Source organism: Cannabis sativa, chromosome 7, assembly GCF_029168945.1.
Source record: "Cannabis sativa cultivar Pink pepper isolate KNU-18-1 chromosome 7, ASM2916894v1, whole genome shotgun sequence".
Classification (NCBI taxonomy): Eukaryota; Viridiplantae; Streptophyta; class Magnoliopsida; order Rosales; family Cannabaceae; genus Cannabis; species Cannabis sativa.
In genome coordinates, this window is record NC_083607.1 from 43,959,511 (window position 1) to 44,031,599 (window position 72,089).

At 30.0% G+C, this 72,089-nt stretch overlaps 2 protein-coding genes across 2 annotated transcripts; one reads left to right on the plus strand and one right to left on the minus strand.

The window, feature by feature from the left end:
- Positions 1 to 22,135: 22,135 nt before the first annotated feature.
- On the plus strand, positions 22,136 to 35,727 carry LOC115697317 (uncharacterized protein At4g19900). Its single transcript, XM_030624264.2, has 5 exons — positions 22,136 to 23,920; positions 24,017 to 24,166; positions 27,015 to 27,149; positions 32,314 to 32,508; positions 32,986 to 35,727. Exons 1-5 carry the CDS (start codon positions 22,617 to 22,619, stop codon positions 33,170 to 33,172), a joined length of 1,971 nt encoding a protein of 656 aa, XP_030480124.1. The 5' UTR covers positions 22,136 to 22,616; the 3' UTR covers positions 33,173 to 35,727.
- On the minus strand, positions 34,529 to 35,696 carry LOC115698063 (protein EXORDIUM-like 7). The gene has a single exon (XM_030625245.2). It carries the CDS (start codon positions 35,694 to 35,696, stop codon positions 34,665 to 34,667), a length of 1,032 nt encoding a protein of 343 aa, XP_030481105.1. The 3' UTR covers positions 34,529 to 34,664.
- Positions 35,728 to 72,089: the final 36,362 nt, after the last annotated feature.

A 72,089-nucleotide genomic window follows, 5' to 3' on the forward strand; every position in this document is an offset into this window, starting at 1 on the left:
TCTATACAGCAGTAGAAGCTATAGATTCCATATTTATGTTCAACACTCACACTCAATCATACTCTCATGTTCCCAAAATATATGTATCACCCTGACCTAAAAGTAGGCTTAACTAATAAATCAAAGAACATGAATAGCACTCCTGAGTTGAGCCTAAGCATATTAGGATTTAGATTCTTTTAATCTTAAGATCAACTACTGATATTGACTTGGAAAGATATATAACGGTAAGTTTGTAATATCTTAACTTAGTTGCAATATCTGTCCAGTCCAATGTATACTCCATACATTCGAAACTAGTATACTTTACTAATGCCCTGGAAGGAACATAACACTTACTCCAAGTGTAAGTATACATCATCGCTGATTATCACATTAGGGTAAACCCAATAACACTGATGAAACAGCGACCAAATCTTTTGATTCATATGATCACAATCACATTCCACTGTGTTGACGATACTGTAATTGTGAATAAACATATGATCTGGATTTAACTGATTCTGTGTGTGTACATAATAAACATATTAAACCATTAGCATGTAAAATTCATGCAAACATCAATCACTTCAAATTTATTATATTGATAACTAATCAGATTGTAAAGAGTTTTATTTAGGGCATACAACCCAACAGACTCCCACTTGCACTAACATAAAACAAACTGTGCAAATAGGTCAATCTGATGTCTTGATCTTCAGATCAAGTGTAGTATTTTTGAATCCACCCAAACTTTTGGAAACTAGTTCATAAATTCACTTATGAAACATCCTTTACTATATGCTTTATTCATCAAGGGATACTGAAATCTTTTACTGTTTTAAAAGTACATCTGAATAAACAGAAGACATATCTCTCATATTTCAAAATATGTAATTGAGATAATACAATGTAGACTTTTCTTCAGCAATATAACTTTCTAGTATTTTCGAATAGACAAAGTTATAATTCTTCTCTAGTAGAGCTTTAATTATTATACAATAATTCCTACACCCCCAAAATAAGCACCATCTCAAAGATCTCGTAATGAGTTGGTGAGATACCAGGACAACTGATACACAGTTCCTTAATATCTAACATATAGATCACTTTCATAAATCTTTCTTGAATATCTTCTAATGTTCCCTATTTGATTACATCTCAGATAGCTCCCACTCAATAGCAGATGCCTAGTTAAATAATACTTTTAACCTCTTATTGTATGGAGAGTTACCTAGTTGTGACTTTTGTATTAGTCTTAAAACTTTAAGTTAAGACTAAGTCATCAACATAGCATACTAGTATTTGAAGTGAAAAATACATGCCAGAGATAAAGTAATCAAAAGTAAGATAACATGAAATTTTTATGAGGATTAAGAATTCTAGGTTCAAGTCATTCGAATGGACTGAACTAGAGTTCTTTATCTTATTCTCATAATTCTGATAAGCAATTCCTATCCATGTGAATGGTTAGATTTGCTTTACAGTAGTGTTCTTAAGTATCTATCACAAGTATCAACCTAATGAAGATGGGTATAGAATTTTAAAATTCTCCCACTTAATTAAGGTAGTGTGAAACTTTAACAAAGAACTTTCAAAAGTATCAAACTTTTACTTACAACAGTAAAACGAAATGGAACATACAATCAAGATCAAGAATTTATATTGACAACAGCTAACTCATCATATTACTTCCATGTTTAAATAAGATATGTGTTACATAGGGAATTGTGGAATAGACTCCACCCCTAAGTATATACATATAGGGTACTTGTGGATAACCTCCACCCCTAAGTATATAGAGATTATGATCCACCCCTAAAGGTTGTAAAGATCATTATTCTCTTAGTGTGATAGAGTTTATGTGGAGTTGAATACTATCCAGAGTTCATTAGATATAAAAGATCGTTGAACTGCATAGTTTTCTTAACTTTTCTCCACCCCTATCAGATCAAAAGATCCTTTTATTAAACAAATTCTTAAAAATTGTATTAGAATTAACAATTATTAATAAACATAGAAATAATTTCTAGTGTTTATTTAATATAACTCGATGAAGAGTTGTAAATATTATAGAATTTGCTTCAATAATAAAAACACTTACACATAAAAACATACAAATATAATGTGGTAATAATTGATGAAGATAAAATAAATTAAGCTCAATCTCATAAATTGCAATGGTTAAATTTCAAAAATAAAGAAACTTTATTAATAATAAATTTAAAAAAAAAATATATTGCAACAATATGAGAAAAACAGGGATAAATATCCCTAACTAAAATTTGAAATCCAAATTGTCTTTAAACTAAAACAATTAATTCAAAAATAAATTGCAGAGCTTCATCTTCATCTGGACAATTTCACCCTTTGGTCTAGCTTTCCGATCCAACTCAATTGAGTTCAAGTAGCTTGGCCTATAAGAAGAAGAAAATAAATAAACAAAGTTAGTCCAGAATCATAAATCCAATTGGATAACAATTCACTAAAACTCTTAAAGTTTATAAATAGAAATACCTTGTTTCTTTGCAAGAAGTTTAGGACATTGGGGTTTCCAATGACCTTTTTCATTGCAGTAGAAACACTTTCCTTTAAGTGTAGCATCACCAGAAGGAGCAGCCTTTTTCATGGCTTTTGTTCGCTTCTTGGTGTTCTTCCACTTCTTCTTCGATTTGGGCTTCGAAGCAGAGGCAACATTTGCTTCAGGTTTGTTCGTCCCATTACCATTCCCAGGATTATGAGGTTTACTCCCTTTCTTCTTGGGTCCTCCAATCAAATTTTCATAAGTTTGAAGGTCATTGACTAATTCATGAAAGTCAATTTCCTTTTTATTCATGACATAATTTGAAGTGTATGGTAGAAATGCTGGAGTCAGGCTATTTAAGATAAGGCTTACTTGCTGTCCATTTCAGCACCATGATCCTGGGCTTCTTGGAAATAACTAGACATGAGGAGAACATGGTCACGCACGTTTTGATGAGGTTCCATCCGTGCATTAATGTACTTCTTAGTCGTGTCAAAGCGTGACTGAAGTGATGCCTTACCGAATAGCTCATTTAACTTCGTCATAACTTCAGCAGCCTTTTCGGTTTTAGAAAACCGAGTTTTGAGGGTGTCAACCATGCTAGAAAGCATAAAGTATAGAGCTTTGTCATTTGCTTTCTGCCAACGCTCATACTTTTCTTTCACAACTTTGGAAGCATTGTCCCCAGGCACTTCAGGTGACGGCTCAGTTAAAACAAACAAGGCACTTTTTCCTATGAGAGCAATATTAATGTTCTCATTCCACTTATTAAAGTTAGATCCATTCAGCTTGTTTTCAGTCAACAGTGATAATATGGGATTCATTTTGATAATACAGGATACTACAAAATAATAGAAATCAACAAATAGAAATTAATAATGGTTTAACACAAAATCTATTCAGAAATTATAAGCACATAGCAAGTAGGAATGATATGAGAAAATACTTAAAAAAAATTCAATCCTAAATAATTTCCAAGGTTTTTCAACAAACTGATATCAGTGTCCCGTTTAGGCGAGAGTCAAAGCTACCATCCATTGAATAGAGTTGTCAGCTCATCTAAAATGTTAAACATTCTAGCAACCTTTTATTCGATCAAGATTGGAATCCAGCGTTGTCCCGTTTAGGCGAGAGTCAAGGCTATTCTATCTTATGAGCTACTACCATTGTTTCGCAATTTGCAAGTCAAATATGGTCGCCACCATTAGGGTGATCTATACCATATCAAACACTTACAAACTACTTATCTTTCGAGATTAAACGGTGCGAAATTGCTAATGAACGTTCCTCCATTAGGGAGGATTACTCACTAAAACAAACGCGATGTAAAACCCACAATGGAGATCGAATATCTTAATAATAATAAAGATCATTCTTTAAAATGTATTTTCTTTATTATTCTAATAAATATACTCTCATTAAATTCAAAATTTAGAATTAAAATTCATAAGAAGAATTTAATATAATATTTATAAAATTATACTTAGATGGTGATTGAAATAAAATTAATTATTTCCATCTTAGTAATAATCTTAAATATAAATATTAAGGAAATTAATTTAAGTTGAATTAAATTAGATTAATTAGCAACTTAAAAATTTCCTTGAGAATATATTTATTGAGTTCGAAAATTTAAAGTATATAAAAAAAATATACAATTTTCGAAAAAATAATAAAAATAGAAAAGAAATACTTCAAGCAAAAATATCACCTATCTAGACATTCTTTTGATTAATTAATTCAATTTCTAATAATATATATATTTTAAATTAATCAATTAAATGAAAAAATCATTGATTGAAGTTGGCCTAAGAATTAATTAAAATAAATAATTAATTTACAACTCAATCTATTTTTCAAGATAAATTCAAAAAATATTGCATAAATAAAATGCAATTTTTCGAAATTGATTAAAAAAAATAAAGGAAAAATATATATTGAAAATTATTTAAATTTAAGTTGAAAAATTAAATTTTAACCTAAAACTAATTTTCTATTTAATTAAGTGTCATGAAAAATAAATAAATATTTAAGTATCATGATGAAAATCAACTTAGATATTTAAATTTTTCAAGTTAATTAAATGTATTAAATTCAAGAAATAATAATTAAGTGTAGAGAAGGCTTAATTATTAATTTCTAGTTTAATACTAGGAAAAATATACTTAAATAAAATTGTACCAAAATTAATTATTTAAATAATTAATTTCACAAAGTATAATATTTTCCTATTTAAATATTAGAAATAATAAGTAGTCTAGAAATTACTATCTAGAAAATATCTTATTTGACTAAGTATCTTTTCAACAAAAATTTGAAAAATATCTAATTTAAGTTATATAGAAAAAATCTAAAAAACTTAAATAATTTCAAATTTAGATTTAATTAAATATCAAAAATTAAGTTATAACCACTTAATTTGAAGATATCTTTTTAAGTTAATATTCGAAAAGATATTAACCTAAAAAATATCTAAAATATTCCATTTTAAGTTAATATTCGAAAAGATATTAACTTAAAAAATATATTAAGAATCTTTAATAACTAATTCCTAGGATTCCTCAACTCTGTTTAAAAAATAAAATATTCAAATTTAAGTTAGATAAGAAAAATCAGTTGATACAACTAATTTATAACTTAAATAGGAATATTTAATTAAATAAGCTCCAGAAAGAATCTAGTTAGTTAAAATTCTATATTTAATTAAATATAAGAAAAATACAAATAGTTTGTCTAGAAATAATATCTAAAACTAAAAGTGTTTTTCTTAAAATTAACTTCAAAATATTAAAATGAAAATAAATTTTCATATATTTTAAAAGTTAATTATGTTGCTAATTCAATTTTATTAGGTCAAACTAATATAATTAACCTAGTACAGTTATTCAAATCAGGCAAATGGGCCTTCACAATTGGGGTAGTTCATGTGAGGGGGTGCTGGGTTCAGTATGTCGTACCCACTTCTATGGCTCCCAACTCTCACACAAGGCCCAAAAGAGAGGAATTTAACCTTAAAATAAATAACTGTTATTAATTGAATAGGTCCAATAACTAAATGGACCTAAATAAAAGCTATCATGGTGTGACATTTTATTTAGCAACAACCTATATGCATCTATATAATAAAATAAACACATAGGCTCACACAGGTACACATTTGGATGGATCCTATCATATTGCTAGGTCATACATAAATGAAAAAAGATTGTAAAATTTACCTGTTACAAATTATTAACTTGACAAAGGGAGCCATCAGATCATTAGATCTGGCAAAAAGTAACCATGGCTATTTGCAATCAAGTAATAATAGGTTTTGAAAACTTACACACAAGCTAAAACCACATACTCCTGCAACAAGGTTAGCTGGATAGTTGGAAGTAGGATTTATTTAATTTTAAATAAATAAATTTCGAAAATAATAAATAAATAAATAAATAAATAAAAATAATAAAAATAATAATTTTCGAAAAATAAAATTAAAAAAAAAATATTTATTTTCGAAAATAAAAAAAATATTTATTTAAATTTCGAAATTATTTAAAAAATAAATATTTAAAATTAAACCTACAATTTTGAAAAATTAGGTTTCAACTAACCTAAATATCATTTCAAAATTTGCTAACTACTTTTAAAAATTAAATGTTATTTTATAAATAAAAATTAAATAGAAATTAGAAAAGATAAATAAAATATCTTTTTCAAATTTTAAATTTAATTTAAATAGATAAAATAACAAAATTTAAAAGTTAGCAAAATATCTTACATCTATTTAAAATTTCATGATTATAGTTATCTTATTTTAAATTTAAATAAGGTCAAAATAATAAAAAAAAAAATTAATTTTAAAATAGTTAAAATCTGACCTTAAATTTAAAAATAAGATAAGATATAATCAAATTTAAAAATAAGATAGATTATTAAGCAAATAAGATAGATACTAACTATTTTTAAATTCAAATTACACTAATATCTTGAATTAAATTTAAAAAATATTAAATTAATTCATAATGATAATTAGAATTAAATTAGGAATAGTAATAGTATAAATATAGAACTACACAAAAAATCGGAAGTTAATTCCATGAAAAAGCATGAAAAATCGAAGAAAAACGAAAAAATTGCGAGCTGTACGGACAGTTTTCGCGATCGCAGGAAAATTTCAGCACAACTCCGTTTTTTTCGAATCTTCAAAAAATCATAACTAATTCAAATTAAATCGAAATTGAGTTCTGTAAAAAAATAACTTGCTTAAGTTTTTTCCATAATATCCAATAAAAATAATTCCAGAAACAAATATTCAATTATTTTTAACAAAAAATTCACAAACACCAATCAATCATCAAATAACACTCAATACAACATGATACCATCCAAAAACAAACAAACAATCGTTTTAAAGTCCAAATTTCTTGCAAGTAAATCAATTACCATGGCTCTGAGGCCAGTTGTTGGAAATTATTTTACCAGGATCTTAGATCTACTCACAAGTATGTTGTTTAAACACCCTAAATATGAACTTTCTAAAACGATAAATTAAACACATATAAAGTTAAGAAAACCTTACATTGATGCAGCGGAATTAATGTCTCCTTCCACTAAGATCTCTAACCCTTGAATCCTTTCTGTAGCAGAGTATAATCAAGATCTGAGCCCGAATGTCCTTCTTCTTCAAGTTTGATCCTTCACAGTCTTCCGATCTATGATTGAGTTACTGCTTGTTGTGTGTGGGCACTTACTCTCTCACTAGGGTTCGAAATTGATGAAGGGAAAAGAGAATAGGGATTTCGGCCAGGTATAGAAAGTGAGGAAGGCTCAGTTTTTCTGAAGAGAGAAATTTCTGTCAGAAAAGCTTGTGAAAACTTATGTTGAAAACTTACGATTTGACTGAGCCATCACTTTCTATTTATAGGCAACTACTAGGTTTAGGTTAGAAATTATTTGGCATTAAAATAATGAAAATATTAATTTGAAAAATCCTCAATAAGTGGCCGGCCATGGTGTTATAGTGGGCCCCACTTGATTTTGCAGTTTTATCAAATTTTATTTCTATTTTCTCAAAAAAAGCCAATTTTCCAATTCTAACCTTTTAAATGCCAAAACTAATTATTTAATAACTAAAATAGATTATTAAATAATATTATCATTTAATTTAATTATTAATTAGACATATAAAGTCCATTAATAAATAAATAAACCTAGAAATCTTTTCTTTACAATTTCACCCCTGCTTAGTGAAAATTCATAAAATTAGACATATTCTAACTTTAGAATTATAATTGATCAATCACGAATCAATTAATGAGTCTTACAAGCAGAATGTTCTCAACTAGAATGGGGACCATGGATCTATATGCTGAGCTTCCAATAAGTGAACCAAATTTACCAAGTAAATTCCTACTTATTAATTCTTCATTGAATCCACTCTTAGAACTTAGAATTGCACTCTCAGACTTATATAGAGCATATTGTATGTTCCACGATATCAATATGCTATCTCATTTAACCATTATTATAATCTTATTGTGATTTAAAGATCCTCTATATAGATGATCTACATCGAGATGGGATTTCTTTACCGTTCTCACCCCTCAATGTATTTTGCCCCTTAAAACACTTAGCTACCTGTAAATGGTGTTTAGTGATCTAATAATTAGTCAGTTAAACAAGAGCTCATCCATTTACTTCTATTTGCTAAGCTCAAAGGGAATCATCACTTGACTTCTATACAGCAGTAGAAGCTATAGATTCCATATTTATGTTTAACACTCACACTCAATCATACTATCATGTTCCCAAAATATACGTATCACCCTGACCTAAAAGTAGGCTTAACTAATAAATCAAAGAACATGAATAGCACTCCTGAGTTGAGCCTAAGCATATCAGGATTTAGATTCTTTTAATCTTAAGATCAACTACTGATATTGACTTGGAAAGATATATAACGGTAAGTTTGTAATATCTTAACTTAGTTGCAATATCGGTCCAGTCCAATGTATACTCCATACATTCGAAACTAGTATACTTTACTAATGTCCTGGAAAGAACATAACACTTACTCCAAGTGTAAGTATACATCATTGCTGATTATCACATTAGTGTAAACCCAATAACACTGATGAAACAGGGACCAAATCTTTTGATTCATATGATCACAATCACATTCCACTGTGTTGACGATACTGTAATTGTGAATAAACATATGATTTGGATTTAACTGATTCTGTGTGTGTACATAATAAACATATTAAACCATTAGCATGTAAAATTCATGCAAACATCAATCACTTCAAATTTCTTATATTGATAACTAATCAGATTGTAAAGAGTTTTATTTAGGGCATAAAACCCAACAAAAACACTCGTTATTTCCATCAGATTTCCTCTTCACGACGTTATACTAACAAAATCCATTTCCTCCAGCACCCTGATGGCTTCACTGTCACTGATATTGCATCTATATTGATGATCATTGAATAATATTTTGCTCATCTATTTCAGAGTAAAAATACCGATAGTGACATCATCAACAACGTCTTCTCTGGCATCACAGAGCACATTACTGAGGTAAAAACTGGGATCTTATAAACCTCTTTCTCAGCGAGTGAGATAAAAAGAGTAACTTTCCAAATTGCAAGTGATAAAGCCCCCAAATGAGATGGCTTAATGGATCCTTTTTTTAAAAAAAAAAAAAAAACTGGCCCTTGTTGGGTGAGGATGTCATCTGAGCAACTCAAAGCTTTTTTAATGAGGACACTGATATAGCCTCAATAAATAATACCGTCATAGTCCTTATCCCTAAAAAAGCACATCCCCAGCAGCTCAGTGACTAATTTCCCATTAGCCTTTGTTCTACACTTTACAAAATCATCTCCAGGGTGTTGGTCAATCATCTCAAGCCCATTCTTAGCCGTATCATATCCCCCACTTAGAGTGCTTTCCTTCCAAACTGATTAATATATGATAACATCATCATTGGGCAAGAGGGCATCCACTCCCTTTCCCATCGCGAAACGGGTCAACTCGGATGGATGGCCTTAAAACTTGATATGGCTAAGTCCTTTGGCCGAGTAGAGTGGACTTTTGTTCAAAAAGTAATGGAGAAATTCACTTGCAACCCATTTCATTAATCTTGTCATGGCCTGTATCTCTACAACCACCTTTTCCTTCTCCATTAACCAACAAGCCCTTGGAAAGGTTCATCCAATCAAAGGAATCCGCCAAGGGGATCCTCTCTCCCCATATCTTTTCCTCTTGTGCTCAGAAGGTCTCTCCTCACTCATCTGCCAGAAAACTCAATAGCCCCAACCCTACAAACACTCCCAAGGCATTAAAATTACACGTACTACCCTGACAATTTCGCACCTTTTCCTTGCGGACGACAACCTTCTCTTTAGCTCAACATCTCCAAAGGCAGCGACTACCATCAAGGACATCTTCCGTGATTACAACCTGGCTTTCGGCCAAATGGTAAATTATACCAAGTCGTACTTCTTTTTTCACCCAATACCAACAACGACATTTGAAAACCACATCACATCTCTTCTTTGTATTCCTATTCGAGACTCGATTGACAAATACCTGGGCCTACCCCAAACCTTTGGGAAGACAAAAAGAGGCTTTCCACTACCTTAAAGATCGGGTTTGGTCTCATTTGAACAAATGGAATTCACAACATTTCTCCTTAGGGAGAAAAGAAGTTCTCTTGAAATCTGTAGTTCAAGCCATACCCTCCTATGCCATGGCATGTTTCAAGATCCCAGTCTCCTTTCATTCTAAGCTTGAATCTATGATGGCTCGGTTTTGGTGGGAAGGAACTGAGCACAATCGTAAAATCCATTGGAAAAAATGATATTTCATTAGCTTTTCAAAGTTTCATGGGGTCTTGGTTTTCGTTCAACGAAAGCTTTCAATCAGGTGATGTTGGCCAAACAAGCTTGGCGGCTACTTTAGTCTCCTCATTCCCTAGTCGCAACCTTACTAAAATCCTGCCATTTTTCTCTCATACCTCCTTCCTAGAATCAGACAAGGTTCGTCGGCCTTCTCTTGTTTGGACAAGTATCTCTTGGGGGCAAAGAACTCCTCATGTGAGGTCTTCGAAAATCAGTGGGGATATGGTACCACAGTTTCAATCTTCAATGATGCTTGGTGTTAGGTTTTATGCCCTAAATAAAACTCATTTCAATATAATCAGATTTACTTATTAATATAGATCAGAAATAACATTTAATGTTGCATGGTTCACATGATTTATTTCATGATTATATGTACATAATGTATAAATTCATCTGAAACCCTTTTCACATACTTGATCCTGTTTATTGTGCCGTCAACACATTGGAAAGTAAACATGACTATGTGAATAAAGTTTCCTAGATTTATCAGACATAGGGTTTTACTGATATGATAATCTACAACAGAGTTTACTTGCATTTGGAGAAATGCTATGTTCTTTCCAGAGCATTGGTTAAAGTAAAGCTCAGGTTGGATGCATGGAGTATGCATCGGAAGGGACCGATATTGAACTTTGACTTAGATTTATTAAACTTACTGTAATATCTATTCAAGTCAATTTCGCCTAGTTGATCCTAGATCAAATGTTCTTAATCCTGTTATGATTAGGCTCAATCTTGAAAGGCTATTCGTGTTCTTTGATTTGTTAGTTAAGCCTACTTTTAGGTCAGGGTGATACGTACATTTTGGGAACACGGCAGTGCAATTGAGTGGGAGCGCTATCATAAACATGGAATCTATAGCTTCTATCTGGCGAATAGTAAGCAAAGGATGATCTCCTTCGAGCTTGACCAAACGAACATAAATGGTGGAGTACTCATTTCACATAAGCTGAAATATCATTTATACGGGGTCAAGTGTTTTAAGGAATAAATACATCGTAGGGTGTAACGGTAATTTAATCCCTTTACAGTGTAGATCATTCATATAGAGGATCATTGATCACATTAGGATTATAACAATGGATAACTAATGATGTGTCTATATGGTGGAACATATAGAGCATTCTATATAACTGAGAGTGCAATTCTAAGTTCTACGCGTGGATTCAACGAAGAATTAATAAGTTAGTGAATTTTAGTGTTAAATTCTTGATCTACTTATTGGAAGCTCCGTTATATAGACCCATGGTCCCCGCACTAGTTGAGATAATATTGCTTGTAAGGCTCATATAATTGGTTTTGATTAATCAATTATAATTCTCAATTTAGACTATGTCTATTTGTGAAATTTTTCACTAAGTAAGGGCGAAATTGTAAAGAAAGAGTTTATAGGGGCATATTTGTTAATTATGATACTTTGTATGGTTCAATTAATAAATATGATAAATGACAATATTATTTAATAATTATTTATAGTTATTAAATAGTTAGAATTGGCATTTAAATGGTTGAATTAGAAAATTGGCGTTTTTGAGAAAATCAGATGCAGAAAAGGTAAAACTGCAAAATTGCAAAAAGTGAGGCCCAAATCCACTTGTATAGGGCCGGCCACTTTTGTAGGGTTTTTCCCTCTGATATTTTCATTATTTTAATGTCAAATAATTCAAACCTAACCCTAGTGGAATGCTATAAATAGATAGTGAAGGCTTCAGGAAAATTACACTTTTCTTCTGACACTTCTGATTCAGAAAAAACTGAGCCTCTCTCTCTCCCTATCTTTGGCCGAACCCACTCTCTCTCTCTTCCTCATTGAATTTCGAAATCCTTAGTGTGTGAGTAGTGCCCACACACAGCAAGTGATACCTCAATCATAGTGAGGAAGATCGTGAAGAAAGACTTTCAGCAAGAAGGAGTTTCAGCATCAAAGATTCAGAGAAAGAGATCCAGGTTCAGATATTTATAATGCTCTGCTACAGAAAGGACTCAAGGGCTAGATATCTAAATGGAAGGAGTTATTATATTCCGCTGCACCCAATGTAAGGTTTCCTAAACTTTATATGTGTTTATTTCATCGTTTTAGAAAGTTCATATTTAGGGTGTTAATAAACATACTTGTGACTAGATCTAAGATCCTGGTAAAATAATTTCCAACAACTGGCCTTAGAGCCATGGTAATTGATTTACTTGCAAGAAATTTGGACTTTAAAACGATTGTTGTTTGTTTTTGGATGGTATCATGTTGTATTGAGTGTTATTTGATGATTGATTGGTGTTTGAGAATTTTCGTTAAAAATAATTGAACATCTGTTTCTGTAATTATTTTTATTGGATAGTATGGAAATAATTAAGCAAGTTACTTTTTTACAGAATTCCATTTCGATTTAATTTGAATTAGTTATGATTTTTTGAAGATTCGAAAAAAACGGAGTTGTGTTGAAATTTTCCTGCGATCGCGAAAACTGTCCGTACAGCTCACAATTTTTTCGTTTTTCTTCGATTTTTCATGTTTTCCATGGAATTAACTTCCGATTTTTTGTGTAGTTCTGTATTTATACTATTACTATTCCTAATTCAATTCTAATTATCATTTTGAATTAATTTAATATTTTTTAAATTTAATTCAAGATATTAGTGTAATTTGAATTTCAAATAGTTAGTATCTATCTTATTTGCTTAATAATCTATCTTATTTTTAAATTTGATTATATCTTACTTATTTTTAAATTTAAGGTCAGACTTTAAATATTTTAAATTTAATCTTTTTTTAAATAATTTGACCTTATTTAAATTTAAAATAAGATAACTATAATCATGTAATTTTAAATCGATGTAAGATATTTTGCTAACTTTTAAATTTTGTTATTTTATTTATTTAAATTACATTTAAAATCTAAAAAAGATATTCATTTTTTTTAATTTTTTATTCAATTTTTATTTATAAAATAACATTTAAATTTTAAGTGTAGTTAGCAAATTTTGAAATGATATTTAGGTTGGTTGAAACCTAATTTTTCAAAATTGTAGGTTTAATTTTAAATTTTAATTTTAATTTAATTTCGATTTTTTTTATTTCAATTTTTTTTTAAATTTTTGAATTTTTTTTAAATTAATTATTTAATTTTGAAATTAATTATTTAATTTAAAATTAAATAAATCCTACATCCAACTATCCAGCTAACCTTGTTGCAGGAGTATGTGTTTTAGCTTGTGTGTAAGTTTTTCAAAACCTATTATTACTTGATTGTAAATAGCCATGGTTACTTTTTGCCAGATCTAATGATCTGATGGCTCCCTTGGTCAAGTAAATAATTTGTAACAGGTATATTTACAATCTTCTTTCATCTATGTATCACCTAGCAACATGATAGGACCCATCCAAAGTGTGCCTGTGTGAGCCTATGTGTTTAATTTCATTATAGATGCATATAGGTTGTTGTTGCTAAATAAAATGTCATAGTTCTTGATAGATTTTATTTAGGCCCATTTAGTTTTTGGGCCTATTCAATTTATAACAGTTGTTCATTTTAAGGTTAAATTCCTCTCTTTTGGGCCTTGTGTAAGAGTTGGGAGCCATAGTAGTGGGTACGACATACTGAACCCAGCACCCCCTCACATGAACCACCCCAATTGTGAAGGCCCATTTGCCTGATTTGAATAACTGTACTAGGTTAATTAAACTAGTTTAACCTAATAAAATTGATTAGCAACATAATTAATTTCATTTATTTTGAAATTAATTTAAGAAAATTATAGTTTAAAGAATTTTTTATTCTAAGCTAAACTATATGTATTTTCTTGTATTTAATTAAATATAGAATTATAACCATTTAGATTCTTTCTGGAGCTTAATTTAAATTTTTCATTAAATATTCCTATTTAAGTTGATATTTAGTTATCTACAACTAACCAACTTAAATCTGAATATCTTTTGAATTTCAAATTTCAAAATTAAGTTGAGGAATTTTAGGCATTGGTTATTAAGATTCTTTAGATATTTTTTAAGTTAATATCTTTTCGAATATTAACTTAAAATGGCATATTTTTAAATTAAGTGGTTACAACTTAATTTTTGATATTTAATTAAATTTAAATTTGAAAATATTTAAGTTCTAGATTTTTCTAATACAACTTAAATTAGATATTTTTTCAAATTTTGTGGAAAAGATACTTAGTCAAATAAGATATTTTCTAAATAGTTATTTCTAGGCTACTTATTATTTCTAATATTAAATAAGAAAATATTATACATTGTGAAATTAATTATTTATATAATTAATTTTGGTACAATTTATTTTAAGTATATTTTTCCTAGTATTAAACTAGAAATTAATAATTAAGCATTCTCTACACTTAATTATTTATTTCTTGAATTTAATACATTTAATTAATTTGAAAATCAAATATCTAAGTTGATTTGTATCATCATACTTAAATATTTCTTTTTCATGACATTTAATTAAATAGAAAATTATTTTTTCTTTATTTTATTAATCAAATTTCGAAATTGCATTTCTTAAATGCTGGAATTTCAAATTTTATTTGAAAAATAGATTAAGTTGTAAATTAATTATTTATTTTAATTAATTCTTGGATCAACTTAAATCAATGATTTTTTCATTTATTGATTAATTTAAAATAAATTGAATTAAAGTATATTATTAGAAATTGAATTAATTAGTCAAAGGAAAATCTTGATAGATGATATTTTTGCTTGAAGTATTTTTCTAGTGTATTTAATTAAATAGAAAATTAATATTTAAGTTGATTTTCATCATCATACTTAAATATTTGAAATTTTTCTTATATATTTAATTAAATAGGAAAATTATATTTTTTGTTGTAAATTAATTTTATTAATTAATTTTGGGCCAACATTAAATTAGAATAATTTTTCCAGGATTTATTTTTTATTTTAACATGCATTTTTCGAAAATTGTATTTTTAAATACTTTAATTTTTCGAAATGCAATATATATTTATAGAAAATAAAATTTGAGTTGTAAATTAATTTAAATTAATTTTGTAACAACTTAAATTGAATATTTTTCTAAATATTTATTGGAAATTATTACTAAGATGGAAATAATTCATGTTATTTACATAACCATCTAAGTAAAATTTATAAATATTAAATTAAAATTTATATTTAGAATTTTTCATTCTAAATTGGAAATTTTAATTAAATAAATATATATTTAAAATAAATAGAATAAATAAAGAGAATCAAAGAAAATACAACTCTTTTTAAATAATGAGCTTTATTATTAAGATATTCGATCTCCATTGTGGGTTTTACACCGCGTTTGTTTTAGTGAGTAATCCTCCCTAATGGAGGAACGTTCATTAGCAATTTCGCACCGTTTAACCTCGCATGATAAGTAGTTTGTAAGTGTTTTGTATGGTATGGATCACCCTAATGGTGGCGACCATACTTGACTTGCAAATTATGAAACAATGGTGGAAGCTCATAAGATAGAATTGCCTTGACTCTCGCCTAAACGGGACAACACTGAATTCCAATCTTGATCGAATAAAAGGTTGCTAGAAAGTTTAACATTTTAGACGAGCTGACAACTCTATTCAATGAATGGTAGCTTTGACTCTCGCCTAAACGGGACACTGATATCAGTTTGTTGAAAACCTTGGAAATTATTTAGGATTGTATGTTTTAGTATTTTCACTTGTCATTCCTACTTGCTATATGTTTATAATTTCTGAATTGTGTATGAATTTATATTGAACCATGTTATTTTCTGTTATTAAGTTGTAGTTTAATTTCGAATCTTCATTGGTTGTCTAACTTGGCTTGTTTATCTAATGAGATAAATCCCTACTGGATTTTCACCATTAGACATACATAATAGTGTTAGATCTCGAAAGATAAATATTGTATATGTGACATCTAGCTGTTCATCAATTGATGACACCTTAGACTAGTATTTTTACGATATGGAACAAGAAGATTGTATAAATAAGATTACTTTGACTTTCGCTAATCGAAGCATCGTTAGATTCTTATTTTAAACGAAATTATCCTAATTTCTCTTAGCTTATTCATTTCGAATTAGCTCAATAACATATCATTGGATGAATGGTCTATAAATCATTTCATGTCATTCTATATTTTCTCTTAAGAAATTAAATGACGTATATGATTATAATCCCGAAATTCTATTCCCAATTGATATAAATCTTCAATCTTAGAAATCTCCTACTTGTATGGGCAAATCTGACTTAGAGTTTGTATTAGTAGTGCTGGTCCAAGATAGAATTACTCATTATATTTGGTATAAATTTAAGTCTTTGACTTTAATTTTAGATTCCAAATAGAAATTTTCTTATATTTCTAATTCCAGATACAATACAGTTACACTTTCTCAAGTGTTTAATATCCATCTTTTATTAATGGATTCAAATTGTATGGAATATGAGTTAGGTATTCTGTGACCAGGATCCACTTGCACTATTCTAAGAATTCTTTGATGTAACTAAACCTAAGTCATCAAAAGACACTACCACATTTTTTTAAATCTATGGCATTTTGTATCTTGTTCATAGTGGATTTGACAAGATCGATCTCTGCAAAGAGTTAATATGCCTATATCCACTAAAAGTAGTTCATCTCATTCGCAGATGGATGCACATTCAGGGGTGGATATGAGTTTTTCGTTGTATTCTTAAAACGATAACTCTAGATTATACCTTTTAGCAAAGAAATTTGAAATGTTTGAAAAATTTCATTAATTTCTAGCAATGGTTAAAACCATTAAGGTAAGTGGTTAAAGATCTTGCGAACTGATAGGGGTGGAGAAATAGTTAGTAGATATGCAGTTCAAATATCATTAAATTGATTTTTGCTTTATATTTTAACTTACCTCCCCAGAAATTTCGAGTTGCATGTTGATGATTAGTTACTAGTCGTTGCCTAATTCCTTCTATGGTAATACAATTTCAGAATGATGTATTGGTTGTATACTTAATGTAAATCATTACTAGATTCATGGATGACCTAATAAAAATCTTAAGAAAAGCTAGAACTGTTAATCATGGTTTCTTAGCTATTCTAAGTGATTAGGGGTGGACCATCCCATTATCAATAGATAAGAAAGTGTTTGTTCAAACAAATACTACTTTTCTAAGATAATGACTAAGTCTGAAAACAAGTAGCAAATAAAGGAGATATTTATTTCTTGATTCCAAAAGTGTTCTATCATCTTATTTGACATATGATGATCCCACTGCCTCTGTTGTCTTGTCACAACCGAAGAGATAAATACCATTTAGTTTTTCTTAGACATAATTCACGGTACCTTGTCGTAGTGGGAGAGTTTCTAGGAACTCACCTTCTTATGACTTGGGAGACACTAGTGATTAAAATCCATTGTGAGTTTAAACAAGTAATGGATTGTCAAGATAAGAAACTAAGAAGAAAGCCAATAGAACTATGGTTTAATCCATTCACATGGAATAACCTAAAGTTTTCTATTACAAGGACATAAAAGGAAATTTTCGTTTATAAGTCTATTCAATGGACTTAACAAAACTTCCTGTTCCTAGTATTATAGGTTTGAGTTTATCTAAACCTATGGCTTGTGGTATACCTGGTAATTACTTACTCTAATGCAAGCAACTTACTTTAGTAAGATGCTGAAGCATTTTCTTTCTAATGGCAATCTATAGAAGCTTCACAACTTCTTAGACATAGATTTTATTTTATCTAAGGAAAAATCTCAACTATTCCAGAAAAGATAAAGCCATGAAAGAATTTCTTAAATCAACAGTGAGAGGTCTTAGATATGCTTTTGTATGCCTTAGACCAGACACCTGCTGTTGAGTGGGAGTAATGAGTAGGTATCAGATTAATCCAGGAGAAGAACATTGGAAGACAATCAAGTAAATCTTAAGATTAAGAAGAGGAACTATATGTTAGTCTATAAGAGTGTGTTTAAAACTCTTAGACTACACCACATCAGATTTCGAAATTTGCCTTTGTGCTAGAAAATCTTTCTGATAAGATGGTGGTTACTCTGGGGGTGGAATAGTGATTTTGGAGAAGTGTAAAAACCTATCTGAAGTCTCTAGGTCTACCAGAGAGAGACTGAATGTTAAAGTTGCAGGAAAGGTACTTATTCAGTCTAAGGAAAAAGTTCTATACATTTTTGGCATCATTCCAAATTGCCTTAAACTACTAGTGTTAATTTCCTGATTAACCAAAAGTAGTTGCCAAAGATATAGAATCCAGTATCCCAAGAGAGTAGACATATAGAGAGGAATTTCACATTATCAATGATTTTGTGATTAAAGGAAGAGTAATGGTGGAGAAAAGGTTGTGTTTAATTCAACCTTTCAGATCCTATTACAAGGAGTTTACTACTACTACACTTGATTTGTATATCAAGGTGTTGAGATTATTTGAAACACACTTTTTGTTTTATATTAGTGCAAGTGGGAGTTTGTTGGGTTTTATGCCCTAAATAAAACTCATTTCAATATAATCAGATTTACTTATTAATAAAGATCAGAAATAACATTTAATGTTGCATGGTTCACATGATTTATTTCATGATTATATGTACATAATGTATAAATTCATCTGAAACCCTTTTCACATACTTGATCCTGTTTATTATGCCGTCAACACATTGGAAAGTAAACATGACTATGTGAATAAAGTTTCCTAGATTTATCAGACATAGGGTTTTACAGATATGATAATCTACAACAGAGTTTACTTGCATTTGGAGAAATGCTATGTTCTTTCCAGAGCATTGGTTAAAGTAAAGCTCAGGTTGGATGCATGGAGTATGCATCGAAAGGGACCGATATTGAACTTTGACTTAGATTTATTAAACTTACCGTAATATCTATTCAAGTCAATATCGCCTAGTTGATCCTAGATCAAATGTTCTTAATCCTGTTATGATTAGGCTCAATCTTGAAAGGCTATTCGTGTTCTTTAATTTGTTAGTTAAGCCTACTTTTAGGTCAGGGTGATACGTACATTTTGGGAACACGGCAGTGCAATTGAGTGGGAGCGCTATCATAAACATGGAATCTATAGCTTCTATCTGGCGAATAGTAAGCAAAGGATGATCTCCTTCGAGCTTGACCAAACGAACATAAATGGTGGAGTACTCATTTCACATAAGCTGAAATATCATTTATACGGGGTCAAGTGTTTTAAGGAATAAATACATTGTAGGGTGTAACGGTAATTTAATCCCTTTACAGTGTAGATCATTCATATAGAGGATCATTGATCACATTAGGATTATAACAATGGATAACTAATGATGTGTCTATATGGTGGAACATATAGAGCATTCTATATAACTGAGAGTGCAATTCTAAGTTCTATGCGTGGATTCAACGAAGAATTAATAAGTTAGTGAATTTTAGTGTTAAATTCTTGATCTACTTATTGGAAGCTCGGTTATATAGACCCATGGTCCCCGCACTAGTTGAGATAATATTGCTTGTAAGACTCATATAATTGGTTTTGATTAATCAATTATAATTCTCAATTTAGACTATGTCTATTTGTGAAATTTTTCACTAAGTAAGGGCGAAATTGTAAAGAAAGAGTTTATAGGGGCATATTTGTTAATTATGATACTTTGTATGGTTCAATTAATAAATATGATAAATGACAATATTATTTAATAATTATTTATAGTTATTAAATAGTTAGAATTGGCATTTAAATGGTTGAATTAGAAAATTGGCGTTTTTGAGAAAATCAGATGCAGAAAAGGTAAAACTGCAAAATTGCAAAAAGTGAGGCCCAAATCCACTTGTATAGGGCCGGCCACTTTTGTAGGGTTTTTCCCTCTGATATTTTCATTATTTTAATGCCAAATAATTCAAACCTAACCCTAGTGGAATGCTATAAATAGATAGTGAAGGCTTCAGGAAAATTACACTTTTCTTTTGACACTTCCGATTCAGAAAAAACTGAGCCTCTCTCTCTCCCTATCTTTGGCCGAACCCACTCTCTCTCTCTTCCTCATTGAATTTCGAAATCCTTAGTGTATGAGTAGTGCCCACACACAGCAAGTGATACCTCAATCATAGTGAGGAAGATCGTGAAGAAAGACTTTCAGCAAGAAGGAGTTTCAGCATCAAAGATTCAGAGAAAGAGATCCAGGTTCAGATATTGATAATGCTCTGCTACAGAAAGGACTCAAGGGCTAGATATCTGAACGGAAGGAGTCATTATATTCCGCTGCACCCAATGTAAGGTTTCCTAAACTTTATATGTGTTTATTTCATCGTTTTAGAAAGTTCATATTTATGGTGTTAATAAACATACTTGTGAGTAGATCTAAGATCCTGGTAAAATAATTTCCAACACTTGGATCCCAAGATATGGCAAGCTGGCTTACCTAGGCACCTTTTAGACGGTAGTATAACAGTTGCAGACCTTTTAACCCCTTCCAAAGATCGGGATCTACCTCGTATCCTAACTATATTCCCAATTGACATCTGTCAAGCCATCCTTGCCATTCCTCTTACCACCCTTCCCGCTCCGAACACTTATTACTGGTGCCTGACACCACATGGAACCTACACAGTCAATTCAAGTTATCACAAAGCGCACAATTTACTCTACCAAAGTGATCCAACACCCTCAGACACCATGACTACTTAATCATGGTAGAAGCAGATGTGGACTCAACTAATTCCTCCCAAAATTAAATATTTTCTTTGGCGAGCTTGTCATGATATTCTTCCAACCAGTCACTATAAGCAAAAAAATTTAATTACTTCACCAAGTTGTTGTCGATGACACTATCACGATGAGACCCTAGTTCATGCTCTTTTCAGGTGTTCAACTGTCCAGTAGGTAAGAGAATTAACTAACTTTTCTGTTTTTATTGATAAACATGCATTTCTCAATTGTATGGACTTCCTTCACCTAGATGCTAGCACTTTCACAGCTTGCAACTTTCAATTTTTCGTTTGTTTGCTTTGGAAATTATGGAATTGCAAGAATGAATTTTTGCACCACGGTTTGTTTCTAGTGCCCATCAATGTACTACAATCAGGGACGGAGGGACTTTAGCCCATATGTGGGCTAAAGCCCTCACTCAAATATATACATCAAATTTTTTATATGTAGATATATACATATATTAATTCACTTTGCTCAATTTATTAAAGTCCAATTCACAAAAGCCCTCACTCAATATCTTAATCATGATTCATTAGCCTACTCTTATTCTAATCAAGCCCATTTTAAAAGTAGTCCAATACAAATAATAAAAAAAATAATACTTTATTAAAAAATAAAATAATACCATTGATAATATTTTATTTTATTTTTGTCAATAGTATTATTTTATTTTGTTGAAGATGAAAATTTGAAAGATACATTTATCATTATTTTTAGTAGTTTTGACTTAATATTTATTCAAGCCCTCACTCAACTAAATTTCTGGCTTCGTTACTGACTACAATGGGTTGAAGATTACTTGGACCAATACCAGGACCATAAGAGTTCACTTTCACCTACTATTTATACATCCTCATTGCACCCAACACATAATGAATCATAACCACCAATATACAATCTCAGGGTTAAGGTGGATACTGCCCAAAATGCAAAGAACAACAAAATGAGTTTTGGCATGACTATTCACAACAATAATAGGGAAGTACTCTTGACTTTGGCAACGCCATGGAGAGGCATCCATTCGCCTTTGATAATGAAAGCACACGCCTTACACTATGCTCTCACTTGGTATCGACATCATTCCATTCAACCAGATTGCATTGAACCATTGCATTGAACCAGATTAAAAATATTCTCACAATCTTCATCAAAATAAATTTATCTTCTTTACGTAAAGTTAATATTAGTTACATTCCTCAAGGGGCTAATGAAAAATACTTTAGGCTTAGATCAGGAAGCTCTTTTCCAACTATATCCTGAATGTTGGTTCTATTCTCTAATGGATATATCTTTCCTTAAAAAAAAAAAAAAGTATAGTTGATTCGATGTGGTGACCTTACCTACATAAAACTCTTATGTAATGACTCTAGTTTTCTTACGTATGGTCGTTTTGTTCCTAAAAAAAATACTTAAATAATTATTCTCCCGCGATATCTCTAATCAAACAACACACACACTGACTCTCACTCACCTCAACTTCATCAATGCGAATTCTTCTTTTTCTAAGTTCTTCCTATGCTGATTTGTGTCTCATTCTGACGTAATGACGAACAAACTTCCCGTCCGGTCTCGCCGCCGTCCCCGCTCCGGCGCCTACTACGCCTGCGCTGTCGGATCCGCTGTCCTCCTCCTCCTATTTTTCTCTGTTTCCCTTCTCTACTCCCGCCTCTCCCTCTCTCATCCCCACAATTCCCTCCTCAGTCATAACCGCAACAGGAATCCTGCCTCCGAATACGACGACGTTTCCCTCACTAACCCTCTCATTTCCGATGTCGTTTCCCAGGACGACGATCCCCTAGCCTCCGCCGAGGACCGCATTGACGAGCTCGATGACGTCGTTGAGGAGGCTTCCGTTAGGGAAGAAAGTTTTGAGGAAGACGATGATTCAACTCCTGTGACGAAATCCAATCGACCTAGGGATTATGGTTATTTCTACGATCACATGAACGGCGTGATTCGTAGGGCCTTCAGTCGGAGATCGATTGAGGATTGGGATGACGAGAATTTAGGGTTTAATGTGGGATTGACGACAGAGGATCAGAGTAAGGCTGCGTTTGGATCCGACGATGTTCCTGTGGACGAAGCTGTGAGGAGGAAGGCCAGCGAAGTGGCAAGTGTCGAGGATGCGCTATTACTGAAATTGGGTGGGAGAGTTTCTCCGTTAAGAGAGGGTTGGGGAGAATGGTTCGATAAGAAGAGCGATTTTTTGAGGAGAGATCGAATGTTTAAGTCAAATTTGGAGGTTTTGAATCCATTGAATAATCCATTTTTGCAAGACCCTGACGGATTGGGGGTCACCACTCTCACGAGGGGCGATCGTCTGGTTCAGAAATTGATCTTGAATGATTTTAAGAGAGTTCCATTTCTAATGAAGAAGCAATTGAGAGTTAATTCAGTTTCAGGGGTTTCTCTCAAATCTAGAGGTGATGAGAATGTCTCAGGAAGGGTTGTCTTGTCCAGAAGTAAGATTAAGAGAGGTTTGAATGAAGTTCCGGAAAGTGGATCGGATAGGAAGAAGCCCGTTAATGGCGGCCTGGGTGTGGACTCTGATGGGGTTCGTGGGAAATCGGAGTTTTCGAGTCACATTTACGCAGATGGCAAGAGATGGGGTTACTATCCTGGTTTGCTGCCGTATCTGTCTTTCTCGGATTTCATCGATGAGTTTTTCAAGATTGGCAAGTGTGAGATGAGAGTTTTCATGGTATGGAATTCTCCACCATGGATGTATAGTGTCCGGTACCAAAGGGGACTCGAGAGTTTACTCTATCATCATCGAGAGGCCTGTGTTGTTGTGTTGTCAGAGACCATTGAACTTGATTTCTTTGAAGAGAGCTTTCTAAAGGATGGGTATTTTATCTATCTGACGTCCTTGTGTTTTGAAATATTTATGTGTTATTGTGTTATGTCTCTGAATCTTTGATGCGTTTATTTTCCCCTCTTAAGTTATAAAGTTGCTGTTGCTATGCCAAATCTTGATGAGCTGCTGAAGGATACACCGACCCATGTATTTACTTCTGCCTGGTTCGAATGGAGAAAGACCAAGTACTATTCTACTCATTATAGTGAGCTTGTCCGCCTTGCTGCACTGTACAAGTAAGCTTGTTTTGCTTTTGTTAGATCGTTTATATTGGTTGTTGGTACCATTTTTCTGTCTATTATTTTTATGATTGTGACTTGGAGTGTTATACTAGTTAACAACTTATGTTTAGCTATCAATATTTTGACCAGAGAGTATGCATTGACTAGACTCTGTTATCAATTATAGAATATGAGAAAATAAATATCTTGTCATCATCTACGAGGATATATCAAATTGAGGAGGAACATAATTGAATTATTACTTCCCTAGTTATGGTTTGGTGTTTCAGTTCTTATAGACTTTTAGTCTGTATACTATAAGCAGAAACTTTATTGCTGACAAAGGAATGAATTACTAAATTTCAATATTAGCACGAAGCTGTTTGATTTAAATATTTTTATAAAGAAAATGGAGAAATGGAAGGTTAAGGGTGTAGTCTCTTTGGTTTGAAATTGTAATGACTATCAAGGTATCTGTTTGTGTAGAACTATCTACTTTGAACTTTAAATTAACTGTCTGAACAGTCTAAGCCTGAAAAGGGTGATATAACCTACCAAGGGAAAAAGAAAAACTGAATGAGAAGTGCAATGCAAGAATTTGGTGCTCTCTAGTAAGCGCTCAAATCTTGTGCTCTGGGTCTTTCCCATCGGTTTAGGTGCTGGGAGAGCCCCCAGAGTATGCTCCTTCATTCCCAACTCCTAAACCTGAAGTGAGGAATTTGCCTCGTATAGGCAGATGGGTAAAGTGGATCACTTTGCCAAGATTCAATCTGTCCTCGATCTTCCTTGTATCATTTCTAACAAGGTTGACAAAATAGGTGGATACGTAAAAGATGTTCTTTCTTTTCCATCACTTTGACATGTGTCAGACTTTGTACTTGTTCGATAGGGAAATCCAATTTAGGTAAGAATGACCAATCTGGCAGAACAACTCATAAGATAAGAAGTATTGTTAATTTCATCATACTCGTACAATTTACAAAAACCTTAGTTTACTTACAGTACAAGAAAGATAAGTCAGTCTTAGTAATAAAAGAAGCAATTACTAGAATTAATGGTCAAGTACTAAACTGCACGTTTTACCAATGTCCCTGGGGACAGAATTGAGATAGGATCGTAGGCTAGATTTAGGCTATCCGACATCGGATTATCTAGTTGCTTGTATTTTTTTCTTTTAAATCGAGAGTGGGTTAGTATTCAGTGAAACTCTAAGCAAAGTCTTTTTGTTACTCAAACCGATCGACAATATTCATCTAGATCTAAGTTTTTTATCACTTTTTTTTTCTTTAAAAATCACAGCTACTTGGGTATTTAAAACCAAACATTTGAGGATTTGTCTTTTTTAGATTTATGTAGAGAATGGAAGTCATTGATGTAGTGGCATTATTTTCTTTGTCAAGCATACTTTGTTCAGCACTGTTGAGTGCTAACTGTTATAGGCCTTGTTTGTCTGGGGCTATTTTTGTAACCAAGGCTTTCCTCTGCCACCACAAGTTAGGATTCTTAATACATAACAGGGAGGGTCCTGTCTTAAGACAAGAGGTCCCTTTCTCCTTTTCAGGAAAAAAAAAAAAACCATTCATGAGTGCATAACATACGGTAAAAGACATGCCTCTAGACACTCTGTCGTAGATATTACTGTTGTCTGCTGCTATAGCTTCCATGGAGAAGGTTGGCAGAACACAATTTCTGCTGCTAGAAAGAAAGAAAATAGATTGGTGGCTTGGCTTTGCTATTGCTCATGACCTGGTATAGAGTTCGTGTAGTCATCGGCCTCCCACCAGAAGGCCTATGATATAGTGGTCGAGTCGACCTTTCAAATTTCGTTTTCTGAGAAGCCCTTTATGACTATAAAGGACAGAGGGCTGGCTGTTCACCTTTGGAAACTTAGCTACTTAAGTACTACTCAATGCTAAAGAGCGACAATCTGTTGTAGTGTTGTACAGTTATTTAATAGCACAGCAATTGAAATAGCGGTATCAAATCTATTCCCATGTTTTCATCTTTCCATTTCTTTTACCCATTCTTCGGGAAAGTCTCCCAACTATAGTTGAAAATATACTTTTAAGTGGTACCTCTTCTTCTCTTATGAGAGATAGGTGCTCTCTCTACAGCCAATTCTCTTTAACAATAAAGGCATTTTCTGATCGTAGACCACCCTTTTTTAACATTTGCAAGCTTCGATATCCTGCGGATCTTTTCTTTAGCAAAACTAATCATTGGCTCAAGAAGTTTAAGAAAACTAATCTAATGATCCTTGATTAACTTCTTAAGGTTTGCATATTGGCGACGATAGATTGAAATGTGTACAATAAAGCCTCCACAAAACCCTTATACTACCAAACTCACTCTTTCTTTTTATCTACTACTTTATTAACTTCAACTTCTACAGTATGGTCTAACCTAACTTTTAAATTCGGTTTTCAAATTCTATTGAGCTATACATGGTATATCATGACTCTTGAAGCCAGATTTGTCTGTGCAGTTTATTATACATTAGCTTCTTGATATGATTTGGTGATGCAACCATAATTTGGAGACCTTATTTTCTGAGGAAACCATTTATTCACTGATTTTTTTTTCTTTTCTTTTGCTTCGAATTTCTGGATGAAAACTTGTGTATTTTAAAAAACGAGGTTTGGTTAGTTTTCTCACGTAAAGCTGAACTCCTCTGTTTCTTTGTAGTGTGTCTCAAATGAAGCGTCACTTTGAATCTGGTCTAGTTAATTGATGTATAAATGTGTTTTTGTTAGTTACAGCTATGTATTGTGTACATGGAATATACTAAACGCTTGTGACTCAACATCAATTGCGCCTTGTTTAGCTGGATATTAATTATGTATTTACGTCTTTTTCTTTTCAGATATGGTGGATTATATCTGGATTCTGATATCATAGTTTTGAAACCACTATCTTCACTTAGCAATTCTATTGGAATGGAGGATCCAGTTAAAGGAAGCTCTTTGAACGGAGCAGTGATGCTGTTTAGAAGGCACAGGTACTCAATGGTCTTTGCTTTCCAGTAGCTATTCTACAATTTCTGGCTTATTTAAAGTCATATCTTACTGAATATGAGTGTTAAGCGTTGGTGAACCACAGAAAAAATTGTAAATCTTTTTTTTTTTTTGAAAAAGAGAAAGAGGCCATTGTCAAAGACTGACCCCTCCCCCGAAATATATAGAAAGGCTCACTTGTGGCGGAGGCATACCATGATTACAAGTGTTATATCACAAACATATAAAACATTTGAAACAAAACCAAACCAACGAGACATAAACAATTCATGTACTATTAAACCACATTACACAACAATCTCCAATCTCTATTCAAATCTAAGATTGAAAACTGCTCGAAACTTTTAGTTTTATAAACCCAAACAGCTGTCCAAAATCTGACTTTTTCCCACAAATCTTCAACTGAGGCTTCAATCCCTTCAAAAATTCTGTTATTTCTTTCGAGCCAAATAACCAACAGGATTGCTAGAACAGCTGTCCTCCATAGGTATGATCTACCCTTTCTATCCCCCACCTTGCTCACCATCATTAATGGTACTGATCCGGGAAATACCCATTGTATCTCAAAGGCGTTCAGCAGCTTTATCCAAAGTCTTTGAGCAAGACAACACCCCAAAAACAAATGTGCCACTTCTTCACTACTTTTGATATATATATATATATATATTTTATCTACTAGATTAAAGTTACGTGCGAATGCACGTATTTTTTGTTTATTTTAGATGTTATAAATTATTTTTTTAATGATACAACAAATAATCATATATAATTTAATATTGTTTAATTAGAATTTTTTTAATATAAAGTGATTAATTGAAAAAAAAAATATATAATAAATAGAAGTATAAGATAAGTATAAGCTTTGACTTATTTTTTTTAATAAAAAATGTTTTTTTTGAAGTGTTTGAATATTATTAAAAAAAATTATAAGTAAATTAAGAATTATATAAATTATTTTAGTTATAAAAATAGCTTCTCAAAAATTTTTTCGAGACTTTTAATTTTTTATCTAAACACTCTTAGAATGACTTTTTTAATTGTAAAAGCTAAAAAATAGTTTTTATACATGATCAAATGTTATCATCAAACACAATATGTAATTATGTACATATATACATGATTACTTGAAGGGCTATTTACAAAAATATGGGAAAATGAAGATATGTTTTGATATATATGGCATAAAAACTTAATTACCCTAAATATGACATTTTTTAAAAAAAAACTTATAAATATGGGAAAAAATCATGAGGAATGCCATAAAAAACTTTAAATTTGTGTTTCTTTTTATTTTTTTTTATATATTTTTAAAAAATAAAACACTAAAATAAATAAAAAAAATAATAATCTCAACTGTAGATGTTTTTTTTTACAGAAATTAAACTTGTTTTTTATTTAAACTGCTGTTTATTTTTTTTCTTTGTTTTTTTTGTTAAAAACTAATTATTTCATTAAAAGCAGCAGAAAAAAAACCAGTTTCATCAACATCATCATGAAAAAAAAAACAATATAAAAAAATATAATCTAAAAATAATACAAACTTTAAAAATTAGTTTCATTAACATTGAAAGAAATTAATAATTTTATTAAAAGAATAAAAAAATAGTTTCATTATGTTATTACAAAATTTTTATTTTAAGTTGCTTTTTTATTATTTTGTTTCTAGGTTCGAAACTTACACTTATATTTTATTTTTAATATTAGTATGCATGGTGTGTTGTTTTGATTACATTTGCGATTAGTATTTTTTTTATTTGATTGTATGATGAAACTGGTTTCAGTTAACTTTATAATTAACATTTATATTTTGTTATGATTTTTTATAGCGTCAAAATTGGTTTCACAGGTCAAAACTGGTTTCATAGGTTTTAACTGTTCTGTAATGGGGTTGCTCTATTTTTATGATATTATTGTATTTTTTTTAGTTTGTATAAAACCAGTTTTATTATTGTATGATATTTGAACAACAATTTTTATTTTATTTTAAAACACACATATTATTTTATTATTTTCATAACTGGTTTATTTTAAGTAACTAGTTTTCATAACTGGTTTTTTATTGTTGTTCATAATTGAGTTTCAAGTTTCAATTTTTATTTGATTATTTCAAGAAATTATTTTTATTTTGGTTGTTTTACTAACTGGTTTCTCACATTCCACTGTTTTTTTTTTGTTATTCTTTTATGATTTTTATTACATTTTGTTTCTTTAATTTTTTTTGTTTCTTTTTTTCTCTTTGATTTTATTTTTTTTTTTCTCTTTGTTATATTTGCTACATAATGTATGTTTAAATCAATTCTATTTTTTGAGCAAGCAAATTAAATGCCAAAATAAAAAAATGAAGTTAGAAATTTAGTTATTAGGTATTGATATAAAATTGATATGTTCAAAACTGGTTTTTAAATTTAGTATCGTTTGTAAAAGTTTAGTTATTAGGCATTATGTATTTTTCATTATGTTATTGATGAAACTATTTTTTTTTCTTTGCCTCTTTTAATGAAATAATTAGTTTCTTTTAATATTGATGAAACTGGTTTTTAAAGTTAGTATCGTTTTTTTATTATAATTTTTTTTTTTCATTATCTTGTTGATGAAAATATTTTTTTTATTCTTTTAATGAAATTATTAGTTTCTTTCAATGTTGATGAAACTAGTTTTTAAAGTTTGTATTCCTTTTAGATTGTGATTTTTTATACTATTTTTTTTTTCATGATGATGTTGATGAAATTGGTTTTTTTTTTTTCTGCTGTTTTTAATAAAATAATTAGTTTTTAACAAAAAAAACAAATAGTAGTTTAAATAAAAAAAAAACAACTTTAATTTCTGTAAAAAAAGTTGAGATATAAAAAATGTCCACTAATTATATATATTTATATATATGAAAAGAAAAAATAATATAGTTTGAGAAAAAAAAATTAAAAAAAAAAGCGACACAAAGAAAAATTAAAAAAAAAATAAAAAAGAAAATTAGAGAGAGAGAAGAAAGAAAAAAGTCAGCAACTGAAATTATAAATGTAATGTTTGAAAAAAAAAAAAAGTTAGTATTTGGTGTAAATTTTTCAAATTGAAAAAAATCCTAAAATGTAAATGTAAAATAAACTAAAAAAAATAAATAAAACTAATTAAGTTAGAAACAAAAACATGATATATGGGTTTGAATAATAAGTTTACAAAAATATGGCATATCAAATACCATAAAAAGTCTTAAATGTGAAAAAATGCCATAGAAGAGTGGCAAACCTATAAAAGCCATATTTTTGTAACTTTTTTACAAAATCCCATATTTCATGTAATTTTCACTTACTTCCACCAAGAACTTTTCAACGGATTAGGTGGGTGGAAGTGGGTATAAGTTTCTAGCTAATGAAAATTAAACTTTGTATCATCAATAGTTTAGGCACCAAAGTTTACATTTTTCCTAAGGAATGGAAAACTATAATCAATGTCAAACAAAAAAATTTGTACTGAGTATTTTATACACATTATGAAAAATATGCATAATGTTATGAAAATAAAAAAATACAAAAGAGTACCAATAAAATTGGCATTAGCGAGAGAATATATATATATATATATATATATATATATATATATAAAGAGTGGTAATTACTTTTTTTTTAAATGCTATTTTCCTAAATCGTATTTGCTTCCATATCATTCTTTTAGTATGATATATGATTTGATTAAATCTATGTTTCATCGTTTTTACAAATAAGCTTCAATTCTTTTTCATTCATAGATGTCAATCATGCTAAAATCTAACTAATTGTCTCAAACAATTTGTCTTTCAACATCAACACTCCAAACTAAAAATCCAATGCAAATTAAATAATACGTTTAAATAAATATATATATACATAATGTTATCGATATATATATAATTTTGAAACAATGTAAATATATTCAATTACAAAAAGAAGAATCCCCAAAACTCAGTGGAAAGAAAGCTCCCATTGAAAGATGTATAAGAAGAAGAATGTGGCTAGAAGATGGAGGAAACATTGGAGGTAGGAAATAAAACATTAAACCAAAACTAATTTTTCTTTCCTAAAAAGTCGATCATGAATTGAGATAGAGAATCAAGGAATTGTGAAGAAATCCATTAATATTTATTACTATTTATACACATATGCAGATTTTCTTAATTAAGCTTATTCAGAATTGTTTTATCCTCTGAGTAGTTCACGGCTGAAGAGAAGTTTATATTGTTGGAGTTGAGTCAGGATTTTAAGGGTTTAATTTATATTTAGGTTTTATTTATATTTTTTAAGAGTTAACGATAGAGTACTTAAATTTAACATAATTTTTTTTTTTAAAAAAAGTCACCCAATAATTTCCCATAAACCAAGAATTCTGTTATATAGACATATTTTATATAGAATAGATATATGTAATAGGCCTCAAATGAACATTTACTTAAAAGGTGATCTTGCAACGTATTGACAAAATCCTTGAATTTATTCTGCATTTACTTAATGAGATTTATTTTATTATATATAAATAAAAAGTGACCCATGAATTTCTCATAAACTATTTTATTTTTAATAATAAACTATTTTATTTTTAATATAAATAAAAAGTCACCCATGAATTTTTGATAAACCAAGAATTCTGTTATATAGGCACACTTTATATAGAATAGATTTGCCTTAGTTTCTGTAAGCTTTTTTTTTAGCTTTTAGAATTAAAAGTCCTTTTAGGGGTGTTTGAATAAAAAATGAAAAGTCCTTTTGGATTGGAAGAAGGTAGGATTTGTAACTTCTCCCAAAATTACTTTTGAGAATCTATTTGTAAAATTAAAATAATTTACATAATTTTTAATTTACTGACAAAAAATATTTTTTTCAATGATATCCAAATACTTTAAAAAATTCTTTTTATTAGTTTTTTTTTTTTTTTTCATACTATAACTATTCAAACGGTAAAAATAAGTCAATCATACTTATTTATTATAAGCAAAAGTAGAAACTTAGTCAATCTGAATATTTCATATCCCATCATAGATAATAATAGCAATAGCAGCGGTGCTGACTTAGTAATTTTTTCTGAGGAAAATATGTATATCATTGATTTATTTGACAAAAGAATGAAGTTATATATTCCACTGTTGCAAAGTTTCAATTCTAATGTTTCCTTCTTTTAAAACAGTCGCTTTCTAATGGAGTGCATGAAAGAGTTCTATATGACATATGACGATACTCGCTTGAGATGGAATGGGGCGGAACTTTTGACTAGAGTTGCAACTAAATTCTTAGAAAGGGAGAGAAGTCCCATTAAAGAGCTAGAGTTGAGAGTGCATCATTCTCCAATTTTCTTCCCTATTGGCTCTCAGAATATAACGAGGTAATTTATTTTACTTTATTTCTTCAAAATTACATTTATTTTAATGATGAATGAATTGAATGCGTAATTAAACAGTGGTTATTGATCAATTTTAGTGGTGAAACTATTCAAGTACGTAACAGTGCTCGATATTAGTCCAGAATAATTACTTTCAACTGCTTGATATGCTTGATGATTAGGCCGTTTAAAATAGGTCACCATTTGTGACTGACTATTAAGGTAGCTGACAAATATTTGTATAATTTAACTTTTACATAATTATTTATTTCCTTTTTCCTTTGAAGTATCTTTTTCTTTGATTTCTGATCATCTCTTGGTTTAAGGAATGTAACACGTTTGTGCATGGGTGTATGTGTGTTTTGTGGTGCCTTTTTTCTCGCCTTTCCCTTTTAATTCTCTATTTCAGCAGCTCATTGTGTCTGTTTCTTGTATTCATTTTTAATGTTCTACAATTTAATCATTTTGAGCTGATAACAGATACTTCACTGCACCGACAACAGAGACTGAAAAATTTGAACAGAATTCTCTGTTTGAAAAGTTTTTGGAAGAGTCAATGACATTTCACTTATGGAATAGCTTAACATCTGCTCTCATTCCAGAACCTGATAGCCTTGTGGCAAGGCTTATTGATCAGTACTGTATCCGGTGCTCTGATGTGTTGTAAATTCACTTTATAGTTGACCATTTTTCTCCTCTCCAGGTCTTAATAGAGAAGGTATTAAACTGCCAAAATTACCAAATAAGTATTTCTCTAACACAAAAAGAAAAGAAAAAGTTCAGGCAATACTCTGTTTTGATGAGCCAAACACCAGAGTTGGCGACCCAATTAGGTCTTGTACTGTTGTAGTTTTGTATCTCTGTATGTTCACCCCCATAAAGTAGAGCTTTCGTCTGTATGTTGCTTAAAATTGTCTATACGTAGGAAGATGTCTCTTAGCCCAAATTTTTGGAGGTTAGTGTTGTTTCTATACCTTTGGTCTAAGCCACTTCTGCAACTGTTTTTTGGGATGAGGACTTGGGATATTTCCCATCCCTCAACCAGTTAGACATGTCCAATGGCATATAGATCAGGATATGTATTGTGCAGCATGCCGCAACAGGAGGTGCTGGTTATGATGAACACTCAGATAAATTAACAGGGCGTATTGGCCTTTACATCTCAACAGTTGGTTTGCTTGTTTTCAAAGGCGGAACCAAGAGCATGTGCTGTATTGCTTTTCCACTAATATCTTTGTACATCAGAATCAACTGTTCGGAATCAATAGAATTTATTTATATATGTGTTGCAGTTAGTTTGGAGGCATTTCATTTGTAATACCGTGATGAGAAATTCTCTGCAATAAAGTTGAAAACACAAAAATATATATTTGGGAGATACTAGTTCTTACCTTTTTTTTTTATCAAACATAACATTTATCTAATTATTAAAACTGTATCAATGGGTTATGGTTTGGTAGCATACCAATTACATTGGCCTATTTCTTTAAAGGCACATGATTTCAGCTTAAAAGTTTTGTGCATGTGTCGCCTCTTGTTATTTATCTTGCTCTTCGTGTTATAATCTACCTGCCCCATCTTCTAATATATTATGATTATGATAGTTGTTATTATTGCAATTGTTCTTTCTCATTGCATAATTTTCTTAGTAGTTTACTGTTCTCCACATGCATCATTTAGGACTTGGGGGTACATTTCATGCATACGTGGACCTACAATTTTATATGAATTCAAATGCTATGTATTGTGGACGCGCATCATAAAAATGATTGATAAATATATGAATTCAAATGCTATAATTTTATTTTATTGCTTTTCATATCTGATTGAAAAAAAAGAAAACCATGGTCCACCACGGCCATGATAATTGTGGGTGGCATCAAGCATTTTGGCGTGATTGAATTGGTTCACCAACACTGATGAATGGGAAGTCAATTTTTAATCGCTTATATCTGCCCCCTATAAATTATTATGGCTGTAATATAACATTAGGTGGTAACTAAGATGAAATCCTAGTGAATTATGTACAACGATGACTTTCTTTTGTTACTACAATGAAGAACATGAACTATCAGATAACAAAACAACATCAATCTGAAACAGTACGCAAGAATCAAATGATAACAACATAATTGCACAACACCCCAATCTCCCACATTCTAGTCCAAAGCATTTGGTCCAAAACATCTCCTTCTCACAGGGTTCCACACCCACTGAATCATAAACTTCCTCCCTTTCACTCCATTAACATTGTATCCAACTCCCCTAGAGCCCTTATAAACTTTGCCCACATAGCCTCCACCCCCACCACTCCCATAAACACCCATACACAAGTCAGCTATCTCTGTTGGAGCAGTTGGATCCTCCCCAGCATACCAAGCATTCACAAGAGGATTACTTGACACCTCTGCAAGCTCATGAGCTAACACACTGATCATCCCATCAACACCGGCATCCCCATTTGGTGGGCGCATCACGTTGCCACCGCCGACTCCTCCAGCCCCGGGAGGTGGCATTTTCGAGTAGTCAGGCCAAGCAAATGGGTAGGCACACATTCCAGGGCACTGTGAACCGCTGTAGCCCACCCATGCATAGGGCACAGTCACCCCAACTATAGTGGGGAAGGTGAAGTAATGGAAACCACAAACTGCCCTGCAAAAATCTTGGACTCGGACATCTGAAGAGGTTAGGACAAGGTAAAGACCATTGTGTGGGTTGAGTGGAAGAGCTCTATGGTTTGAATTGGTGACTGCAGTGTTGATTATGGATTGGATATCAAGACGACTTAGGTAACTTCCATGGGAGTAGCTTGAGTCAAACGATTCTCCAGATAGGATGATGTTACCGGTTATGTTGGAGCCGGTTTGGTCGGTGTAGAACCGGACAGTTCGCCACCAGTCGGAGACAGAAGGATAAGGAGCCTGAGATGAGAGTGAGTAGATGAAGTCTCTTATGGTGGATTGGTGTGTTGGATTCCAATGTCCATACCATATTATATAGAGGTTCATGGGTGAAGCAAGGACTGGACCCATATGGTACCGGAGGTCCACTAGGTCAGAAGAACCTTCATAGTTCTTGGCTTCATTGAATTGTCTGTTTTGATTCAGGGAAAAAGCAAGAGATGAAAATGAAGAAAAGAAAGAAAGTGATAGGAGGAGGAAGAAGAGGCATTGCAATAGTTGTTTTTGCATCTTTGTTTAGATATTTGGTGTTGTTGTGAGTAGAGACAGTTAAGGAGAAGTTTTTAATTTATAGAGAGTGACAGAAGAAATTAAGGAGTTAGTTGGGTGTGGGTTTGATATTCATATTCTTATCTTATTATTTATTAAATGGGTTATTGTTTGCTTTGGTTATGGTGGGCATTGGTCTGCATGTTTTTACATGATTCGAAACCCATCATTGTCTACTTTTTAATGATAGCTATGTTGTTCCCTTTTCCTTTTCTTTGTTTTTCTTCTTCCTCTTTTCTTTCTTTTTGCTCCATTATTTATTTATTTTCAGTTTGTTTTAACTTTTAATTAACCAATTTAACAACCGGTCATGGAGAACTATATATGAAGAGGAGCTAACTATCCCACACTAAATCTAAATACATTTTAAGATGATATAATATTACGTGCCCACGATTCTTATATTGAAGTCGAAAGTCATTTTTAAGTATCACTGGTTATGAAATGTAATAATTAAGGGTAAACAATGAGTTTCTTGCATCCTAATTTTTATTCCGTTGTTTTATTATTCTTTGTGTACTCAGTGTTATAAATATGTATGTTCCAAGTAATAAATAATCAAATTTATGCTCCTTAATCAACACTCCCAAATATTGAATTTTTCATTTGTTAAGGTGTGTTTTGTGAACATTGGCAGTAGGAACATTTCTGTTTTTAATACGCAGAAAAATTATAATGTTTTTATTTGAGGGTGTACATTGTAATTATTTACATTATATAAAAATGAGTATTAGGTTGGACAAAACTTGTCACTGAAAGGTGCATTTTTTGTCATTGATGAGCATCAGCAGTGATAAGTCGTCACTGATGCTTTGTGGCTAAAAACGACTATAATCATCACTATGATTCTACCCTTTTTCCCAAATGCTCTCTCTGCTATGTCTAAATAACTTTTTATTGTTGGATCAGTATCCATACATGTCTTGAGTAAAATTCCAGTGTAGAAATTAATAAGAGAATTCTTATAATATATATTAATTTGTTGTTGTTTATGTATTTAAATGCAGAGCAGTGAAGCTCACATTTCATAACACAGCTACATTTTTTGGGGTCCATGTCACCTCATGACCTCTAGATCTCTCCTATTCTCAACTCACAGTTGCCACTGGAACCGTACGGACAATTACTAGATTCGAATTTACTAGACTAGTCAAAACTAGATTACAACATAAAACAATGGCGGTACCACCAAACCAGAGAGAGAGAGAGAGAGAGAGAGAGAGAGAGAGAGAGAGAGAGAGAGAGAGAGAGAGAGAGAGAGAGAGAGAGAGAGAGAGAGAGAGAGAGAGAGAGAGAGAGAGAGAGAGAGAGAGAGAGAGAGAGAGAGAGAGAGAGAGAGAGAGAGAGAGAATTACCTCTGACAACGCTACTAGACTAGCAAGGATCCCGGCACTTGCAGCGGCGTGAGCCTGATCGATCGAAGAAGAAGAAGGAGACGGTCACAGTGGTATCAGTGGCAGGTTAATCTTCAGCTAGGGTTAGGGTTTGTTGGGCTTGGCCCATGGCTAGAGTAGAAGAGAGATTGGAATGGAATTATAATTCCACCGAATAAAAAATGGAATAGCAATTCCATTAGTTTGGGAGAATACCATTACTATGGAATTCTTTTCCAAAATTGTTATTTTTCAACCAAACAAAATAATCAGGCCCATTAATATTCCATTCCATTCCTTTCTGGCCCATTACCATCAACCAAACGGACCCTAAGTGATAACTTGATTTGTCGTCATTGAAAATAAACATCAGTGACTTGATTTGTTGTCACTTATACGTACTTTTGTTTATCTTATCACGGACTGCATCAATAACAGCATTATTGTCACTAACATATATATATATATATACATATTTGAATAATAGTTTTTTTATAATAAATAATTTTATATTAAATACTATTAGAACTAAACATGAAAATCACATTCTAAAAGTCAATCATTACAACTAAAAATTTGAGTGAAATATTAAAAGTCAAACATTACAATATCATTAAAGTAACATTACAATATCATAATTTACTTTGACTTGTATGGAGTTTTGTTGGAAGCTTGAGTATATCTGAGCTTTATAATTCTTTTGATGAGCAATAAAATGATTTAATTACTAAGAAAAAAGAGTAAATATATACTAAGAAATTAATAACATTGATAATGAAAATAAAAGTGTGAGTTCATAATAAGTAATTAAAAATACTAATATTAAAAATGTGTACCACCGTCGTCATCATCATCATCATCACTATCTCCTCGAGTTTTCTGTTAAGGAACATCCAATATCTATGGGTAGTATGGCAGCATCTGCAAACTCGTCATCATATAAGATGTTTGTTGCCCATGTGGTGTCGACATCATTTGAGATATATGTTGTCCATGTGGTGTCGGCATCATCTGAAAAGTTTGTGGTATCTATGATATTTGTTACGTCTGCATCATTTGTGGCATTTGTGACTATGACATCTGAGACATCTAACGCGATTGCATCATCATCTACATCATTACTTGTAAATTTTTTGGCGACATCATCTATATAAATGATTGGAACATCTAAAACTGTTGCAATTGAGACACCTGCTAAGGAGATGATGAAGGTGCAGGAAAAGTGACATGAGGCTACTCTAACATTTTTCCAAAAGTAAAGGGAGTCTGCTTCAATTGTTAATGATGAACCAGATCCATCGGGTTGGATGCATTGGAGTTGCATCAATTATCTCATCTTCCAGTGATATACGTTCCTCACGTGACAATTTTTGAGTCAATATCTCGATTTGTCTTAGTAATCTAGCAACCTTCTATAATTTTTATGAAATTCTTAAGAATATGAAGTGCCAAATTAGACTTCAAAAATAATAAATTATTTTATATGCGTATGAAATAAGCTTCAAATACATTTATTTTCGTATTTTCGAGCACAAAAATATGTAACAATCCAATTTTTTTGATATGACAACAAACATTATTGTTATTTAGAACCTCGAATAAATTTTTAGAAAATTTTGAATAATTTACAGTACTAAAAAATACAAGATAGGTTCCTTTAAAGTCTATTTTATACATTCATGAAGTATTTGATGCCTATTTTGGACACTAGAAATTATTCATAATTTTTCAAAAAATTAATATGATAGATAACTAAAATATAATACTGTTATATAAAAAAATTATGATTGATTAATTAAAATCAAATGATTGAGTCTGCAAGCAGTATTATCTCAACTAGTGAGGGAACCATGAGCCTAAATAACCGAGCTTTCAATAAGTAGATCTAGAATTTACCAAGTAAATTCCTTTACTTATTAATTCCGCCTTGCGCCACTATAAATTTGGAATTGAATAGCACTCTCAATTATATAGAACGTTCTATATGTACCACGATATAGATATGTTATAATTATCCATTGTTACAATCCTAATTGTCAAAGATCCTCTATAGATGATCTACATCAAAAAGGGACACATTTACCGTTCTACCCTTCAATGTATTTTATCCTTAAAACACTTAGCAACCTATAAATGATACTTCAGTAAACTAATATAATTAGTGAAATGAGGCCTCAATCATTTATCTCTATTCAGCTAGGCTCAAAGAAAATCATCGTTTCACTTCTAAATACTTATAGAAGCTATAGATTCCCTATCTATGATCAGCACTCCCACTCAATTGAACTATCATGTTCCCAATATGTAAATATATGCCAGAACCATTTGTTAGCTTCTACAAACACCTCAAAGAACATAAATAATACAGCTAAGTTGAACCTAACCATATCAGGATTAAGATCCATAGACCTAAGATCAACCATTGATATTGACTTAGAAAGATATAACGGTAAGTTTATGATATCTTATCCAAGATCAATATTGGTCCCTTCTAATATATACTTCATACATCCGATACTGGTAAACTTTGCCAATACCCTGGAAAGGACATAACACTATCCAAGGTGTAAGTACACCTTATCGCCGATTATCATGTTAGTCTAAATCCAGTGAACTGAAAAATCGTTGGAATTAAACTTTTGAACATATAATCATGATTATATTTCATTGTGAGGATGACACTATAATCATGAATAAATATATATATTTATATATGTTCTGGACTTAATATAATTCATACATCAAATATAATCATGAAATAAATCATGTGGACCATGCAACATAAAACGATTTCTGATATTTTATTAATTAGTAAATCTGATTATATTGAAATAAGTTTTATTTAGGGCACAAAGCCCAACAAGTTTGAATGTCACTTTTTATTTATGAGGCTTGATGATGCGTTTATTGCTTGAATTATGTTCATATTCGTGTTATTAGGTGTTTTGGAAGGTTTGGTAAAATCTAGAATTGATTTAGTTAGGAGAAGTCGAGTTTTGGGTTGATCTGCTATGAAACAGTCCACCGTTCCTACACCACCATTTCCTGTAGAAATAGTGAACTATTTCCCCAGGCAGAACTAGGAAACGTTGGATTGTTTGGGGTTCCGATTCACCGACTGAGGTATTTTTTAGGTGCCTAGGTTTTTGTATTTCCTCAATATTTAGGGTATTGCCACACTATTTGTCGATTTGAAAACTTCTGGTTCTATGCTTAAGTCCTCGAAAGTGAGTTAGCGGGTCGGTTACCTATTTTGTATGATTATGACTTAGGGTGTCATAATCGTCGAGTAATACTTCAACACGGTTTTATTGGTACACCTAATTACAAAAGTGAGGTAAGATTAGTATAAAGGATGCACGTATATATACATGATGTATGCATGTGTTATAAAGGTTAAGCTAGCTCTACCAACACTAGTACATTAGAGGCATTGAGTGCATGGGTATAGTGACTCAAGCTAGTTCTACCAATACTAGTACATTAAAGGTACTGAGTGCATATATTGACTCGAATTAACCCTACCGGCACTACTCCGTTAGAGGTACTAAGTACATGTGTAACAAGGTTAGGAGATTTGAACTAACCCTACCAACACTAGTATGTTGAGGTACTGAGTGCATGTGGTAAAGAGGTTAGTAGAACTTCAAGGGGTACAAACTATTTATACTCTTGTCAAGAATGTTCGAGACTCATACACGTTGGACGCTTGCTAATACTTTGTAATAGGGTGTATGGGAGCCTAAATTACGAAAGCATATTTTTATGCTATGTTTTATGCTTTTCTTACCGAGTCTATCGACTCACAGATATATGCTTTATGTGTACATAAAGAAAAGTCAAAAACTGCATAAGCAGTGAGTTTGGAGCTCCATGAAGATTGTAAAATCAGGACAATTAGACCTGAAGGTTTCAGATCTTCGGAACATCATGGGCTCAGTTATAATAGTCGTTGGTTGACACTTTTGGTTGTACTGTTATTTGTAGAGCACATTCCACCTGTTTTTAAAGAATTTATAATAATTTACAGTGCTGAAAGTATGGTTCAAACATTCAATAACATGCACTTTTATTTTTTAACAAGTGCAATTGACTATTTTGAACTCTTATTTTTGATATCATAAATTATTCATAATTTTTCAAAAATAGATGGAATGCTTAATTAACCGCCATATAAAAAAAAGAATTATTACATAGAAAATATAAATTGACACTTTATTTACAAAAATGCCTCCATAAGGTAAGGATAACATTTAAACCTTTTATGTGATTTTAATTACCAAAATACCACTTACAATATCACTTACACAATCAGACGATGGTTGCAGGGTGGTTGCTGCATGGTTGCGCGGTGGTTGCATCAGACGATAGTTGCAGGGTAGTTACTGGGTGGTTTGCCGAAGGTTGCATCAGACGAAGGTTTCAATCAGACGTAAGTTTCTGGGTGGTTAGCTGAAGGTTGCATCAGACAAAAGTTTCAATTAGACGAAATAACTGTTAGCAAAATATTTATGCAACTGTAATGCAACTGTTGTGAAACATTAAAAATCAAAATTGTGTTTCCACGTACGTAACTCTATCTACATATATCTTTATGATTTAATATGAACAAATTCACCATTAGAAATTTGAAAAACAACAAAAATACACTAGCATAAATATTTTACTATAGTATTGATGTAATTTTTTCTAGATTATGCTTGGGTTAGATTGCTTGGAAACTCCAGTTCAACTTTTTGAGATCTGCCTTTCATGGGTTCAAAAATTGAAGTCAGGACATTAGTTTTATGTAAATTAAACTGAATTTCCGATTGAATTTTAGTTTCTTAGTAATTTTTTCTACACTTTTTTATGAATTCGAAACAACCCATGTTTTGATTGATTCTGGTCATCTTCTTAGGTGAAGTCATCGGAATTAATGGTAGTTCTTTTTCTGGTTGAATTTTCGTTTCGGTTGTGTTGGGTTGCTGCGTGGTTGCGTGATGGTTGCCTGATAGTTGCCCAGGAAGTTGAGATCCTGGGTTGATGGTGAATGTAAGTGGTATTTGTGTAATTTTTTTTTATTTAGGCTGTATATTTGTTTATTTGACCAGCTGAAAGTATTTATCTAAATGCTGAAAACATAAATGTACTGCTAGGAACAAAAGTGATAAGCATACTATGTATTTGGCTCGAAAAATATTTATATGTTATAAATTATCATATAAAAAAATTGAATTATAATTTTTGAAGTATTGAAAACAAAATATGTTTTCAAACCAAAAGTGATACCGTAGCCAACCTTTTCCTATACATTTTCTTGAAGGAAATAATTTTTTCCTATATATAAATATACTCACAACACAAATATAAAGTTCACATACATAAAGAGTAAATAACTAATATGTTGTACATATATTTTGAGTGAATAGGCTGTTAAACAATGTTGTTGAATGGTGAAAATAAAAAGGTTTATTTAATGAGGTAGAGTAAAGAAAAAGGGAAATAATGAGAGTCAAAAGATGACATTTCAAAATGAATGATGGCTGCTGCACCCTATGGTAAAAACAAGCGTGTGACCATGCTTTTTCTAAAGATAATTTCTGTAGATATCATATCACACCCCTTAATTTCTCCATCCCAAAATTGTTTGACTATTGGTTTCTCTATATTTTTAGGCCTAAAGTTAAAGTGTTAATCATCTATCTTTAACAGATTCCATGCAATGATAAAGTCAATAGATAAGAGTATAAAGTAATGCCAAAGCTAACCACGTTATATGATGAGATACTGGGAGGCAATCCTAGAACTAGAATAAGTCGAACATTTAAAAGGCATTTGGACATGCTAAAAGAGATGCTTCCTTCACTTATTATTTTTTTTTGGTGTGGGAAAACATTGGCTAATTAGGACTTCAAATATAAATGGGTATTTGGTTCCCTAATAAAAAAACTGCTTTTTTTTTTTGTTTTTAAAATCTAAAAGCTATTTTTGAACACAAATTGAGTTTAGCATTGTTTTCAGAATACAATTTCTTCTTACATAAAGCTGAAAATTTTGAGTTTTCAAAATCTTTTTGTTTATATTATTTATTTTTTTTTTTTGAATTTCTTTCTTGGGATTTTCTCAAATTACATTATTTGTATTCTAAAAAAAATCACCTTATTTGTAATATTTTTCTCCTCTCTTCTCCTTATTTTTCATCAATTTTTCTTTCACGTTACTTTTTCATCTTTTAGTACAAATTTTTGAAATATTTTTCTTTCTATAAATATATTTATTAACATTTTAATGAAAAAAGTTTTAATTTTTTGTGGAAAAACATTAACCAAACATCTATTATTTATTTTTATTTTTTTGAAAATTACAAAACTAAGATGCTGTGTCTCTGAATGAGTTTAGTGCTTGATCTAGCTTTCAGTACAAAATGATTAACAGAGTCAATTAAGAGTAGTACTGCCAGCTTAATTATCATGATTTTTCAAGTTAATCAGACAAAATTGCATGCATTATTTCATTTTGTTATACCAATCAATAGATTTACTATGAGTTAGTTACCAACCGCTTTCAATCTTATTACAACTTCTTTTTGTAATAATAATAGATCTTCTTTAATGATAATGTTATATTTGTTTAATGATGTAAGTAGATATATAAAGGTACATGTGAAGATTGAAGCATCCGTTAACTAAACATCCCTTAAATATAGGCATTGATTTGAATACTAATCTCATTTCTAAACAAAGAATTAATTCTCTTTTGCAACAACCTAATCTAAATTCTAATCACCTTAACAGATTCACCAACAAAGTGAAAGGGTCCAATTACAAACACGGTCGGTCTTTACCCTTTATTATAGTTGATCACATTTTAATAATTGAATCTTTTGTTCATGTAAGCTTTCCCATCCTCCTCCATCACCTTTATCCAAATTAATTTCTACCATTGACTAAATAAAGTTTATCCCATATCTAAAAATATTTCCCAAATAATTTGATAATAATATCTATCATTAGTTTATTTTAGCATACCGATTCTACCATTTTCAATTCAAAAAATTTCTCTCTCCATCTCTCTTTCTTTCTCTTTAGATCTAAAGAGAAACCCTCAGAAGCCTTAAATTCCCTTCCCGTATTGTCGCCACTATCGAACGCCCCGCATGAAAGCCCTAAGTTCTTCCAGCGCCACCTCTTCTTCTCCCACATCTCTCACATCGAAACCCCAGAAGCCTCAAACCTTCAAATGCACAAAGGCCCAAGGTTCTTTTGTGTCTGCACCGTCGATGACCCACCAAATGGGAGCCAAAAAAGCCAAGAACTACCGATCCTTGTTCTTTGTTTGCACTACTGAGAAGACGAACTAGTAGACGAGGATTTGTAACAATTTATTATTATTATTTTTACAACTATTAGTTTCTCGATAATAATTACATAAACTATTGAGAAATTATCAAAAAATCATTGTAAACATGAAATCCTATTGATAACCTGAATTATTTAAAAACAAACTTTGAAGTCATCTTGTAACGGAAACCTATCAAAGTGTTGGAAATTATTTTACCAGGATCTTAGATCTACTCACAAGTATGTTGATTAACACCCTAAATATGAACTTTCTAAAACGATAAATTAAACACATATAAAGTTTAGGAAACCTTACATTGGGTGCAGCGGAATTAAATGACTCCTTCCGTTCAGATATCTAGCCCTTGATTCCTTTCTGTAGCAGAGCATTATCAATATCTGAACCTGGATCTCTTTCTCTGAATCTTTGATGCTGAAACCTCCTTCTTGCTGAAAGTCTTTCTTCACGATCTTCCTCACTATGATTGAGGTATCACTTGATGTGTGTGGGCACTACTCATACACTAAGGATTTCGAAATTATCAAGGAAGAAGAGAGAGAGTGGTCAGCTAAAGATAGGGAGAGAGAAGACTCAGTTTTTCTGAATAGAAAAAGTCAGAAGAAAAGTGTAATTTTTCTGAAGCCTTCACTATCTATTTATAGCATTCCACTAGGGTTAGATTTGAATTATATGGCATTAAAATAATGAAAAAATCAGTTTAAATTTCCTACAAAAGTGGCTGGCCCTATACTAGTGGATTTGGGCCTCACTTTTTGCAATTTTGCAGTTTTATCTTTTCTGCATCTGATTTTCTCAAAAACGCCAATTTTCTAATTCAACCATTTAAATGCCAATTCTAACTATTTAATAACTATAAATAATTATTAAATAATATTGTCATTTATCATATTTATTAATTGAACCATACAAAGTATCATAATTAACAAATATGCCCCTATAAACTCTTTCTTTACAATTTCGCCCTTACTTAGTGAAAAATTCACAAATAGACATAGTCTAATTTGAGAATTATAATTGATTAATCAAAACCAATTACATGAGTCTTACAAGCAATATTATCTCAACTAGTGGGGGGACCATGGGTCTATATAACCGAGCTTCCAATAAGTAGATCAAGAATTTAGCACTAAAATTCACTAACTTATTAATTCTTCGTTGAATCCACGCATAGAACTTAGAATTGCACTCTCAGTATATAGAATGCTCTATATGTTCCACCATATAGACACATCATTAGTTATCCATTGTTATAATCCTAATGTGATCAATGATCCTCTATATGAATGATCTACACCGTAAAGGGATTAAATTACCGTTACACCCTACAATGTATTTATTCCTTAAAACACTTGACCCCGTATAAATGATATTTCAGCTTATGTGAAATGAGTACTCCACCATTTATGTTCGTTTGGTCAAGCTCGAAGGAGATCATCCTTTGCTTACTATTTGCCAGATAGAAGCTATAGATTCCATGTTTATGCTAGCGCTCCCACTCAATTGCACTACCGTGTTCCCAAAATGTACGTATCACCCTGACCTAAAAGTAGGCTTAACTAACAAATCAAAGAACACGAATAGCCTTTCAAGATTGAGCCTAATCATATAAGGATTAAGATCATTTGATCTAGGATCAACTAGGCGATATTGACTTGAATAGATATTACGGTAAGTTTAATAAATCTAAGTCAAAGTTCAATATCGGTCCCTTCCGATGCATACTCCATGCATCCAACCTGAGCTTTACTTTAACCAATGCTGCGGAAAGAACATAGCACTTCTCCAAATGCAAGTAAACTCTTGTTGTAGATTATCATATCGGTAAAACCCCGTGTCGATAAATCTAGGAAACTTTATTCACATAGTCATGTTTACTTTCCAATGTGTTGACGGCACAATAAACAGGATCAAGTATGTGAAAAGGGTTTCAGATGAATTTATACATTATGTACATATAATCATGAAATAAATCATGTGAACCATGCAACATTAAATGTTATTTCTGATCTATATTAATAAGTAAATCTGATTATATTGAAATGAGTTTTATTTAGGGCATAAAACCCAACAAACTCCCACTTGCACTAATATAAAACAAAAAGTGCGTTTCAAATAATCTCAACACCTTGATATACAAATCAAGTGTAGTAGTAGTAAACTCCTCATAATAGGATCTGAAAGGTTGAATTAACCACAACCTTTTCTCCACCATTACTCTTCCTTAATCACAAAATCATTGATAATGTGAAATTCCTCTCTATATGTCTACTCTCTTGGGATACTGGATTCTATACCTTTGGCAACTACTTTTGGTTAATCAGGAAATTAACACTAGTAGTTTAAGGCAATTTGGAATGGTGCCAAAGATGTATAGAACTTTCCTTAGACTGAATAAGTACCTTTCTGCGGACTTTAACATTCAGTCTCTCTCTGGTAGACCTAGAGACTTCAGATAGGTTTTTAAACTTCTCCAAAATCACTATTCCACCCACAGAGTAACCACCATCTTATCAGAAAGATTTTCTAGCACTAAGGCAAATTTCGAAATCTGATATGGTGCAGTCTAAGAGTTTTTAAACACACTCTTATAGACTAACATATAGTTCCTCTTCTTTATCTTAAGATTTACTTGATTGTCTTCCAATGTTCTTCTCCTGGATTAATCTGATACCTACTCATTACTCCCACTCAACAGCAGGTGTCTGGTCTAAGGCATACAAAAGCATATCTAAGACCTCTCACTGTTGATGTAAGAAATTCTTTCATGGCTTTATCTTTTCTGGAATAGTTAAGACTTTTCCTTAGATAAATAAAATCTATGCCTAAGAAGTTGTGAAGCTTCTATAGATTGCCATTAGAAAGAAAATGCTTCAGCATCTTACTTAAGTTGCTTGCATTAGAGTAAGTAATTACCAGGTATACCACAAGCCATAGGTTTAGATAAACTCAAACCTATAATACTAGGAACAGGAAGTTTTGTTCAGTCCATTGAATGGACTTATAAACGAAAATTTCCTTTTATGTCCTTGTAATAGAAAACTTTAGGTTATTCCATGTGAATGGATTAAACCATAGTTCTATTCACTTTCTTATTAGTTTCTTATCTTGACAATCCATTACTTGTTTAAACTCACAATGGATTTTAATCACTAGTGTCTCCCAAGTCATAAGAAGGTGAGTTCCTAGAAACTCTCCCACTACGACAAGGTACCGTGAATTATGTCAAAGAAAACTAAATGGTATTGATCTCTTCGGTTGTGACAAGACAACAGAGGCAGTGGGATCATCATATGTTATATAAGATGATAGAACACTTTTGGAATCAAGAATTAAATATCTCCTTTATTTGCTACTTGTTTTTCAGACTTAGTCATTTTCTTAGAAAAGTAGTATTTATTTGAACAAACACTTTCTTATCTATTGACAATGGGATGGTCCACCCCTAATCACTTAGAATAGCTAAGAAACTATGGTTAACAGTTCTAGCTTTTCTTAAGATTTTGATTAGGTCATCCATGAATCTAGTAATGATTTACATTAAGTATAGAATCATTACATCATTCTGAAATCGTATTACCATAGAAGGAATTAGGCAACGACTAGTAACTAATCATCAACATGCAACTCGAAATTTCTGGGGAAGTAAGTTTGGATATAATTCAAAAATCAAATTAATGATCTTTGAACTGCATATCTACTAACTATTTCTCCACCCCTATCAGTTCGCAAGATCTTTAACCACTTACCTTAATGGTTTTAACCATCGCTAGAAATTAATGAAAATTTTCAAACATTTCAAATTTCTTGCAAAAAGGTATAATCTAGAGTTATCGTTTGAAGAATACAACGAAAAACTCATATCCACCCCTGAATGTATATCCATCTGCGAATGAGATGAATTACTTTCAGTGGATATAGGCATATTAACTCTTTGCAGAGATTGATCTTGTCAAATCCACTATGAACAAGATATAAATGCCATAGATTAAAAAAAATGTGGTAGTGTCTTTTAATGACATAGGTTTAGTTACATCAAAGAGTTCTTAGAATAGTGCAAGTGGATCCTGGTCACGAATACCTAACTCATATTCCATACGGTTTTTAATCCATTAATAAAAGATGGATATTAAACACTTGAGAAAGTGTAACCGTATTGTATTCTGGAATTAGAAATTTAAGAAAATTTCTATTTGGAATCTAAAATTAAAGTCAAAGACTTAAATTCAACCAAATTTAATGAGTAATTCTTTCTTGGACCACCACTACTAATACAAACTCTAAGTCAGATTTGCCCATACAAGTAGGAGATTTCTAAGATTGAGGATTTATATCAATTGGGAATAGAATTTCGGGGTTATAATCATATGCGTCATTTAATTTCTTAAGAGAAAATATAATGACATGAAATGATTCATAGACCATTCATCCAATGATATGTTATTGAGCTAATTCGAAATGAATAAGCTAAGAGGAATTAGGATAATTTCGTTTAAAATAAGAATCCAACGATGCTTCGATTAGCAAAAGTCAAAGTAATCTTATTTATATAATCTTCTTGTTTCATATCGTAAAAATACTAGTCTAAGGTGTCATCAATTGATGAACAGCTAGATGTCGCATGTACAATATTTATCTTTCGAAATCTAACACTATTATGTATGTCTAATGGTGAAAATCCACTAGGGATTTATCTCATTAGATAAACAAGCCAAGTTAGACCAACAATGAAGATTCGAAATTAAACTACAACTTAATAACAGAAAATAACATGGTTCAATATAAATTCATACACAATTCGTAAATTATAAACATATAGCAAGTAGGAATGACTAGTGAAAATACTAAAACATACAATCCTAAATAATTTCCAAGGTTTTCAATAAGCGATACGGTGTCCGGTAGGCGAGAGTCAAAGCATCATTTATTGAATAGAGTTGTCAACTCATCTAAAATAGAAACCATTCTAGCAACCTTTTATTCGATCAAAATAAGAATCCAACGTTGTCCCGGTAGGCGAGAGTCAAGGTTATTCTCATTTTATGAGCTTCCACCATTGTTTCATGTTTCATAAGTTTATCTCTAAGTAGTCACCGTAGGGGAGAGTCTAATAGAGACGAAAACTTACAAAACACTTATCAAATGAAATCTTACGGTGTTAAATGCGTTCAACGAATAACCATCCATAGGGGGACGAAGTCTAGCGTCTCGAGGTTATATTGAAAACATTTAACTTTTGTAAGACCAACAATGGAGATCGAATATCTTAATAATAATCAAGCTCATTATTTAAAGTGAGTTGTATTTTCTTTGATTCTCCTTATTTATTCTATTTATTTTAAATATATATTTATTTAATTAAAATTTCCAATTTAGAATGAAAAATTCTAAATATAAATTTTAATTTAATATTTATAAATTTTACTTAGATGGATATGAAAATAACATGAATTATTTCCATCTTAGTAATAATTTCCAATAAATATTTAGAAAAATATTCAATTTAAGTTGTTACAAAATTAATTTAAATTAATTTACAACTCAAATTTAATTTTCTATAAATATATATTGCATTTCGAAAAATTAAAGTATATAAGAATACAATTTTCGAAAAATGCATATTAAAATAAAAAATAAATCTGGAAAAATTATTCTAATTTAATGTTGGCCCAAAATTAATTAATAAAATTAATTTACAACAAAAAATATAATTTTCCTATTTAATTAAATATATAAGAAAAATTTAAATATTTAAGTATGATGATGAAAATCAACTTAAATATTAATTTTCTATTTAATTAAATACACTAGAAAAATACTTCAAGCAAAAATATCATCTATCTAGATTTTCCTTTGACTAATTAATTCAATTTCTAATAATATACTTTAATTCAATTTATTTTAAATTAATCAATAAATGAAAAAATCATTGATTTAAGTTGGTCCAAAATTAATTAAAATAAATAATTAATTTACAACTTAATCTATTTTTCAAGATAAAATTCGAAATTCTAGCATTTAAGAAATGCAATTTCGAAAAAAATTGATTAATAAAATAAAGAAAAAATATATTTTGAAAATTATTTAAATTTAGTTGAAAAATTAAATTTCAACTAAAAATAATTTTCTATTTAATTAAATGTCATGAAAAAGAAATATTTAAGTATGATGATAAAAATCAACTTAGATATTTAATTTTCAAATTAATTAAATGTATTAAATTCAAGAAATAAATAATTAAGTGTAGAGAAGACTTAATTATTAATCTCTAGTTTAATACTAGGAAAAATATACTTAAAGTAAATTGTACCAAAATTAATTAATAAATAATTAATTTCACAATGTATAATATTTCCTATTTAATATTAGAAATAATAAGTAGTCTAGAAATAACTATCTAGAAAATATCTTATTTGACTAAGTATCTTTTCCACAAAATTTGAAAAAATATCTAATTTAAGTTGACTAGAAAAAATCTAGAACTTAAATATTTTTCAAATTTAAATTTAATTAAATATCAAAAATTAAGTTGTAACCACTTAATTTGAAAATATTCCATTTTAAGTTAATATTCGAAAAGATATTAACTTAAAAAATATCTAAAGAATCTTAATAACCAATGCCTAAAATTCCTCAACTTAATTTTGAAATTTTGAATTCAAAAGATATTCAGATTTAAGTTGGTTAGTTGAAGATAACTAAATATCAACTTAAATAGGAATATTTAATGAAAAATTTAAATTAAGTTCCAGAAAGAATCTAGATGGTTATAATTCTATATTTAATTAAATACAAGAAAATACATATAGTTTAGCTTAGAATAAAAAATAATTCTTTAAACTATATTTTTCTTAAATTAATTTCAAAATAAATGAAATTAATTATGTTGCTAATCAATTTTAATTAGGTTAAACTAGTGTAATTAACCTAGTACAGTCATTCAAATCAGGCAAATGGGCCTTCACAATTGGGGTGGTTTGTGTGAGGGGGTGCTGGGTTCAGTATGTCGTACCCACTTCTATGGCTCCCAACTCTCACACAAGGCCCAAAAGAGAGGAATTTAACCTTAATAAGAACAACTGTTATTAATTGAATAGGCCCAAAAACTAAATGGGCCTAAATAAATTCTATCAATAACTATGATAATTTATTTAGCAACAACCTATATGCATCTATATAATAAAATAAACATATAGGCTCACACAGGCACACTTTGGATGGATCCTATCATGTTGCTAGGTCATACACAGATGAAAGAAGATTGTAAAATTTACCTGTTACAAATTATTAACTTGACCAAGGGAGCCATCAGATCATTAGATCTGGCAAAAAGTAACCATGGCTATTTGCAATCAAGTAATAATAGGTTTTGAAAACTTACAAACAAGCTAAAACACATACTCCTGCAACAAGGTTAGTTGGATAGTTGGATGTAGGATTTATTTAATTTTAAATAAATATTTAATTTCGAAAATAATTAATTAAATAAATAAAAATAAAAATAAAATAAAAAATTTTGAAAATTTTTAAAAAATTTAAAAAAAAATTCGAAATTTAAAAAAAATTTAAAATTAAACCTACAATTTTTGAAAAATTAGGTTTCAACCAACCTAAATATCATTTCAAAAATTTGCTAACTACTTTTAAATTTTAAATGTTATTTTATAAATAAAAATTAAATAAAAAATTAGAAAAAATAAATAAATATCTTTTTCAAATTTTTAAATGTAATTTAAATAAATAAAATAACAAAATTTAAAAAATTAGCAAAATATCTTATATCTATTTAAAATTACATGATTATAAATATCTTATTTTAAATTTAAATATGGTCAAAATATCTAAAAAGATTTAATTAAAAAATCTTAAAAGATAAGATATTTTTAAAATATCTTAAAAGATATTATAAATATCTTTAAAAGATAAGATATTTTTAAATATCTTAAAAGATATTATAAATATCTTAAAATATCTGACCTTAAATTTAAAAAAAAAATATAATCAAATTTAAAAATAAGATAGATTTTTAAGCAAAAAGATAAATACTAATTCTATTCAAATTCAAATTACACTAATATCTTGAATTAAATTAAAAAAATTTAAATTAATTCAGAATGATAATTAGAATTGAATTAGGAATAGTAATAGTATATATACAAAACCATACAAAAATTGGAAGTTAATTCCATGAAAAAGTATGAAAAATTGAAGAAAATTGAAAAAATTCGAAACTGTACGGACAGTTCTGCGATCGCAGGAAACTATCAGCACATCCCCGATTTTGTCAAATCTTCAAAAAATCATAACTAATTCAAATAAAATCCAAATTGAGTTCTGTAAAAGGCTAACTTGCTTAATTTTTTCCATACTATCCAATAAAAATAATGCCAGAACCGAAATAACAATTATTTTTCACGAAAATTTCACAATCATCAATCAATCATCAAATAACACTCAATACAACATGATACCATCCAAAGAACATACAAACAATCGTTTTAAAGTCCAAATTACATGTAAGTAAATCAATTACCATGGCTCTGAGGCCAGTTGTTGGAAATTATTTTACCAGGATCTTAGATCTACTCACAAGTATGTTGATTAACACCCTAAATATGAACTTTCTAAAACGATAAATTAAACACATATAAAGTTTAGGAAACCTTACATTGGGTGCAGCGGAATTAAATGACTCCTTCCGTTCAGATATCTAGCCCTTGATTCCTTTCTGTAGCAGAGCATTATCAATATCTGAACCTGGATCTCTTTCTCTGAATCTTTGATGCTGAAACCTCCTTCTTGCTGAAAGTCTTTCTTCACGATCTTCCTCACTATGATTGAGGTATCACTTGATGTGTGTGGGCACTACTCATACACTAAGGATTTCGAAATTATCAAGGAAGAAGAGAGAGAGTGGTCAGCTAAAGATAGGGAGAGAGAAGACTCAGTTTTTCTGAATAGAAAAAGTCAGAAGAAAAGTGTAATTTTTCTGAAGCCTTCACTATCTATTTATAGCATTCCACTAGGGTTAGATTTGAATTATATGGCATTAAAATAATGAAAAAATCAGTTTAAATTTCCTACAAAAGTGGCTGGCCCTATACTAGTGGATTTGGGCCTCACTTTTTGCAATTTTGCAGTTTTATCTTTTCTGCATCTGATTTTCTCAAAAACGCCAATTTTCTAATTCAACCATTTAAATGCCAATTCTAACTATTTAATAACTATAAATAATTATTAAATAATATTGTCATTTATCATATTTATTAATTGAACCATACAAAGTATCATAATTAACAAATATGCCCCTATAAACTCTTTCTTTACAATTTCGCCCTTACTTAGTGAAAAATTCACAAATAGACATAGTCTAATTTGAGAATTATAATTGATTAATCAAAACCAATTACATGAGTCTTACAAGCAATATTATCTCAACTAGTGGGGGGACCATGGGTCTATATAACCGAGCTTCCAATAAGTAGATCAAGAATTTAGCACTAAAATTCACTAACTTATTAATTCTTCGTTGAATCCACGCATAGAACTTAGAATTGCACTCTCAGTATATAGAATGCTCTATATGTTCCACCATATAGACACATCATTAGTTATCCATTGTTATAATCCTAATGTGATCAATGATCCTCTATATGAATGATCTACACTGTAAAGGGATTAAATTACCGTTACACCCTACAATGTATTTATTCCTTAAAACACTTGACCCCGTATAAATGATATTTCAGCTTATGTGAAATGAGTACTCCACCATTTATGTTCGTTTGGTCAAGCTCGAAGGAGATCATCCTTTGCTTACTATTTGCCAGATAGAAGCTATAGATTCCATGTTTATGCTAGCGCTCCCACTCAATTGCACTACCGTGTTCCCAAAATGTACGTATCACCCTGACCTAAAAGTAGGCTTAACTAACAAATCAAAGAACACGAATAGCCTTTCAAGATTGAGCCTAATCATATCTGAATTAAGATCATTTGATCTAGGATCAACTAGGCGATATTGACTTGAATAGATATTACGGTAAGTTTAATAAATCTAAGTCAAAGTTCAATATCGGTCCCTTCCGATGCATACTCCATGCATCCAACCTGAGCTTTACTTTAACCAATGCTCTGGAAAGAACATAGCACTTCTCCAAATGCAAGTAAACTCTTGTTGTAGATTATCATATCAGTAAAACCCTGTGTCTGATAAATCTAGGAAACTTTATTCACATAGTCATGTTTACTTTCCAATGTGTTGACGGCACAATAAACAGGATCAAGTATGTGAAAAGGGTTTCAGATGAATTTATACATTATGTACATATAATCATGAAATAAATCATGTGAACCATGCAACATTAAATGTTATTTCTGATCTATATTAATAAGTAAATCTGATTATATTGAAATGAGTTTTATTTAGGGCATAAAACCCAACACAAAGTCCTATTGAAAAACCATCAAAAAAATGTCGAGAGACCATCGAGAACAATCTATCGAGAAACTGTCTATAAATTATCATGAAACTATCGAAATATGCCAACCCTGAGCTTTGGAAAGCACGTTGAGGAATACCATCAAGAATCAATCGAAAAGGCATTAATAAACTATCAAAAAATTGGCTAAACGGTAGAAAGATGCAGAATATAAAATCTATTTCGTTCATACATAAAAAATACACAAAAACTACCAAAAGCATATAAATATGATACCAACAAACCATATAATTAAAAAATACAATATCATTCATGATTTTTTTTACAAAAAAACTTACCCATCAATTATGGAGCTCCAGTCCCAACTTAGATAATGGGGTGGAGGTACGATGCTCCGTATGCAATTTCAAATGTGCGACAACGAGAGTGATAGAGCAGTTGGCTAAGGGGATGGTGCTCTTTTAGTTTGGTTGAGGAGAGAGAGAGAGAGAGAGAGAGAGAGAGAGAGAGAGAGAGAGAGAGAGAGAGAGAGAGAGAGAGAGAGAGAGAGAGAGAGAGAGTGTGTGTGTGTGTGTGTGTGTGTGTGTAACGCACTAATACTAAGGCATGCTACAATGATTTTTCGAAGTGCTATCTTTGCTAATCAAAGAATTTTCTTGAAAATTGTGACAAATTAAAACTTTTAGAATTAACTATGAAACTTTATACGAATATTTACAAGTGTCGGGATCCCATTGTTAAACTTTTTACAAAATATTCCAATTACAAAAGTCAGGTCGCACAGTGAATACAAAATAAAAACCCCAGATGTTCTGAGACCGAACACTCCAGGTCGCGCCGCCATGACATGTACAACATCACCCTAGCTCGAGGCTCACTCCTGTTCAGCCTTTGCCTTTCCTTTACCTACACATGAAATTAGAACTGTGAGTCGAAAGACTCAGTAAGAATAGCATATAACATATCACATAATATTAACTTGTATCTAGGCCCCCATACACCTATTTACAAGGCTTAACATATCACTCAAAATTTACATGTTTTTAGTATTACAGCAGAAAAGGATTCTCTTCCTTACCATTTGCCCGAGCCCAAACAACTCGCCAATGAGGCAATTCAATTGCCCTTACTGTATAATTTGTCACACATTTAATCCACATCTTCTAAATGCTTAAAACTCAGATAGATATCAATATCAATATGCGTATACCATACACATATTCTTATTATAAATAATCAGTATGCTACTTCTTCCCATCATACACTATAATTATCTAAGCAGGTAAGGCAATAGCAAATAACATAAAAACTTACTATATTATGAGTCGACCTGTCTTCACAGCAAATGTACATATTCAACCAGTCTTCAAGACTTTTAAAAACCATGGCTGCTATAATACCAAGTTGTTGTTGGAATTATTTTACCAGGATCTAGATTTACTACCATGTATGTTGTTTAACATCCTAAATATGAATTTCTAAAATAATGTAAATAAACACATATAAAGTTTGAGAAACCTTACAGTGGGTGCAGCGGTATTAAATGACTCCTTCCGCTCAGATCTCTAACCCTTGTATCCTTTCTCTAGCAAAGTATCACCAAGATATGAGCCCGAAACTCTTTCCTTGTGTTTGGATTCTTCAAAGTCTTACACACTATGATTGAGGACCAACTTGATGTGTGTGGGCACTTACTCAATCACTAATGGCTGAATTTATTTTTTGAAGAAAGGCTTAGTGTTTCGAAAATTCAAGAGGAAGAAAAATAAGGAAGAGGTCTCATTAGAAAGCTAGGTTTTTAGCTTTGGAGGTATTAGTTGGATGAAGAGACCATAGCTTTCCTTTTATACTATCTTTAATAGGGTTAGGGTTGAATTATTAGGGATAAAAAAATGATAAAAATAGGGTGAAAAACCACTTGATGGCTGGCCACTTAATGAGCCCCACACAAGTTTGGGTTTTGTCATTTTTCCCATCTATTTTACCTATTTTTCATAAATACTACTTTTTACAATGTCAACCCTATAAATGCCAAAATTATTTATTTAATAATTAAAATAACTATCAAATAAAATTGTCATTTATAGTATTTATTAATTAGACTCCATAAAGTCTCTTAATTAACAAATAAACCATAAAATACTATTTCTTCACAATCAAGCCATATCTTAGTGAAAAATTCATAAACTAGACATAATATAATTTTAGAATTATAATTGATTAATTAAAATCAATTAACTGAGTCTTACAAGAAGTTTGTCTCAACTAGTATGGGGACCATGGGCCTATATAACCGAGCTTCTAATAAGTAGATCTAGAATTTACCAAGTAAATTCACTAACTTATTAATTCCTCATTGCATCCACCATAGAACTTGGAATTACACTCTCAGTTACATAGAACGATCTATATGTTCCACAATATAGATACGCTATTAATTATCCATTGTTATAATCCCAATAATCAATAATCCTCTATAGATGATCTACATTGCATGGGGACAAAATTAGCGTTACTATAAAGACCGCTTGGTTTAAATTTAGAAATTAGCAGATAATTAGGGTTTAATTATGAAAATTATTTATTAATATTAAATTAATTATTTATGGTAATTTATTTGAATTCAGAATGTATTTTATATGTGATATATAGAAATTTTATATTTTTGCATGTTCAGTGCCCGGCAACATGGAACACTGTGTATGGCTCGGTAGAATCACATTTTAGTATTTTTGTATAGCAGGGCGGTTTTTTTAGACATTGGGAATGTCAGGATTGGTCGGGAATTTAGAGTTTTCCCAAAATACCCTAAGTGACTTGTATGACTCTTTTAGTGTAGGCATGGGGATTATGGTCTTTTGCCTATTGAGTTTTGTCTTTTAGTGAGGGTTTAATATTAAGTTTTAAATCTGATTTTATTGCTTAATTTGGCTGAAGAAATTTGATAAAATAAGAAAATCCATTCTTTTACTCATTTTATACAAAATTAGAAAAGCTAGAAAATCATTTTCTCTCTCAAGCTCTCTCTCTCTTTCGGCCACCCTTGAGCAGCTAGGGTTCTTGATTTTGCTTCCTCAATTCAGTGTTTAGCAACAGTTCTAAGTATAATCCAAGCTAAGGTAACCCTTGTGCAACTCCCTTGTTAGTTTCCTTAAGTTGTAAGAAATGAAAATTTTGCATGCTTTGAAGTTTTAGTTGTTGTTGTTGCTGTTGTTGTTTAAAGATTGTTTCTGCAGTTATTTTATGTTTGTTTGAGTTGATTGGAAGTGATTTTAGGAGTTGCTATGTTGTTTGAGCAAGCTTTTGAGTTTCGAACTCAAGCTTGGCTCATTAATGGCAAGTTTTGATTCTTTGGTTGGGTGAGTGTTTTGTTGCCTTGAATATGTTCTCTAGGGTGTATAGAACAGGTCTGGAAAGTTTAGTTTGGATTGGGGTTATATTGGTTGAGATATGAAATTTTTAGTGATTCCTGCACTGAACCGAAATTCCAGTTATGAGAGGCCTGTAGGAACCGGAATTCCAGTTGGCTTCCAGGAATTTTTCCCAGAACTGAAATTCCGGTTGGGGAACTGGTCTACCGGTTGGGGCAAATTTGGGAACCCTAGTTTTTCCCATTTTTGTGTTGTTTAGGGTATTGCCATGTTATTCATCGATAGGAAAATTTTTAGTTTCAAGTTTAAGTCCCCGGGAAGTGATTTAGCGTATCGCTTATCAGTGATGTGATTGATGTGATTTAGGAGCCTGTAATTCGCCGAGCAGATTTTTCCACTCAGGTTGACCGACACACTTGAATTCAGAATCGAGGTAAGATTAGTATAACAGTATGCATATGTATTTACATGTTTAGTGTGCATGTTAGGAAGCCTGTTAGATTACATTAGATATGTATGTTGGCTTTCGTGCTATTCGACAGTATCACATCGGTACGGCTAAAGTATGACTAGCGTACCGAGTATAGGCTGATATTATGGTCGATAGCACCGTACTATTTGATAGTATCACATCGGTACGACTAGAGTATGACTAGCGTACCGAGTATAGGCTGATACAGTATCACGTCAGTACGGCTAGAGTATGACTAGCGTACCGAGTATAGGCTATTAATATGTCAAAAGTATCGTCGTACGAACGTTCAAGACTCAGTACCATGTGGGACACGGGGATTAGGGTTATGGTCAGGGGTATGGGCGTCTGATCATAATCCAGGATATATGTATGTTATATGATTGATGCTTTTCTTATTGAGTCTATCGACTCACAATGCTATGTTTATGTGTAGGTAAGGGCAAGACTAAAGTTGAGGAACCGTGAGGACGAGTAGATGAAGATTGTACATGTCGGGGCGATTAGGCCTGGAGCGTACAATCCTCTTTTATTGTTAGTCGCTGGGCGACAAATATTTTGTAAATGACTAGCAAACTTTTGTAAAGTATTTTGTAATCGGGATCCCGAAATATTTTGTATGTAATATTATAAGTTTTAATTAAATAGCAAAATTTTAATTAATCGTGATTTTCATTAACCTCGTTGATTAGCAACGAGCTGCACAGTATGTTTAAAATCACGTTAACACGCCTATGCTAGTTAGGGTGTTACAGTTACACCATTTCAATGTATTTTATCCTTAAAACACTTGGCCACCTATATATGATAATTTAATAAACTAATATAATCGCTAAAATGAGATCTCAATCATTTATCTCTATTCAGCCAAGCTCGAAGGAAATCATCGTTTCACTTCTAAATACCTATAGAAGCTATAGATTCCATATCTATGTTTAGCGCTCCCACTTAATTGTACTATCATGTTTCTAAAATGTACGTATCACCCTGACCAAAAAGTAGGCTTAACTAACAAATCAAAGAACACGAATAACACTCTTGAGATCAAACCTAATCATGTCAGGATTAAGATCATTTGATCTAGGATCAACTAGGTGATATTGAATTAAATAGATATTACGGTAAATTTATCATATCTAATCCAAGTTCAATATCGGTCCCTTCCAATGTATACGCCATACATCCGATACTGGTAAACTTTGCCAATGTCTTGGAAATGACATAACACTTATCCAAGGTGTAAGGATACCTATCGCTAATTATCATGCCAGTCCAAATCCAGTGAACTGACAAATCAGGGAATTAAACTTTTGAACATATAGTCATGATTATATTCCATTGTGTTGACAACACTATAATCATGAGCAAATACATATGTTCTGGACTTAATAGAATTTATACATTAAATATAATCATGAAATAAATCATCTGAACCATGCAACATAAAATATTTTTTGATCTTTATTAATTAGTAAATCTGATTGTATTGAAATGAGTTTTATTTAGGGGACAAAACCCAACAAACTCTCACTTGCACTAATATAAAACAAAAAGTGCATTTTAAATAATCTCAACACCTTGATATCCAAATCAAGTGTAGTATGTAGTATACTCTCTGTAATAGGATTTGACAGGTTGTATTCAATACAACCTTTCCTCCACCATTACATTTCCTTAATCACAAAATCCTTAAAATTGTGAAATTCCTCTCTATATGTCTACTCCTATAGGGATATTGGATTCTTTACTTTTGGCAACTACTTTTGCGTTAGTCAGGAAGTAACACTAGTAGTTAATAAATGTTGGAACAATGCCAAAAATGTATAGAACTTTGCTTAGACTGAATAAGTATCTTTCCTGCAACTTTAACATTCAGTCTCTCTGGTAGACTTAGAGACTTCAGATAAGTTTTTACACTTTTCCAAAATCACTACTCCACCCCCAGAGTAATCACCATCTCATCAGTAGACTTTCTAGCACTAAGGCAAGTCTAGAAATCTGATTTGATGTAGTCTAAGAGTATTAAATACACCCTTATCGACTAACATATAGTTCCTCTTCTTAATCTTAAGATTCACTTGATTGTCTTTCAATGTTCCTTTCCTGAATTTATCTGATACCTACTCATTACTCCCACTCAACAGCAGGTTTCTGGTCTAATGCATAGGAAAGCATAGCTGAGACCTCTCACTGTTGATCCTAAGGAATTATTTCATTGGCTTTTATCTTTTCTGGAATAGTTGAAACTTTTCCTTAGATAAATAAAATCTATATCTAGAAGCTTCTATAGATTGCCATTAGAAAAATACTCCAGCATCTTACTAAAGTAAGTTGCTTGCACTAGAGTAAGTAAATTACCAGGCATACCACAAGCCATAGGTTTAGATAAACTCAAACCTTTACTACTAGGGACAAGAAGTTTTGTTAAGTCCATTGAATAGACTTACTAACAAAATTTCCTTTCATGTCCGTGTAATAGAAAACTTTTGGTTGTTCCATATGAATGGTTTTAACCATAGTTCTCTTGGCTTTGCTTCTTAGTTTCTTATTCTGACAATCCATTACTTGTTTAAACTAACAATGGATTTTCATCACAAGTGTCTTCCAAGTCATAACAGGGTGAGTTCCTTGAAACTCTCCCACTACGACAAGGTACCGTGACTTTTTGTCTAAGAACACTAAATGTTATTGACCTCTTCAGTTGTGTCAAAACAACAGAGGCAGTAGGACCATCTTATACAAAATAAGATGATAGAACACATTTGGAATCAAGAAAAAAATATCTCCTCTATTTTGCTACTTTGTTTTTAGACTTAGTCATTTTCTTAGAAAAGTAGTATTTTTTGAAACAAACACTTTCTTATCTATTGACTATGGGATGGTCCACACCTAATCACTTAGAATAGCTATCAAACATGCAAACCTTAGTTAACAGTTCTAGTTTTCTTAAGTTCACGATCAGGTCATCCATGAATCTAGTAATGGTTTACACTAAGTACACAGCCATTTCATCATTCTGAAATTTTCCTATCACTAGGGTATATCCCTAGAAGGACTTAGGCAATTGGTAGTAACTAATCATAGACCATGTATTTTCATCAATATGTAAATTGAATTTCTAGGGAGGTAAGTTTGGATACAATTCAAAGTTCAACTTAATGATCTTTGAACTGCATATCCACCAAATATTTCTCCACCCCTATCAGTTTGCAAGATCGTTAACCACTTAGCTTAATGTTTTCCAACATTGCTAGAATTCATGAAATTTCTTAAACATTTCAAATTTCTTTGCATAAGGTAAAATCTAGAGTAATCGTCTTAAAAATTTGACAATAACTCATATCCACCCCTGAATGTACATCCATATTCGAATATAGATGATCCTACTTTCAGTGGATATAGGAATATTTACTCTTTGTAGAGAATGATCTTGTCAAAACCACTATGAACAAGATGCAAATGCCAAGATTTATAATAAGAATGTGGTTGTGGTCTTTTGGTGACTTAGGTCTAGTTATAACAAAGAGTTCTTAGAATAGTCTAAGTGGATCCTGGTCACAGAATACAAAACTCATAATTCATAATAAACATACAGTTAGAATCCATTGACAGAAAATGGATATTAAAACTTGTGAAAGTTGAACTGTATTGTATTCTGGAAATAGAAATTTCTATTTGGAATCTAAAATTTAAAGTCAAAGATTTAAATTGATACCAAATATACAATGAGTTTTATTCAAGCTTGGACCACCACTACTAATCTAATTCTAAGTATAATTTGCCTATAGTAAGCATATACAAGTAGAAGATTTCTAAGATCGAGGATTTATATCATTTCGGGATAGAATGTCGGGAATATAATCATCTGTGCCATTCAATTTCATAAAAGAAAATAGAATGACATCAGAAGCAGATGATTTATAAACCATTCATCCAATGATATATTATCATAGCAAATTCAAAATGAGAAAGCTAAGACGAAAAATAAAGGATTATTTCGATTAAAATAGGAATCCAACAATGTCCCGGTAGGCGAGAGTCAAAGTTATTCTTATTTTACACAAAATTTACAACTAAAATTTATAACAGAAAACAACATGGTTCAATATAAATTCATATACAATTCAAATATTATTATATAAGTAACAAAGACATGTGAAAATACAAAACAAGCACATCTTAAATAATTTCCAAGGTTTCCAACACACTGATACAGTGTCCCGGTAGGAGAGAGTCAAAGTAATCATCATTGAATAGAGTTGTCAATTCATCTAAAATGGACACCATTCTAGCAACTTTTTATTCGATCAAAATAAGAATCCAACGTTGTTCCGGTAGGCGAGAGTCAAGGTTATTCTTATTTTATGAGCTTCCACCATTGTTTCATATTTCGTAAATTTATCTCTAAGTAGTCACTGTAGGGGAGAGTCTAATAGAGACGAAAACTTACAAAATACTGATCATAAGAGATCGTTACGGTATTAAATACTTCAACGAATAACCATCCATAAGGGGGACGAAGTCTAGCGTCTCGAGGTTATATTGAAAATATTTAACCATGTAGGACCAACAATGGAGATCGAATATCCTTATAACTAAAGCTCATTATTTTTAAGGAGTTGTATTTTCATTCTAATATTTATTTTAAGCTATTTATTTTAAATATATATTTATTTAATTAAAATTTCCAATTTAGAAAAAATTCTAAATATAAATTTTAATTTAATATTTATAAAATTATACTTAGATAGATCTAAAAATAAATAAAATTACTTTCTTAGTAATAATTTTCAATAAATATTTCAAAAATTATTCAATTTAAGTTGATCCAAAATTAATTAAAATTAATTTTCAACTAAAATTTAATTTTCTATAAATATATATAGCAAAATTTGAATACATCTTCGAAATTGCATAAAATAAAATAAAATAAATCCTTGAATAATTATTCTAATTTATGTTGGTCCAAAATTAATTAATAAATTAATTTTCAACATAAATATAATTTTTTTATTTAATTAACTATTAAGAAAATTATCAAATATTTAAGTTTTCTGAATAAAATCAACTTAAATATTAATTTTTTATTTACTTAAATATAACTAGAAAAATACTTCAAGCAAACAGAAAATAACTATCTAGATTTTCACTAACTAATCTCTTTCTTTTCTAATTAAAATATAATATATTTTAGTCTATTTATTTTAATTAATCATTAATGAAAAAATTTAATTGATTTAAGTTGTTCTAAAATTAATTTTCAACTTTAATCTATTTGTTTAAAAGAAATCAAAATTATCTGTATTTAAATAATGCAATTTCGAAATTTTGAGAAACAATTATTAATAAAATAAAATAAAATCAACTTAATATTTAATTTTTCAATTTAATTAAATGTATTAAATAAAAGAATCAAATAATCTATCTATATATAATATAAAGGAAAGCATCAACAAGTTTAGGTGGCACTCTATATGAGTATTTCATCTATTATTAATTTTCTTATATTTACCATTTTTTTTTATTTTTTCAATTATTTTTAAAGTTAAAAATTTATATATAAAACATCTACATTAATAACACATTTACTATCTATTATTATTACTAATAATTAATAATGAAGTAACTTATAACCACATCTAACTATTAATCTATTATAAATATCAATATATACAAAATATGTTAAATGATGTTATGTATATTTTTTAATTTATTTTTACTCTTTTTTTTAGTGTTTCATATTTTGTTTTTTCTTTTTTAAAAAAATTCCTATACCAACGTATGCATTAATATAAATTATTTTAAAAATCAATATATCTATCTATCTATATATCTATATAATCCTAATGTTAAGCAAGGTATATGTGGTATATAAGATTTTTCTAATGTGTTTTATCTTTTTTCTTATTATTCCAAATTTTTATACTTAACAAAATCTATTTTCATTTAAGAATAAAAACAAACATAAAAATAATTATATATTTATTTTAGTTTCACATATGTTACACATCAATTCCTTCATATATGTAATTCATACATAACTAAATTAATACAAATTTTTAAGATGAAACGTTTTAACCTATGACATTCTAATTGACCTATAGATATATATTACACATCAATTTTTTCATATATGTAACTCATACATAGCTATCCTAAATTAATACTAACTTAAAAGAGGAAATGTTTTGACCTATGACATTCTAATTGACCTATAGATATAATCTACATAGCCACATCACACGTTTTATAGTTCACTAAAGAGCATACATTAATTGCTATTTTTTTTTTTTTTAAAAAAAAAGTTCATAATTCAATAGATTTATATGTGTTTAAAAATATAATAATAATGATTTAATTACAAGGCTCATACTTTTGGATTTGCACCCATCTAAAAATCCAATCCATCTATAGCTATAAATATATATGAAAAAAAAAGCTTTAAAGAAGTTGATGTGGCATCACACATGAAATTTTTTCTACACTTTCTATTTTCTCTATTTTTTTCTTCTTACTATTTTTATAAATTAAAACAAAAATTTGTAACAAAAAATTATTCATATTCTTATATCTCTTATCATCATTTATGTTTATATGTTAAAAGGAAAAAAAAACTATTTATTTTCTTTATATAACTCTTTTTCATTTATGGTTATATATATATATATATTAATTATCAAAACTATTTGTATTCTTCTACTAAAAACTTAAATTATATATTTTCTTGCATGGTTTATTATGTTTGTATATACTACTCCAAACTCAAGTTGAAATTTTGTGTTCACTCATATAAGTTTTAAGTTGTTGTTATGCTCTCTATAAATATATATGTTCTTTTTTTTTTTATTTTAGTTGCAACAATTATTCATTTTTAAATTTTTTGTGATGTTTTTTTTTTCTTCTAATTCTTGATGTTCATTATAGATTACTTGGCAATGGCTATGAATTTACAAGTTCTTCTCCAATGGAAATATTTTACAACAAAACTATTAAGTACTTTTTCTTTTGCTTTGAAAGATAATATCACTAGAACTATTATTATCATACATATGCATTTAGATTCAATTTCATTTCATTATACTTTTCTTCACATCGCTCAATCTTTTGCCATGCATAAGAGTATAAATTATCATTTTGCAATCTATATATAATTATTTTTCAGTTAAGATTTCATTTTCTTGGAAATATTTTCGAACACCTTATTATATTTGGTGAAAGTATTTTATATACTTTATAATCTTTATTTTTTATTATGATATTTGTTCTAAGTAATCTTTAATCATAATAAATGAATTGTCTATTTTGATATGTATATATATATATATATATATATATATTATTACTGTTATTTTTTAGATACAAATTCATCATGCTATGCTTCATAAAATTATGATGGCATAACCTGAAGTTAACTAAAATATATTCTTATTGATTTGTTATAAAAAGGATTAGGATTAAGTCAACTATATATTCATCACCTTCTAAGTATATAATATTTTATTATTAATTATTAGTTAATAAATTTCTTAATTTTTTTATATAATATTAATAATGATAATTAGAAATTATTAATATTATTTAATATATAAAAACTATTAAAAAATTATTATAAATAAGAATAACTTAACAATATATTAATTTAACATAGTTAAATCTAAGAGTCATTACACAAGGAGGAAATAGAATATAAATATAAATATATATTTATATATATATATATAGTTACATCTTTATATATAATAAATATATATAAGAGAAACTTAAGAATATGATGTGTCATTTTTTCATTCCAATATTCTATTTTCTCTAAATTGTAATTTTTTTCTAATTTTTTATTTAATATTTCCTAACAACAATTAATTAAAAGATAATAGAATTTTAATAGACAATTCATATCAATTTTTAATTTTTAAAAATTAATGATAATGAATTATGTAATTATTATTCATTAGGAAAATTAATATTGTCTTTTCATTTTTTATAACTTACATTATATATAATATTTATTATTATTATTATTATTATTATTATTATTATTATTATTAAATTCTTTATTTAATTATAATAATATGTTATACAATAAATTTTTTAAAATAAATATGAGGTTCTATCATGAAAGGACTCATTCAAAGTAGCTAACCAAAGAAAAAATTGGTGAAAAAATATTTCACATACAAAAATATACTCATGAAATTGTAGAAATATTCCCCACACTTTAAATTTAAGAAAGAATTATCGATGCATTAAGAAGACGTCCTTCAAGATCTTTATATGTTGTCATCAATTTTCTTATTTATAGATTCCACTTTGCCTTTTTTATGTAATTTTACAATCGATAAGAACAACAAGTGGGTTGTAAGAGCATTAATCAATACATTTTTATTTCCAAAAAGTTTTGTTATTCTTGCTCTATGAAAGTATTTTTCTTTTTTTTTTGTATTAAAAAATAAGAGCGAAGTGAAATATATGACATCCTAATTATTTATAAAAATTACTGTGTGTATATATATATATACTAACTATAGATTTTATCATGAAAATACGACTAAAATGTAAGTTATTTTCTAACATATTTTATCTCCTATTTATGTTGTATTTGTATTATTTTAATTTTTACAAACATGGGACTTGATATGAAATAAACGTAGATAATTATCAATGTATAAAAAATTGTATTAATTCTCATAACAATTAAAAAAATTCAATATAAACATGATGTAAAATAAAATTATTAGTATTTTTTTTTACAAAAGAAAGATTATTAGTATTTAAAAAATATAAACACTTTATATAATATACTTTTAATAGGATATTCGAATTAAAAATATTTTTGGTAAATAATATTATATTAAAAAAAATAATTAATTATATATGATATATAAATTTTATACTAAATAAAATATTTTATGCTTCTATATCCACTAATATTTATATATTTATATCAAAGAAATCACAAAAGAATTAATATGAGGTGGTATTCTAAAGTATTTTTCATCTATTTTATTTGAATTTTAGTGAATTTAGTTCATTTGACTCATAGTAAGTTTTTTTTTTCCTTTATGAAAATTTCACATTATGAGTAATTGTTAACTTAATCTTGCCTAATTAGTTATAATTTTTTAGTTATTTATTTTAAGCCATAAAATCAAAATTTATAATTTAAAAGTCGACTAATATTGTTTTTAATAGTACATCTATAAATTTATAATTTATTTATTAGCAATATCTATAATTTTTAATAGTAGACTAATAATGTTTTTCAATAGTATACATATATATTATTATTATTTCGAGATTTATTAATTTTTAATAATTTTTTGTTAGCATTTTCAATATTTGTCCAAAAATCACAATCTTTCTATATATTTTAAAAATAATATTTTCAATTACAATACTATTACTTTATTTATAATACACACGTTGAAATTAATGTTATACTTTAAATTATATTACTCAATGCGTAAAAATATATATTCATATAATATTTACATGAAAAAATTATAAAAACTGGACAACACCGCGCGAAGCGCGGCTTAGTTTCCTAGTTAAGTATAAAATCAACTTAATTATTAATTCTAATTTGATATTAGGAAAAATATTCTAATTTAAGTTGGTCCAAAATTAATTAATAAATAATTAATTTTCAACTTAAAATATTTTCCTAATTAAATATTAGAAAATATAATTAGTTACTAGAAATAACTATCTAGAATATATCTTATTAACTAAGTATTTTTCTAAAATTAACTTTAAAATATTCAAAGAAAAATAAATGTCATATATTTTAAAGCTAATTATGTTGTTAATTCAATTTTAATTAGGTTAGACTAATATAATTAACCTAATACAATTATTTAAATAAGACAAATGGGCCTTCACAATTGGGGTAGTTCATGTGAGAGAGGGCTGGGTTCAGTATGTCGTACCCACTACTATTGGCCCCCTAACTTTCACACAAGGCCCAAAGGAGAGGAATTTAACCTTTAAATAAATAATTATTATTCATTGAATAAGCCCAATACTAATTGCGCCTAAATAAAATTACTTATGTGAATCAATTTTATTTTAGCAACCTAGTCCATTTAATTAAATAAACTTAAATGGGCTTCCTATATGCATCTAAGCCCAAAAACAAACATATAGGCTCACACAGGTAAAATGATTTGGATGGGCCCTGTCATGTTACTAGGTTTACACAGATGAAAGAAGTACAAAATTTACCTGTTACAAATTATTTATAGGATCTATTGACAATTGGGCAATGATTAAAATCAGATCATTGGATCTGTCAACAAGTTAATCATAGCAGTTTAGATCAAATAAATAATAGGTTTGTTAAATTTTTTTTAAATAAACAATAAAATTAACAAACACAATATCCATGTAACAAATGTGAAATAAGATATTAATATAATTAAATTATTATTTTAAACTAACCAACTAAATTTTAAAAAATTTAGGGTTGTTAAAACCAACCTTAAATGCCTCATCAAAATTTAAAATTCAAAAAAAAAAAAAGAAAACTAATTTAAAATATCTAGGTTTATTTGAATTATTTTTATCAAATTAAATTAAATATCTAATAAGATTAATAATTTGAAAAAAATATAAAAATTTTCAATATCATTTTCTAATCTTATAATTTAATAAAATTAAAATAATAAAATAAACCAATTTTAAAATAGATGTGATTAGACAATTATTATTTTTAAGAATAAAATAATAAACAAATAATAATTATCCTAACTATATGTCAAAATATCTCAAATTAAACATTATTCAAATTTCTACAAAAATATCTAAGTTATTTAAATATTTAAAATGCAATTGATAAATTTCTAATAAGTAAAATGATATAAAAATAGCATAAATATCATTTTTCTAACTTATAATTTATAAACAATTAAATATTTACAAAATAACCAACTTTTGAATTTGAAAATATTATGGTTAGTGTATCTAAAAAAATCTCTATGTTAATTTCAAATTTATTAATTATTTAATTTATCATATAAGGTAATTTTAATATAATATTTCAAATTAAAAAGATAAAGTTATCTTTTAATTTAAAATATGCCAAATATTAAAATATCTAATCTTATAATTAAATAATATATAAATATTAAAGAAATTAACAAATTTTTAAATCTAACCATAATTTAAAAAATAAAATAATCAATTTTTAAATTTAAACATCAAAATATCAAAAATTAATAATAATATTAATTTAAAATTGATATTTAAGTTTAAATATATTAAAAATAATATTTTATTTTGATTTTTGGGTTTTAAAAATTTGAAAATTTGAAATTAGGAAAAAATATCTCATAAAAACGGGTATTGGAGGTGGCTGCCCAGGAGTGGGCGTGCAATAGGCTGCACGCAGCCTTAATGCGCGCGCGGAGAGGGGTTCATGGCGAGGTTTCTCGGCACCTGCAGCCTCCTATATCAGGATTTGCAGCCTCCTCGGTGTGTCTGAATGCCCATACCGTGTTTGAAGACACGGGTTTTGTCCCCAGCAATCTGCGCGCGTGTGCCTGTCTTGTCCGAGTGCCTGGTGCACTTGATGCACCCACTCGACAGCCATGGCACCCAATCTTTCAAAATTCATAACTTCCTCAATTTTTATCGGAATCGAGTTCCGTAAAAAACAAAATTACTTAATTTTTCACAAGGAATCCAAATAAAATATTTTCAGAAAGAAAATAAAATTACTTTCATGGAAAAAATTCGTAAAACACATACATTCATCATATTAACACATAAACCAACCTAAAACCATCCAAATCAACACAAACATCGTTTTAATTCATATTTCATGAAAGTAAATCATTGCCATGGCTCTGAGGCCAGTTGTTGGAATTATTTTACCAAGATCTATGTATGTTGTTTAACATCCTAAATATGAATTTCTAAAACAATATAAATAAACACATATAAAGTTTGAGAAACCTTACAGTGGGTGCAGCAGAATTAAATGACTCCTTCCGCTCTCTAACCCTTGTATCCTTTCTGTAGCAGAGTATCACCAAGATCTGAGCCCGAAACTCCTTTCTTGTGTTTGGATTATTCACAGTCTTACACACTATGATTGAGGACCAACTTGATGTGTGTGGGCACTTACTCAATCACTAATTTCTGAATTTATTTTGTGAAGAAATGCTTAGTGTTTTGAAAATTCAAGAGGAAGAAGAATAAGGAAGAGGTCTCATCATAAAGCTAGGTTTTTAGCTTTGGAGGCATTAGTTGGATGAAGAGACCATAGCTTTCCTTTTATACTATCTTTAATAGGGTTAGGGTTGAATTATTAGGAATAAAAAAAATGATAAAAATAGGGTGAAAAACCACTTGATGGCTGGCCACTTAATGAGCCCCACACAAGTTTGGGTTTTGTCATTTTTCCCAACTATTTTACCTATTTTTCATAATACCACTTTTTACAATTTCAACCCTATAAATGTCAAAACTATTTATTTAATATTTAAAATAACTATCAAATAAAATTGTCATTTATAATATTTATTAATTAGACTCCATAAAGTCTCTTAATTAACAAATAAACCATAAAATACTATTTCTTCACAATCAAGCCATATCTTAGTGAAAAATTCATAAACTAGACATAGTCTAATTTTAGAATTATAATTGATTAATTAAAATCAATTAATTGAGTCTTACAAGCAGTTTGTCTCAACTAGTATTAGGACCATGGGCCTATATAACCGAGCTTCTAATAAGCAGATCCAGAATTTACAAAGTAAATTCACTAACTTATTAATTCCTCATTGCATCCACCAGAGAACTTGGAATTGCACTCTCAGTTACATAGAACGCTATATATGTTCCACGATATAGATACGCTATTAATTATCCATTGTTATAATCTCAATAATCAATCATCCTCTATAGATGATTTACATTGCATAGGGACAAAATTACCGTTACACCCTTTCAAATGTATTTTATCCTTAAAACACTTGGCCACCTATAAATGATATTTTAATGAACTAATATAATCACTAAAATGAGATCTCAATCATTTATCTCTCTTCAGCCAAGCTCGAAGGAAATCTTCGTTTCACTTCTAAATACCTATAGAAGCTATAGATTCCATATCTATGTTTAGTGCTCCCACTCAATTGTACTATCATGTTCCCAAAATGTACGTATCACCCTGACCAAAAAGCAGGCTTAACTAACAAATCAAAGAACACGAATAACACTCTTGAGATCGAACCTAATCATGTTAGGATTAAGATCATTTGATCTAGGATCAACTAGGTGATATTGAATTGCATAGATATTACGGTAAATTTATCATATCTAATCGAAGTTCAATATCGGTCCCTTGCAAT

Coding starts and splice junctions, on each gene's coding strand:
- LOC115697317 (XM_030624264.2), top strand. CDS start 22,617: ATGACGAACAAACTTCCCGTCCGGTCTCGCCGCCGTCCCCGCTCCGGC. Junction 27,150..32,313: donor ATGCTGTTTAGAAGGCACAG/GTACTCAATGGT, acceptor CTTTTAAAACAG/TCGCTTTCTAATGGAGTGCA. Junction 32,509..32,985: donor GGCTCTCAGAATATAACGAG/GTAATTTATTTT, acceptor AGCTGATAACAG/ATACTTCACTGCACCGACAA.
- LOC115698063 (XM_030625245.2), bottom strand. CDS start 35,696: ATGCAAAAACAACTATTGCAATGCCTCTTCTTCCTCCTCCTATCACTT.